This window comes from Miscanthus floridulus, chromosome 5 (genome assembly GCF_019320115.1).
Source record: "Miscanthus floridulus cultivar M001 chromosome 5, ASM1932011v1, whole genome shotgun sequence".
NCBI lineage: Eukaryota > Viridiplantae > Streptophyta > Magnoliopsida > Poales > Poaceae > Miscanthus > Miscanthus floridulus.
Window position 1 is genome coordinate 76,675,792 of NC_089584.1, and position 68,521 is coordinate 76,744,312.

General features: G+C 42.1%; 3 protein-coding genes, 1 long non-coding RNA gene and 1 pseudogene across 13 annotated transcripts; 2 read left to right on the forward strand and 3 right to left on the reverse strand.

Moving 5' to 3' along the window:
• Positions 1–1,120: 1,120 nt before the first annotated feature.
• On the reverse strand, positions 1,121–1,582 carry LOC136454126 (uncharacterized). Its single transcript, XR_010759120.1, has 3 exons — positions 1,495–1,582; positions 1,290–1,366; positions 1,121–1,177 (listed from the first exon to the last, which is right to left on the reverse strand). It is a non-coding gene; the product is annotated as an uncharacterized lncRNA (long non-coding RNA).
• Positions 1,583–9,503: 7,921 nt separating this feature from the next.
• Positions 9,504–11,518, reverse strand: LOC136452374 (ABC transporter G family member 37-like; annotated as a pseudogene).
• A 13,150-nt stretch (positions 11,519–24,668) lies between these two features.
• Positions 24,669–25,379, reverse strand: LOC136454790 (uncharacterized). Its single transcript, XM_066455074.1, has one exon. The coding sequence runs from the start codon at positions 25,245–25,247 to the stop codon at positions 24,669–24,671; it is 579 nt and encodes a 192-aa protein (XP_066311171.1). The 5' UTR covers positions 25,248–25,379.
• Positions 25,380–29,788: 4,409 nt separating this feature from the next.
• Positions 29,789–33,279, forward strand: LOC136452376 (V-type proton ATPase subunit c''2-like). Its single transcript, XM_066452991.1, has 4 exons — positions 29,789–30,034; positions 30,153–30,230; positions 32,594–32,764; positions 32,844–33,279. Exons 1-4 carry the CDS (start codon positions 29,922–29,924, stop codon positions 33,010–33,012), a joined length of 531 nt encoding a protein of 176 aa, XP_066309088.1. The 5' UTR covers positions 29,789–29,921; the 3' UTR covers positions 33,013–33,279.
• Positions 33,280–45,886: 12,607 nt separating this feature from the next.
• LOC136450093 (protein ANTI-SILENCING 1-like) lies at positions 45,887–58,889 on the forward strand. 10 transcript variants are annotated; one of them, XR_010758260.1, is made up of 12 exons: positions 45,887–46,077; positions 47,449–47,547; positions 49,576–49,949; positions 51,140–51,302; positions 51,395–51,879; positions 52,486–52,509; positions 52,664–52,756; positions 53,011–53,089; positions 54,308–54,392; positions 54,656–55,305; positions 57,823–57,881; positions 58,561–58,631. XR_010758260.1 is itself a non-coding variant. In XM_066450376.1 (11 exons), the coding sequence occupies exons 2-10, from the start codon at positions 49,590–49,592 to the stop codon at positions 57,840–57,842; spliced, it is 1,398 nt and encodes a 465-aa protein (XP_066306473.1). In that variant the 5' UTR covers positions 45,887–47,547; positions 49,576–49,589; the 3' UTR covers positions 57,843–57,881; positions 58,561–58,889. The 10 variants fall into 10 exon arrangements, 4 of the variants coding, with proteins under 4 accessions (XP_066306473.1, XP_066306472.1, XP_066306471.1 ...); XR_010758259.1 differs by having other exon boundaries at positions 45,887–47,547; XR_010758262.1 differs by lacking the exon at positions 47,449–47,547.
• Positions 58,890–68,521: the final 9,632 nt, after the last annotated feature.

A 68,521-nucleotide genomic window follows, 5' to 3' on the forward strand; every position in this document is an offset into this window, starting at 1 on the left:
TGCAAACACCACCTCCTTTGTAGATGTGCCAACACCACCAAGTGTATCACCTTATGCACAAGTGTTAGCATATTTTCACAAACATTTTCAAGGGTGTTAGCACTCCACTAGATCCTAAATGCATATGCAATGAGTTAGAGCATCTAGTGGCACTTTTGATAACCGCATTCCGATACGAGTTTCACTCCTCTTAATAGTACGGCTATCTATCCTAAATGTGATCACACTCACTAAGTGTCTTGATCACTAAAACAAAATGGCTCCTACATTTTATACCTTTGCCTTGAGCCTTTTGTTTTTCTCTTTCTTCTTTTCCAAGTTTAAGCATTTGACCATCACCATGCCATCACCATTGTCATGATCTTCGCCATTGCTTCATCACTTGGAGTAGTGCTACCTATCTCATAATCATCTTGATAAACTAGGTTAGCACTTAGGGTTTCATCAATTAACCAAAACCAAACTAGAGCTTTCACCAACGTCGTGGCAGAGAACTCATGCACCTGGTAAATGAACCATAGACTAGAACCAAGAGACTTGTACACCGTGACCTCCTCAGAATATAAGGGTGTCACGACTCCTTGTAGAGGGGATGGGATCTCAACCACCAAAACCCATCTCAGCTAGAGAAGGCCGGTTTCTTACTCACTGAGGAAGAACTCTGACGAGAGCTAGGATAACACTGAGAGATCACCTACAAACTCTCTCGATCTCCACCATTGTAACACCTCGATTGGGTATTCCTAACACGAAGATCACTATACTACTGGACGTAAGGCTCCCGTACCAGGATAAATCGTTGTGTCCCTCCCGTGTTTTGAGTGTCCGAGCCATCGGAGACCCACACATTGACTTCTGATGAACAACCACGATGCTCACCGTAGTTACGAACCAGCAACACCAATGTTGTTGACCTAATATGGTTATGAAAGACAGTTTTACCGGTTGTAACACGCTTCCGTTGTCCACCAGATATGCCCCTGAGGCATCTCATCCCGTACCATTGTGTCTGCGCATATCTCTAGTCCAAATATCTGCAGGAAGTGAAGTGTACATTGTTAAGGACATAGATGACTAAATCATCCGAAATTGCTCATATTTGAGGCTAAAAGTTGCAATGTACCTTCAGAATATAGTCAGTGACCACATTGGCATCTTGCCCACCCATTACACACGCCTAATTAAATTGAACATGAAAGCTATAGTCAGTTTTGATTATGGTTGGCAAAGTATTCATGGAAACAATCTATGATAAAATCTACTAGATATATTTAGTCAGGAACGCATGCCTTCATGAATGCATCAATATCAGCATCAGGCTTGATATTGGCCGCCTTCTCTCGCCTTGACAGCTCAGTCAGCATATCTAATAACATAGAGGAAAGAAGCAAGACCCGATAATCATATCAATGAATAGTGTAAATCCTACATGGGGTAGGCAAGCAGAACAAATGCATATGCATGTATCGCGTGACTAATTGCTCGCAACTGTACCAAGACGGGAGCCGACACCCTGGCAGGTGGCAGCGTGCAGAGAATGCAAGCGTCTCCCTCACAGTCATCTCTCCTATGTGGAGGTCATGCTGGCTTATGTACGCGACTGGCTTATGTACGCGACTGGCCTCTGGAATAAACTGTCATCTCGTGACCATTGTAGGTCACTTTGCCTGAAAACTGCACGGTGTTTCGCTATAACATTAGGCACTGGACATTTATTAGATAGAGTAGTTCGTACAATGCATGCAGCAGTTGCCTATGAAAGATGCCCTGTTTCTTGAATGCCCAGTTTTGTGCAGAAGTTCACAACAAACTAAAATAGATGTCACAAAACGCAATGAACGAGATAATGCAGACTGGTTTTTGCGAGGTGTAATTTTTTTTAAAGAATTTACAAGGTGCGATTATTGCAAACAAGTATAAGGATATATTTTGTACTGCCTTGAGGTCTTTGTCAAGCCTTCCAGCCAAGGCGGGCAACAAAGTGATCTTGCCTGATCCAGGCGGGCCTAACAGAAGTGTCATCCTGCGTATATAAACGTAAAGAACGTAAGGTTGACTGGTGGAAGAAGCCAAGAAATGGAATCCTTGTAGTCCCAGACTATTAGTAACTCTCTCTCTAGGCTTTTTATGCGCATATATTCATCTCAATTCACAGGTGTTGAAATAGATTGGGGTGGAATTGAACTAAATTATATTCCATTCCACTACAACACGTGTGGATTGAAGTGGATACACATACATCTCAACAAGGCCTACATGCGAATGTATTCGTCTCAATCCACATGTGTTGAAGTGGAATTGAGTGAAATTAAACTAAATTACATTCCATTTCATTCCAACATATATGGATGATGTGGATACACATGCACCTAAACAAGCCTTAGGAAGATTACTAATCGAGTCACCAACACAAGCCAAACCAACAGGAATATATAACTCATATAAAAATTACTCTAGTTGTAAAAAAAAAAACAACTCATCGACTCTGTAGATGAAAAATAGTTTGACTCTCTTGAGGACAAAAAAAAAACAATAAAAGAGCGATTGTTTTACTCAACCACCTGCGAGGCTGATGATTCCGCTGAGGTCGTGGAGGATGGGTAGTACATGCATTATAAGTCAGAATAGTATTTTCTCTCAACCTGTTCGCTTAGTCGTAACGATCATGGATTATAAGTCAGAATAATATTTTCTATTGCACCAGACTAGCCAGCGGTAATATATAATCTACTATGGTTTGAGCCGAAACGAAGAGGCTGATCATCCGCTTCCTACTGGGCAGTATGTGCAGCGCGTTCGCCGCTTCGGTGTGGAGGCCGTTGCTGCCGACGCGCACCTCAGCCTCCGCCTCAAGGTTCTGGAACCCCACCTCGATCGTGGGCATGTCGATCCCGACCCTGCAGCAATCAAACAGCGCGCGCGCGGAAATCGTCAAACACCCTCGCGGCGATAGGAATTCGAGTGCAACCGCGCGCATCTCGTCGCGGAGCGGCGAGTAGGTACCTGTCGACGCGGTCCTTGAGCTTGAGCAGGAAAACCGCTCGTTGTCCTCGTCGCGGCGACGCAGACGAGGCGCTCCACAGCGCCCGCCTCTCGCGCGGGCCGAGGCTGAGCACGTCGACGTCCACGAGCCCCTTCCCGCCAGCCGCCTCGGCGCCATCGGCCCCAGTCGAGCGGGACGATTGGCGCGGCGGACGCGGTCGTAGGTGGGCAGCTTCTCCAGCGTGGCCCAGTGGAGCGCCTCCTCCCATGGAGCTTGAGAATCGTCGTCACCACACGCCGCCACATGGAGCCGCTATCCCCTAGTCGCATACTCGCCCCTTCTGAATGTCCCCGCCGCGTCCACGCTATCCCTCCTCCATTCCCCTGCTGCTGCCGCCGCCTCCTGCTCCCCTACCAATCCGCACCCCGCACCACACGCCGAGCTGCCACCGGGTTACCAATGAGATTTCGGTGTGTTTTTTTTTGGGTGCGTGCGTGCGCTGCTCAGCTACGGTGGGAGAGCGCTCCAGGAAGTCAGGTGGGTGTGGGTTAAATATCAGGTGCAAACCAATCAACCTGTATAAACTTAGAAACTACTAATCAGGATTACTAGATACTGATCCAATGGATAAGGTGAGGGACTTAAGCGCAAAAAAAAAGTCGGCGGGTAGGGGGCTAACCGTAAAAAATCTCATCTCACACATCCATCATTGGATCATATCTAGTGGTTCTGATGGGTAGTTTTCAAGTTTGCACAGGTTATTGGTTTGCACCTGATACGTTGCCGTGACGCGTTGGGACGAGACGGGACAGTGAAATTTTTGTATTTTATTCCTTTTTTTAAAAACATATTATAATCTATATCTATATTCTATATCTATATCTAATAATAAAGAGACTAAATTTTAGTTTATTTTTTTCGTCCATCCATTTTTTTTCATCCACCTCCTCCTAATTAACTAACTCTATGTTGTGTATAGCCCTCCTAATTTATATGATATGTTCGAGATAGCTACGAATCTAAATCCAAATAGAACTCTGCGATAACCAATAAGCTGAATAGGAATCATAATCTCTATCTAATATCTATATCTATCTATACCTAATATTAACGCTCCGATCCTTACACCTGAATAGGAATCCTAATTCAAATAAATCTATGTTCTACATATATCTATCCCTAATAATAAGAGACAAAATTACTGCCACTATTTTTTCTGCCTACGTGTTTGTGCAGTTCACGTTTTACCTTGGTTTGCGTCTGTGTTTTGGTTTCCATCCTGGTCTTGCCCTGGCACAGGAGGCGGGCGAGCAAGGCGATGGTCCTAGACCTAGGACCGGGCCTCTCTCCGCAAAATTTCTGCCTATTTCCTCACCGCCGATCAGGCTGCCGCTGGCAGGTTCGGCTGGAATATTGGGCGCCTCTGTTTGGTGGTTTTGGGGAAAGGATGAGAAAAAGAATAGAAAATAAGGAAGGGTTCCAGGTAGATAAGTGCAGAAAGAAAGAAAAGGTGGGATGGTCTAAACTGAATTTGAGAAACTCAAGGATTCTATATGTAAAAATGTAGCCCACACGTCGGGCCTTTTGCTGTTGGGCTGGGAATCGGGTGTGTTGCATGTCGATGTCCGGAAAACACCCTTAATTGACATATATTTCTTTTCCTAATAATTACATATCGTCTTTAGTTCATGGTTTCTCAAAATTCAAATTCACATAGTTCAATGACAAGAAGCTCGAGACCGTAAAAGAATATTTTTAGCTGCAATAATTTAAATGACATCGTGACTATAAGAACTTTGCTTGAGACGTCCAAACTAAAATGTCTTCAAGTAAGCTGTGTCACAGTCCTTTTTGTAATTCTTGCATAGCATGACGATAAGATTCATGTTCCAAGAATCTTTCTCAAATATTAACTTTGTGACATACTTACTTTTTGCAATATATTAGAGTTGAGTCACATATTTAAGAAAAATTATGATCCCACTGCTTAGTTAATAGATTAATAGGTTATAAGTTTGCTATATCTTTTTCTAGAACACACACGTGTATTTTTTTTCTATCACTAGGTAAATGTGTGCGTTGCAACGGAAACACAATATACATAGTAACATATTTATGAGTGCGTGATATACTATTACCTAAATAGATACTGCAATAGTAGTGAAAAATAATGTGCATGTAACTACTACTATTGTTTAGAAGATCTTTCTTATTATACTCACTCTGCTGCAAATGAAATCACAACTTTTAGAATTATTAATTAAAAAAATATTTTAGTTTTGACCATATATTTCTAGAAAAGAGTATAACTATTATTACACCAAATTAACATTATTGTGAACACGTAGTTGCGTGGGAGAGAAACACGTACTCTGGATTTGAGCTGTAGTAATCAACGTGGGAAGGTGAGGTACGGAGAAAGGTGAGATGATCATTGAGTTGAATCAAATCTATTGGCCATAGAGATATTATTGTTTTTTTTTCTCTCGTTGCAACACACGGACATCTTTACTAGTATCTGTTATAATCTATCTTTCCTTTCTGCCGTGTTTTGTTTTTTTTTTCCGTTTCCGGTTTACACACAGCCCAAAAACTCCTATCGCGTCCTGCATCATCAAATTCCCGTTGGTTCTTTTCTACCGTGTTCTTTTTTTAATTCTGTTTTCACACGGCCTAAAAACTCATGTGCGTCCTGTATCCTCAGATTCGTAGCCAAGGAAAAACATTCCTCATATCTGACTAGAAGTCGTGACCGAATAAGGAGAGGAGAAGAGTCCGATCCCGAAGAATGAGTTTCTTCTTCATCTGTTTTTATTTATTTTCAAGCCATTCTCTTATCTATTGTTCTTTTTTTCTGTTGTTACGGTTTTGTCTCTTTTTTTATTTTTTTATGGTTTCGTCTCTTTTTGTTTCGTTCTTTTCTCTCTTCTCTCCCGTAAGTTGAGGAGGAAATTAAATTCTAATGTAAAATAGAGGAAATTAAATTTCATAACTTTAGTTTTCACTAACTAGAAGAATACCCCACGCATTGCTGTAGGACTTTGAAATAAAATATTTGTAGAATATTAAATTAAATTATAGGAGAATGTGGTAGGAAAACAAATAGTACAATGTGAATATCTTGTATGTTGATAGACTAAAAATAGTAATTGCATTCAGTGGAAAATGATGTAGGCAGTTATTAAGGGGGATGATGTGGCACCTGTGGAGTATGCCATATGGTGTCCTGTATGTGGAGATTGAAAGATATTGAGATTTGATTTATAAGAGATATAGATAAATTTCACCGCCAAACTACTGTTGTGTTAGTTTCATGCAAGTTATCCTCTTTAATTGTTATAGTAGGTGCTCAACCTACCTGCAATATAATAACAAAAAATCGAATCGTTACCATTTTTTTCAAAAGTTAAGCAATAAATCAATATTTTTTTGCCTCTATCTATCTCCACCAAAAAATTGCATTGTGGAGTCTTATACAAGACTAGGTAGCGTGTGGCCCTGCGTTGCTACGGGACAGCTAAACTTTTGTCCTAAAAATAACGTATCGCACGATAAGATAACAATACTGTGAAATAAATACCGACGTTAAAGTGACATTTAATCCAAAAACAAAGTTCGTGAAATAAACATAGTCACGGAGAGCACGGCTCGCAGGCTCACAAGCCTAATGTATAGACATTTCCGTGATGCGGCTAAAATAATGTTTGTATCAGCAGAAAGAAATCTCCGATATCCTTTTCTTTCGTGCGCCAATAAATTCACGAATAAGCTCGCGCGGTATCTCTGTACCATCCTGTACACAGGTTTGAGTATATGTGTAAATAGTGGACATGCATGTGCGTCACGCATGTGTCTATATTTTTCTAAAAAAGAGAGGAAAATAACAAAAAATCTTCAATTCCAACTTACATCAAGTTTACTTTAATCTTGGGGAGTTTGTAGAAACTGAAATTTGCTCTCTTTTTTTACTGTAATATATATAGTTATAGTTACAACTTACAATGAGTTTGCTTTGATGTTTGTGATTTGTAGAAATTGAAATTTCCTCTTTTTATTTTACTATAATAATACATCTTACGTGGAGATACTTGAATCCTCCCTATAATTACAGTATTTGATGTTGGTTGGAGATTGTGGAAATATAAAAGGCAATTTTTATGGAAAACGTCTCTCCAAATAATAATTTAGATAGTAAATTTAGAAAGACTCTTGGAGATGCTCTAATAACACTAAAAAATGTAGAATCTAGGTCCCAAGGATTCAGTAATCTAATAGTAAAATAGGAATCACTTTTTAGATATTGGTTTTAATTCAGGGCACTCAAACAGGTCCTAATCTATTTACGGGCTTTCTCCTTTTCTACGGCAAAATAAGTAGGGGCCAAAAAATTGCGCGTGGGAGCGTTGCTGGGGCGGCATTCTTCGTAGGTGAAGGACACGGCGCCGAATCCTCACAGGCGATGGGCGGGCCGCCGGTCCTCTGCGGAAGCGAACGGCCTCCAGGAGGATACCAGCGCTCAACGATCAGTGCGCTTAGATCACATGGAGTGGAGGAAAAAAGCAGATGCTCGAGCTCGACAGGACAGGCAAGGAGGAACCCGCTCTTCTGGCATTCAGGTGACAGACAACTCGGGCCTCTCCTCTCCTCCGTCAGCGTCGACCGCCAGTGCTCTGCTCAATGCCATCTTGGCTTTTTTTTGTTTTGAAAAAGGCCATCTTGGACTTTGGTGGAAGCACAAAAACGAGGTGTCTCTTCGTTGCAAGCTACCCGCGTCGAACGGTTGCTGCAAATGCAGTTGCACTACACGAGCATGCATCAACAGGCTGCAGAGCTCGCCGTACTGTAAAACTCCATAGAGGCATGAGGTACCAATCGGACATTCTCAAGACATCTACAATTTCAGTGGCAGGCGTTTGATCCCCACATTGCCAAAGGCCGATCGTTACTTGGCTTCTTGGCAAGCATCCTTGCTGAACACCATGGGCAGGGTGGTGTTGGTAAACTCGGTTTTGGACAGCCAGCTCAACTACTTGATGTGTACTCTTCCTCTTCCGCCAGGAGTTGTCAAGCAGGTAGACAAACGGAGAAGAAAATTTATGTGGTCCGGCTCTCAGAATGCATCAGCCTCCAGATGCTTGGTGGCATGGCAACAAGTCTGCACAACCACAGACCTCGGAGGATTAGGAACTAAAGATCTGGCAACGAAAAATATTTGCCTACTTCTCAAACTCATTCATCGCCTGCATTCAGCTGAAGCTTCTGCTTGGGCCAAGTGGGTCAAACAATGGGCTTCTCTTTCCTCTATGTCAAACAACGCTGCTACCTCTTTATCAGGCGATCACATCGGTCGCCATTGACAGCGGTGACAGCACATCGTTTTGGTTTGATGTGTGGCATGGAAATGAAGCTTTAGCCGACCATTACCCCATTCTTTTCAGGCACTGCAGAAATCGTGAGGCTACCGTCAAACAAGCAGTATCTTCCCTGCTCCAGAATGCTTTTGTCAACCGCCTTTAGAAGCCACCAATCTTGTCAATGGGGACGACGAGCGCTTGTCTCCTTTCTGCCTAGGAAATGGAAAGTTCGACACTGCTGGAATATATAAACTTCTAAAATCACGGACAGGTGATCGGGACCCAAGCTCGAATTTCATCTGGAAGAGTGCTGCGCCGCCGAAGGCAAAATTCTCTCTGGCTGTTGGTGCATGGTCGAATTCAGTGCCGGGCCAATCTTCTCCTCAGCACATTGTTGACTCAGCAACCTGTGAAATCTGTGAGGAAGCTGATGAATCCACAGAGCACGTTATCCAGGGGTGCCCTTTGCGGTCTCTTTTTGGGAAGCAATTGGGCATCCCGAAGGCCTATCAAGGAGCTCCATACAACAGAAAGACCTGATCATATCCCGCAAGAGCAATTTGGGATGTTTATTAATCTGTGTTGTTGGCAACTGTGGAAGCGGCGCAATGGTATAATCTTCCGACACGAAGCTTTAACCAAACGACAAGTACTGCTGGCTTGCAACTTGCAAGCAGAAGCAGAAGTTTGGAGATTCAGACTGCCGCCAGGCAAACGTCAGCTAAGATCAGTGGTGCCATATTTTTGATTCGGCAATGTGAGCCTTGCGCAAAAATTCAAAATTCCCTCCTTCAATGACGATCAATCTGTGATCGTCTCATCATTGTAACCTGTACTGGGTTGAGCCTGTTTGATTCGCCAGAAAACAGTATACGGTTTACATTCTCTGAGAAGCGCTCTGCCTCTTGACAGGTATCAAGCTACAGCTGGTCAGGGCAGCAGGATGCTCAACTCTTTACAAGGCAAGGCTTTTGTTTGTTGCCTATACAACTTCTAGTGTCTCTATACGCTTGAAATACAAAATAAACTCTGTATGCCATTTACATGATATCTACATAGTCTAGTCGATGGGCAGTAGATGCTACGCTACACGCACAGCAGGCATGCTGTCCACCCACTGCCAATAAACAAATGCAAAAATTACTAATGGCGTGGGCCTCCTGTCCTCATCTCTTCTGGAAGTTGAACTTCATGATGGCAAAACTGAACAGGAACGCGAAGAACACGGTCAGCCCAACGTGCACCACTGCGACAAGCCACAGGAAGTCGTGATGGAAGCCAAAGTAATCCGCGATAAATTGCGCCACGGTCTGGCCTGTCACTGAGTCCTCGAGTGTATGCGTGATGTCGCCGAACTGGGAGGCAACCAATCTGTAGAGCGTCCATGCGACTGGGAAGACCCAGCTGTACCACCTCCACCAGACAGGTAGTTTCTGAAGGAAAAAATTGAGTGCATCATGAGTAAATAAGAAATCTGTGAAGTGTTGAGGTCTGAACGCAATAAGGAATGGAAAATGCAAAATGCAAAACCAAGAGGAGAGTTACTTACAGGTCGGGGGATTAGATATCCTGAGAAGAGGTTCCAGATGTTGTAGAATGCCGATGAGATGATGGCTGCTATGCTTTCGTTCGGAGTCAAGCCGACGGCCATCATCCCATAGAACGTGAAGTAAAGCAGTGTGAAGTACATGAAGAACAGGTTCCAGAGGAACTTGGCAACAGTCCACTCAAATCCAATCATTGAATAGACTAACACTCCATATAGAAAAGTCTGGACAAAAATATAAGGAAATTCAATCGCGACCTGCAAAAGAACAAAGCAAAATCGTTAGGTTCTTGGGCCAAAAGAATTCAGATTTCATCCTTCACATCCACAAGCTTGTAACTACAATGGTGAAGAGAGTAACACAAATTACCTGTCCAAATGCATAAGGGAAAGCTGAGTACATGCCCGCTGCTCGTTCTCGGTAGAAGACTGTTCGCTCCACCACCACCACTGGTTGAACAGAACCAGACTTCTGCACTCCAATGTATATATCTGCGGCGTACATGGATCCCATGGCATTTAACAGATCCTGTTGTTTTTTACTGCACCGGAGACACGAGTAAGGCGTTAGAAAATATACTTCACGGTGTAGCTATTATTGCCTTACAGATCTGCATACAGAATAAAAGTTAGATGATATACGTTTTTCGTCCAAGGTCCCAGAACATGGTTCCAAACATGAGCGCAATGACGATGGTGAACAGTAACCTCACTGCTGTGTAGGATGGGTTCCTCCAATATGACTTTTTCTGCTTCCAGAAGCAAGCTAGGCACTGAGTAAAGAACGATCTGGAGTACTGTGTAGGGAAATTGAGATCACTAGAGCCAGGAGGTGGTGTGCTCAGCTCCTCTATGAGTGCCTTGTTCCTTCTGAAATAATGAAAATGAAAATCAGTTAGATTAATCGTTCAAAGACACCTATCCTCGGCTTTGGTTCTGCACTGCATGCCAGGAGGCTTACTGGTATAATTCTGATTGCCTGTAGATTTCACAAAAATCAACCCCAAGGATCTCTTCCTGAGAACTAGAGGTCACTTCCAACATCCACGTGGCTGGGTTATATCCATCCTTTATCTTGCTAATACCTTCAATTCCCTGAGCAAATAATAGGATTTCTCATTTGGTTTAGCAGGCAATTGGGGTAAAAACATGCAGTGATAACCGTTCATTTACTTCTCTTCTCACCTCAAAGTACTCGATCAATTTTGATGAATTCTGGCCCACTGGACCAACATATATCTCTTCTCCACCTCTCTTCATTAAGAAAAGCTGTAATTCAGACATAAACAAACAGTCAATATATGATCTTGTCTAACAATATCACCCGCTCTTACACACACAAGAACAAGAAGAATCAGACACCTCATCAAACGCTTCAAATATGTCAATGCTTGGCTAGTGAATGGTGCAAACGACAGTCCTTCCAGTATTGACAGTGTTCCTTACAGTCCTCATCACAATTGCAGCTGCACGAGCATCAAGACCAGAGGTTGGCTCATCCATGAAAACGATCGAAGGGTTGGCAACAAGCTCCACAGCAATAGTTAGCCTCTTGCGTTGCTCAGTTGACAGGCCACTCACTCCAGGAAGCCCAACAAGTGCACCCCTCTGTGATGTGAGCTCTACAAGATCCATGACCTCCTCAATGAACATCTGTTATCATGAAGTTTAGCAGATAAGATCTACAATCATTTAAGGAGAGAAAATCAAAGATCTCATTATTTGCTTGTATTTGTTACTAACCTTTCTTGTTTCTAAGTTGACATCTGAAGGAAGGCGTAGCCATGCAGAAAATAGGATGGACTCATACACTGTTACATATGGAGAATGAATATCATTTTGCTCACAGTATCCTGATATGCGTGCAAACGTCTCTTGCTTTTTGTGAACTTGCTCAATCCAATCTTGAGATGCTCTTTCTCCAACTTGAGCTTCTTGTTCTCTTCCTTGAGAGCATCATTATTTTTCTCTTCCTTGAGCTTCTTATTCTCTTCTTTGAGCTTCTCATTCTCAAGAGTCAAATCACTATCATGATCAAGAGTTTCTAGCACAATAGTGTTGTGGCTTTTTATCTCTTCAAGATCTTTCTTGAGCTTTTCATTGTTATTCTTGAGCTTGACAAACTCATCATAATCATCGGCCTCAAACACTTGCTTGCTCTTGCTACTAGAACTTTGCTCAATGCTCTCAATGATCAAATCATCATATGATGTAGCTATATCAATCTTAACAACATTGTTAGTAGCATCATGTGGCTCATTAGATAGAAATTCTTGAGCAATGACAAGATTATTATGATTAATCTGAAGAGTAGTATATTCTTCATTTAGCTTGTTGTGGCTAGTGATGAGCTCATTGTGTATTTTCTCAAGTTTATCATGTTTATCTTTAAGCTCTTTCTTAGAAGAGTTGAGCTCCTTGAGTTTGGATGATATAGCATCATTTGCTTCTCTAAGCTCAACACTAGCATTTTCGGCTACATCACATTTAGCTAAAAGAGAATCATTCTTAGCTTCTAGCTTGTCATTCTTAGCTCTAGTCTTTCTAATGATTTTAGTATATTTGTTTAGCAATTTGACAAGTTCATCATATGAAGGTGATTCAAATTCATCATCATCGCTATCACTGTCACAATCATCATTGTTAGCATGATCATCACTACTACTCATCATCATTTGATACCTTTCGTTCACCCTTGACCATAAGGCATAGGTGTGTAGAGGATGATAGCGGTGGTATTGGTGAAGATGATGAGGAGTCAATCACAATGGCGGCCACCTTCTCATTATCACTATCATCATCGGATGAGCAACTTGATGAATCAATGTCCGTGAGCCAATCACCGACGATATATGCCTTTCCACTTTTCTTCTTCTTGTGAAAGTTTTTCTTCTTGCCATCTCTCTTCTTGTATGGCTTGTTTTTCTTCTTCTCATCTTCTTCTTCATTGCTTGAGTCATCTTTCTTGCCCTTGTACTTGTCTTTCTTGGGATTTGTGCATTGATGTGCTAGATGACCAAGTTCTCCACAATTGTAACAATCCATCTCTAAGATTGGCTTCCTTCTAGAGCTTGTGAAAAACTTCTTCTTGCCATCGAACTTGATGCCACTCTTGTTGAGCTTCTTTAGCATCTTGACGATTCTTTTCACCATAAGAGCAAGGCTTGCATCATCAACTTCATCATCACTTGAGCTCTCATACTTAAGTCTTCCTTTGCCCTTCTCTTGGCTAGCCTTGAATGTCAAGTCTTTGTCTTTCTTCTTGTTAGAGGATGAGCCATCTTAAGGTGTGATGTGCATGTACATCTCATGAGTATTGATCTTTCCTAATATTTATGTCGGTGTAGTGGTGGAAAGATTACCTTGATGAAGCACGGTCACAATATTCCCATATTTATTAATGGGGAGGACACTCAAGATCTTTCTTACAACATCGGATGGTTACATTTGAGTGAGTCCAAGCCCATTAACTTCCTCTACAAGAACATTCAAGCGTGAGTATATTTCATTAGCACATTCTTTAGGAAGCATCTCAAAAGAGTTAAGCTTTTTCATGACAAGATGATAGTGTTCCTCATGCTCACTTTTTGTTCCCTCATAGAGCACACAAACGTCCGACCATAGTGCATGGGCGTGTTTATGGTTCCTCACCCGGTTGAACACATCTTTGCAAAGGCCACTAAAGATGGTGTTTCGAGCCTTTGCATTCCATTTTTCGTAATTCACCTCATCGCCTTGTAGGTGTGTAGCATCCCGAGGTTTTAGGAAGCCTTGTGAGGCGGCTCTAAGTATTCCAATATCTAGAGCTTCTAAATACGCCTCCATGCGGATTTTCCAATATGAAAAATCATCCCCCTCAAAGATAGGAGGAGGACCATCCCCATGAGACATCTTTCTCTAAACGGTTAAGTCTCAAAACATGAGCACGAGGCTCCGATACCAATTGAAAGGATCAAGATGCCCAAGAAGGAGGATGAATTGGGCTAATTCTAATTTTCTTTACAATAATTAAGTCCTACGGTCAGCCCAATTAACCCCTTGTGCCTAGAAAGTGTTTCTATTGGTTCTATCACATAAAAGTTTAGCAACCTATGTTCCAATCCTACTCTAGCATGGCAATTCTATGAATGTAAATGACAAGAATTGAATTGCTCAATATAAATGCTCAAAGTAAAGAGAGAAGGAGGAACACGACGATGTTTTGCCAAGGTATTGGAGAGTCGCCACTCCTCACTAGTCCTCATTGGAGAACCTGCGCAAGGGTGTAGCTCCCTCTTGATCCGCGCAAGGATCAAGTGCTCTCTACGGGTTAATTCTTTGACACTCCGTCGCGGTGAATCACCTACAACCGCTCACAACTTGAGTTGGGTCATCCACAAGCTCTGTCGGATGATCACCAAGCTCCTAATCACCACCAAGCCATCTAGGTGATGGCGATCACCAAGAGTAACAAGCATGAACTCTCACTTGACCACGACAAGCCTAATGAGAAGGGTGGATGCACACTTTGCTACTCTTGCTTTCACTAATGAGGGCTCTCTTTGGGATTCTCAAATCTCAATCACCTCACTAGGACCTTGCTCTTCTTGGCACTCTCAAAGGTGTTTCTCAGTTGTTGGAATGAGCAAAAGTACCCCTCACATGAATGGAGGAAGTATTTATAACCTTGGTTGAAAAACGAACCATTATGTGCCTCTGCGGGGTGACCGATGCTCCGGTCAGTTCTCCCTGAACTCCAGTGATTAAGTTATGACCGGACGCTGGACAGCGTCCAGTCAATACTGATCGGACACGTTCGGTCACGATTTTTCCTCTCTAGAACCTTACTGGAGTCGATCGGACATTGGGACTCAGCGTCCGGTCACTTCACCTCTCAGCGTCCGGTCGCACTAGATGATTTCACCTTGATCAAATGAACTGACTGGACTCTGCGCCAGCGTCCAGTCACACCGAAACCAGTGTCCGGTTAGTATTTGACCCTCCATTTACTTCCAACTCTCGATCATATGTGAATGAAGTTTGCTCCAATGGATATAAGGGCTTTTTAGAAGCTACCTAGTGCTAGATTTAGCAAGTGTGTACCACACCTAACCCACTAGACTCACCTAGGTCAAGCTACTCATCCATACCCTATTAATAGTACGGCCAAAGAAAAAACAAAGTCCTAAACTACTCTAAGTGCCTCTTCAACTTCAATGGACACTTAGAACTAGTCCATCCTTAACCTTGTCGTCCATCCTTTGAAAACCGAAACAATTTCCATCGTAGGGGCACGACTACCATGATAGCCCAATCGATCTCCATTACCATGACCTAACTGAATTGCCTCTGCAAAACACATGTTAGTCATAGTAATCACGTATTGTCATTAATCATCGAAACCCAACTAGAGGCCTAGATGCTTTTAATTTATCTTAAACTAACTCGAGATAAACAACACTATATGCTACTATTCATATGAGTCACAGTTTTCACACCTAGCCCCCCGAAAAAGCTTTTATTTACACTGCCACTCTCCTCTCACCTCCTCCAGAGCAGAGTACGCGGTGGGGGGGAACCGTCGCCAGCGGGTCTCCGGCCAGGGCGGCCACGGCGGTGACACAGGCGATGCACGGAGCACGGCCGCGCTTGCCCACGCTAGTGGGGGCCAAAACACGGCCTGGGGTGGCACATGGAGGCGGAGCCCCACGGCGGGCATCAGCAGCAGGGGCAGCCCGACATGGATGATGGTGGGGGCGGCGGTTGTCACTGACGGCGGTGGGGAGGTGGCATCATGGCTAGCCCGCTGCCAGGTGCACCCTCCAGCACCTGCGCCACCACTGCGGCAAGGTGCAGGCGGGGCGCAATGGCCGGTGAGGGCCAATCAGAGAGACGCGCGAGGTCCACGCGGAACTCACAGCGCGGCGCGTGGCCAGGGTCTCCGCGACGGGTAGAGTGCAGCCGCTCCCCACGCATGCGTCCACAGAGGTGACGGCGATGGTGCCGCGAAGAAGAGATGGACGGTGGCAGCGGGCCGCCCACAACAGGCACTGCGGGGCAACGCGGGGGTCGGGCGCGGTTGCTGGCGATGGAGCAAATCCGCAGCACCAGCAGACAGGAATCGACCGGCCTGACTAGAACGTGGCGCTGCGACGGCGACGCCCAGCAACGGCAGCCGGCCAGGGTTTGCCCTGGGCATTGTCCATGCTGCGACCAGGCACCTCAGGACACGCTACGACTGGCTCGTCACAGTTGGGTGGCCATGGCGCAGTCCTACCCCCCAAACCCACCCCCCTAAAATAGAACCGAGCGGTCGCTCGCGGAGCAATAGAGATAGCATGAGAGAGTGAGGCAAGACAGTAGCGGCTCGCCATCTACTTCATAATCACAGTGTGGGGCAGGGCGGCCTGACATAGCGTGGCCGGCAGGGGCAACGCGGCGTGTGCAGCCACGTCGGGAAGGTCACAAGGACATAGCAGACCGTGGTAGGTGAAATGAACGGTTGTGAATGATGTTGAACGCTGGTTCGTTAACGAATACCAGATTGAATTCACAGCGCGTTCCAATTAGAAATAACACTCCTTGGCACTTTTGGTTGGATTTTTTAATTGGTCAAAAATTTACTAAATTTCACCAACCACCATTTCACGACATAGCACACACTTTATACCAAACAATAAAACCTCAACATCAGGGCATTATTTAACTATTTTGCGTTTTATAAATCGTCAAAAAGTGTATTTTCAACACAACTTCAGATTTTTGCCGATTCACGAAAAGGGCTAATTAACAACCTTTGCTTCCCAAACGTTAATGTTGCATTTCCATCTACAAAACTTACGCTCCAAATTTTATTTAAGTACTAAATACAAGTTATATTTTATTTGTTTATAAAAAAATTCTTCTCGCTCCAAACAATTAAAACTATTTTTCCTATTTTCTTGTTAAGATTTCATTAGCATATTTAAGTAGCTAACTCACTATATTTATAGATCTATTTTTCGACCATAATCTCAATGCTAAGCAAGCTCGTAACACCAGAGGCGTTACACTCCCTCTCTTGTTGTTTTCGCTGTTGACAAACGCAGGCCCACACACAGCAAGAGCTTGAGGCGTGGACGCATGATAGATTGTATCTTCCTCCAACACGGCGTTAGTTAAGCTTTTGGAGATGCAAAACTATGACAACACTACACGAACTAGTACAGAGGAGGATATATAGCATCAAAAGTTCTACGTCCACTTGCAATGCACATCATATTTTCTACTTGCAATGCACATCATATTTTCTAGTATGCTTTGACTTTTTTGGTACATATATTTTGCTATGTATTTAGACATACGTTATATCTAGATACATAATAAAATGGATGTAAAAAAGTCAAAGTGACTTATAATTTGGAATTATGGAGTACTAGGTATTGTGTCGCTTTCGTTTTTAGGGGGAAAATGCCTAACGTGACCTCGACTGTTTTTCACAGTATATCTCAGCGAAGGTTGCGGTCCAATTCGAGTATTAGATTAGAAGTTACATACGTTCTCTTGCTCAATTTCTCGCTCTCCGTTGCTTTGTTTAAAACCCCTGGACGGCTGGACGATCGATCAAGCACCCCCTGTTTGCACCAAGCCTAGTCCCGCGCGCGCCACTTTCCTCCAGATATATAACACGCGGTCTGGCTCTAGTCTCTTGTATATCTTCGCAATCACCCGTTGACATTTTAGGGACGACGTAGTAGTATAGCACATACTTGCACTTAATTACCATGTGTCCATGTCCCCTTTTAAAGATATCTTTTGTTTGGCAATGAACAACGCAGCCTGTTTATCAAGTCTACACTGTTATTGCCTGCTGGCTTTTCGGTTCCACTACAGGTCCTTTTAACGTCCTTTCATACATATCGGTCATTTATTCTTTCTCAATCAACTCATGGTGTTTAATTATATTCGGACTATTGTGTTTTCAGCAAATTAAAGAAAACCAGGTTTCGGATTGTTAAGGAGTAGGTGTTGACAGCTTCAGGGCCTCGATCTGATCTTTGAGTCTACTTCTCTATAGCTAGCTAAAAGGAATTAACAATATATATTAATCGAGTCAAATGTTTGATTTTCTTGGCTAATGACCGGGAAAGTGCTTACTCCTTATATTACCTTCGATCGAGCTTCTTCTTTTTCTCATTCAGCTTGTTTGATTGATTCAATTCGGTTATGTTTAGTTTTTCTCGAATACGCAAAAAGATTTGTGCATCATCGGATGTGCTCGCCGCATATTTTTGTAGCTGCAGCTGTGGCCACAAACATCAAATAGATTTCTACTGTAGCAAACAACTGCAGGCCACAGCCTAAAAATCACGGCAGATGAGGTTGAATAATAATAGTTCAACATATGTGAAGCTAAGTTACTTCGATGTTCCTGTCTTTGATAGTTACAGGCTAAAAGTTCCATAATATCTTTTTTAGAAATCATTTCACTGACGCTCTACTGCTAAAAGTGAGTTTTACAAGAGATCGAGATCCAGAAAACAAAGAAGATTACCACTGGGCTTGTTGTAGGCTTGCAGCCATCGTTCAATTAAATGGAAGTATCTCCAATGACACGATCCTTAAAGAAAACAAAGAAAATTCATAGAGAAATTTAACTCCAGTTATCCCTGTCACGCAGAACAAACAATTCCGACGAAACCCTTCGCAGCCAACATGTGAGTGTAACTTGCTCGTTTTCAAAGCTCGCCACGAGGCTTTGATCATTCAGAAGAATGGGTGTGCAACTTGAAGTGTGTCGTTTCCGACAAAGATGACAGCGTGGATAATTTAACATCGTCCAGTGGCCGCAGCTAGCCTGTACGAAATTTATACTGAAATGAGATCACCGATCTGGACAGGCGCTTAAAGAAGAAGAACTGAAGAGTGGACTGAAGGGAAGAGCGTACGACAACATACATGCATGCACTACGATGCCGTTCCGTTTCTGTCTTGGAACTGAAGGCCAGCCGCCCCTACCATATCGTCTCTACAAATCATGTATTTGTAGGAACGGTTCCTAGACCGTCCTTACAAATCGATTTTGTAGAGGCGGAGCAGCCTCTACAAAATTGATTTGTAGGGGCGGCTGTAGTACCAACCGCCCCTATAATACCTGTTTGTAGGGGCGGTTCAGTCTAGAACCGTCCCTACAGTATATTTTTCCCGCAAAAAAAAATTCGACCCAAACATATATATATCTGACCAAAACATATATATAATTCAAATCTGACCACAAGCACAAGAGCACAAGATGTTGGTAGTGAGGATTTCTACCTAAGTGAACGTAACATATATAATCAAGATCCTCTTTTTTTCTTTGAAGCTCATAAGCTTCAAGCGAAGTGACGCTAACCTGCAATTATGCCATCTTAGCAGAAAATAAAGCCCCTAATCTTATTTAGAGCTATACCATTACTTCATCTCCTAAATTTTTCGGTATCCTAAAATTTACTGAAAGTATGGTTTACATGCTTCAAATTTAGGAGGACAAAACACATCAAAGTTTAAGGCTCAATCTTACCGTTCTAGTTGTGGAGACTGCATCATCTGCAAACCTATCAACCAAGGCCTTAGCAACTGCTCTTCGATACTGCTCACATGATGTAAAACAAAGAATCAACAAAAAAGAGTATTGGACTTAATAATAAGCAGACATGAAGTCACAGGAAAAAGAAAAGGATAACATTCTGGTCATATAATATTTGACTATTTGTTTTCTTTTGCCAAACCAGGTTCATCAGCAGTTCAAGTAAACTATTATTTCAAGAACAGCCATATAATGTGATGCTTGAAATCGTGGTAGAAACAGATAAGAAGTTTTATTCAAATTTCAAATTTTGCATTCATGTTATTCAAAATAAATATGAACAAGATAGTAGCTACTTCACAAGCTATAATATATAAAACAAAGGGCATATTCACATCATATAGCAGGAACCTGAGTATACTTCACAACGACCTTCTCAAATGTCTCATAAGTCTGAGCTTCCAAATTATCCATTAGAGGCTGCACCGAAAGAAAAGTCATGTCCCATAAGTATACAAAGAGTAATGGAGGGCAAAGTATTTCTGTACTGGTTTCATAGGGAGAGAAAAAAACTCGGGGATGTCAGGTTGTCAGCAGAATAAGTGAGGAACTGAGGATAAGATTAGGACAACAACACCAGTCCAGTCAGGATTAAAGCATGAAACAACACTGATTAAGTGCCTACAGAAGGTCATATAGAAGCTAGTATGAACTGCATGGATCATGAGACCTTAGATGGATGGGCCAGGAGTTTAAAAACTTGTAGAAGCTCATATAGGAACAACTGACACAGCTGAATGACTACTCCATAATGATTGAAATGTTTTATCGTACCTTACATTCGCAAAATCTCCCTTGCATTCGAAGCACTGAAGAGAAAGCCTTTTGTGCCTTACTCCAGAAAGAGAACGAACAGGAAATCTGGAAAAAAAAAAGATAGTAACTTATGGAGCAAAAGTTTTGATCCTGAATTCACCATAGGGCATTTTTAATGAGTTCCAGGTAGTTTCAAGCAGCGGTTCAGAAGAAACACAAGTTAGTAAATTATGGGTATATAACTAAAAGAGCCTAAACAAAATCTTAAAAAAATAAATAAGATAGTAACCTATGGAGCTAAAGTGTTGTTCCCAAATTCACAAAAACTTGGGCACTGTTAATGAGTTCCAAGTTATTTGAAGCCGCAATTGAGAAGAAACAGAAGTAAATAAAATATAGGTATACAACTAAAGCCCTCAGTGTGTGCGCCTAGCTGCATCTAAAAAAATGTGGGACTAAGCGCTAATTGAGAGAACAAATAGCCTAGTTATGGAACTGTAAAATTCAGCTCTGGATCATGTACCCCTAAATTCCTTGATCTACATCATTTTTGGATAGGAAGCAAAAATAGTGATCAGAATTATGAGGTATGCAAGCAAATAAAAGACCTCCAATTTTACAACCAAAGACACATATACTGAAGTAAATAAAAAACAGTAAAGAAAATTAACCTTTGGACAGCCAGTTACTAGGCGACATCTGCTGTCAGCTGAAGAAAGCCTCAAGCCGTGTGCAACCTCCAATTTAGCAACCTTCATACATAAGACACATGCACGAGAGAAGGTAGTTGCCAAAAAAAGAGCTCTTCCATAACTTTACAAAAATCTACCTGCACAAGCCTGGAGCAGTAGAGAAGAATGACAGATAAACTATTACACCTGTAAGTGACGTGAAAATCAACAAACTCATTTGTAACATAAGCAAGAATAAAACTGAGAAATGAAACTAAAGCATGTAATTGTTAATACAGGAAGTACAATCTTCAGTGTAGTCCTAAGAGAAGGCAAGACCATAAACAATTTATTTTAGCTCTGAAAGTTGATGGAAAGGGAATTATTTGCTTGAAGGGGCTTTCCAAAAAGCTGACTATAACGACAATAGCTGAGAACCCACCTTTGAGACAATGGATTCCATTATCCGCCTGAACTTGTCGAAACTTGGGGGTGTTGACAAATGCACAAACAAGAAGGGTGTAGGTCCGATGTCCAATCGGCTCGATACTCAGCACCCATGTTCAATGCTTGTCAATAAACGTGCTCCTCTCGGGGTTCACGAACCCTGACAGCACAAACACCACCCCGTCGTACACAGATGTATGAAATCACCAATACAGAACATTATGCATGCATATATCTGATTGCAGCTGTGGCGAATAGATAGGTACCAAAAGTTTTGAGAAATCAGGCCCTTTCTGAGCCTCCTGGGAGGTGCCTGCATGTTTCTTCTTGGTTGAATCGTCCTCTCCGTCTTTAGAAGAACCCATCCAAGACGGGAGGCTTCTCTGGGAACCGGACTTTTTTTTTTGAGCAACCGAACTACACCACTCTGCAGATTGGACGATATTATTGTGCGCGCTGAACAACACCCATGTACACCCGATAATTTTTGCAAGAAATAAAAAAATCAAAGTTGGTAAGCATAATACATTTATACACTTAAAACTTGCAATTAGATCAGATGCAATTACAGATAGCCAAATAGCTTAGGCAGGGCTTAGGTGCTCGGTTTCGCGCAGCAGGAAGGGAAATAAAGCAGATAGCCAACTTAGTCATGGTTTGGGTGCTCGGTTTCGCGCAGCAGGAAGGGAAACGAAGGGGCCAGCATACCTGGGTGCTTGTTGCTGGTGAAGGGCACGACGAAGAAACTAGGCACCACGGCGGCGGCGTGGCGTACGCGCCGATGGGCGGAACAAACCCTAGGACAGTGTGGCCGCGTCGGGGGCCATCCGCCCAGGTCGACGTGCCAGCTCAGGGGTTGGAGAGAAGGCCTGGCATTCGGAGGAGGCGACCTCACCGGGGGGCAACGACGGTGGTCGACGCTCCCGAGCGCAGCGGCGCGGGGGCGCCGTCCGCGCCACTAGCGCCTTGAACGGGGAGCCAGCGGTGGGGGCTGGTCGGGACGACGCAAGGGGGGGGGAGGAAGAGGAGGAGGGGGCGGCCGCAGCTGCCGCGCCGCATGCGCCAACAGCCATCGCAGCCATCGCCCTGTCGGCGGCGGGAGAGCGAGGGAGGGAGAAAGCGAGAAGAGAATGGAGGGTGAGAAGAAGCCTCTAGAACGACAAGCTGAAGCCGAGTATTTATTTGTTGGGTTATTTGATTGTAGCCTATTGTACGTGTAGCATTTATAGGGACGACTGGTGATTGAGCCGCCCCTATAAATTGCAATACCGGGCGTGGCTGATGAGTGAGCCGTCCCTACAAATCGATTCATTTGTAGGGTCGGCTAGTATCACCAGCCGCCTCTACTGTGCTATTTGTAGGGGCGACTGGTCTCGTGAGTCCCGAGCACGCCCACTTGAGGGGCGGGTAAAAAAAATATCCCGTTGCTACAAACATTTTTTTTTTTATTAGTGGTCGTTTCTACTGCTACTGCTACTTTCTATTGCAGTGACGATTCAAAGTTGGACAGTTGTACTGTCTATCTGTATGATATGGGTAGAGGTAAACATCGCCTCTGCGTTGTAGTTTCTGTACTGGACTTGGATATACTCCCAAGAAATTGACGTGTGAAAATTGAAAACATGCCTAGGCAAATGTAAACTGCATTCCCAAAAGAACCACCATCAAGTGTTACAACACCACCTTTCCGTGAAAACCTGCATGGTGTTTTGGAAGCTTCAGCTTGGGAGGTGTTTTGTGATGGAGCGATGGTAAATAATGTCCCCCTTCTCACGAGTCAAGAGTAGAGTTCCACAATAATCAAGTGCTTCTACCCCGAGCCGCGCCGGCAGAATCAAAGCCCATTTCTTCCCCCAAATCCACAGAGTCACCAAATGTTTGAGCAGAGCATCGCATGACTGCAATTCCTTGCTCACGCATCCCCAAAGCCGTCAACACCCCAGAATCGATCGAGATGCCAGTCCCCGCCTTCTCACTCAACTCACCTAACTCGAAAGTTTCCCCAAAGGTCGATCGGGAAGATGGAAGCGAGGAAGAAACACACGAAGCGGAAAGGCGGAGGTTCCGATCCGCTGCATGACGCCGGCGGCAGGCTGCAGCTGCAGGTCGCACAGCTTCTTCTGCCACGTGTGCAGCATGTGGAAATTACTACCGTGTGTGATGTGATTTTAGGCCAATGGTGAATAATCGTACGTATCATCCACCGCAAGAGAGCTGCGAGTCATCGGAGCTGCTGCCCCCTCACAATTTGGAATTGGGAGTCCCGCGGACTGGGAGAAGAGAGACCATGCAGCAGGAGCAGGACTGACCGCAGTCGAGTGGCCGTGCCAGGGTTAGTACAGTGTAGGTGGTCAAACTTTCTTGTGAACACATGAGGGGCGAACAGATCAACCCTGAACACTGCATTGCATGCAGTTTTCTTGACCAATCATCCATCGGTCTGACGGCAGAGTAGAAGGTAGGTGCAACAACTGAAATGAACTCCGGAACATTGGCAATGCGCGCGGTCCGGTCAGCAAAGTAACCTTCATCTAAAGAAACGAAACAATAAGCCTTGGAATTGGGAGACAAAAACAAGTAAAAAAATAGAAAGAAAGGAACAAAAAAACAAAGTTTCCATCTTCAGCTCGGAACCGCCGTCACCTCCATGGCTCCTACTCGCTCTTTGCTAGCAGCATATGTAGCATGTGATGATCCAAGGAGGTCGCACGCCTGGTATCGTCAAGAACCTACTGCGCCGTATCAGAGCACAGACCGGTATCAACCGTACATACCTGATTCCGAAGCATGTCAAAGCCCCGGGGGTTTTCTCTCCCTAGAGTTTTCTCCCTATCTATCGAACGTTTGGACACATGTATGAGTATTAAATATAGATTAAAAATAACTAATTGCATAATTTACGACTAATTTACGAGACGAATCTTTTAAGTCTAATTAGTCTATGATTTGATAAGATGGTGCTACATTAACACAGGTGCTAATGACGAATTAATTAAGTTTTATAAATTCATCTCGTAGATTACTGATGAATTCTATAATTTATTTTTTATTAATATTTGAATAAGCACTGCAACAGCTTATGTAACACTCGTTGTGACACCAACTTTAAATACTTTCTGGGACGTGAGAGGCCGGTGTCAACGACACCATGTACAGAACCAGCCGTACATGTTACATGCATGTCTTGTCATGAATCCCATCCCCATATGACTTGAGTTTTTTTTTTTTTTTGAGTAATATATGACTTGAGTTTGTAGATGCCTTGAAAAAAAAATAAGAAAGTCATGCTCTTGGTTTGTTTCCCCCCTTTTCTGTTGGATCAGATTCAGAAGACCTCCGGGTGGAACCGCCCGGTGATGGAGCCCCCTTGCGGTTGCGGCTGCGCGTTCCTGAGGTGCATGGACAGCGCGTAGTTATCAGTCTCCAGGCTCCTGACGCGCTCCTGGCACCCGGCGAGCTGCCGCTGGAGCTCGCGGTTCGCCGCCTCCTTCTCCTTGTACAGCCGGTGCTGCACCCGGACCGCCTTCTTCAGGAGGCCGTTCTGCCACAGGGCCACGTCTCGCTCCGCGCGGCAGGTGGTGGCCACGGAGGCGTCGAAGTCCTTCAGGAGCCCGGCGGCGCGGGCCCTGGCGTCGCCCCAGTTCTCGGCGCTCGCCATCGCTTCCATGAATCTCTCGATCCACTGATCCGTGCGGTCGTCGCTGCCGTCTGACGGAACATGAACATCGACGGTGCGCTGCTCCTCTTCTTCTTCTTCGGCGGCGGCAGCGGTGGCGGGGTGGACGTCATCATGATGAGCACCAGCGGCATCTAACCGCAAGTTGACCAGGCGCTCGATCGCCACGTCCAGATCTCTCTCGCACTGCTCCAGGGCCCGCGCCTTCTCTGCGGAGTTGGCCGCCATAGCAGCAACCGCCGATTTGGTGGTCGGCTGCGGGCCGACGGAAGCGACCAGTTCGTGGAGACGGCGAACCTATGCTGCTATGCAGCAATGCAACAGCTCGTGACACATGGACAGGCAGAGAGCTGTAGCAATGGCGAGATGCAAAATAAATAAGGAAAGGACCAGAGGGCTCCTAGCTTTTATTGCCTGGGTGGAGCTCCTCCGTTTGTATCTCTCCCGTGTTGTTGGAGTCGAACTCGAATCCAACCCACGCGTCTTGATTTTTTGAAGTTTCGGTGGTCTCTACTACGAATCGACAAAGCCCCTGTAGCTGACTGCTGGCCCAGCGACACATGCACAGGATCTGAATTCTGAACCCGCCGTAGCTCAGCTGCTTATTCATGGTTTTATGTAAAGTGAGCTGTTATCATAACGTTTATAGGTACTCTCTCTTTCAAATTATGATACAGTTTGACTTTTCTAGATATAAGTGTATAGCAAAAAATATGCATCTAAAAAAATCAAAACACCTTATAATTTAAAATAGAGACAGTGGTTATCATAATGAATCTAATAATCTTGATATATATAATATTTATATGATTACTAGGTGAGTGCTCGTGCGTTGCGACGGGAGCAATAACAAATTGTAAAAGATGTAGCCAAATCAAATAAGCATAGTTAGTCCAATTATCTATGACTATTAGGACCTATAATGTTCCAAACTTCTCCAGCTATGCCCTGCAATTAAAAGACAATATGCATAAGATCATAAATCAGTACATCTCAAGGGGACACACTGGCTAAAGGATGCAGCATTACCATGAGCAAAGTAGCCATGTACTCAATGTTGGCGAGAATTTATAAAAGAGGACGAGAAAGAAAGATTGCCATTAGGCCAACTACTTTTGATTCTTTTCAAACACTTATCTGAAAATTACCACGCTGGTGTCAAATCAAAACAACAAATAAACATGGATTCAACCATAAGTAGCTTTTCTCGTCCTTTTTATGAAAAAAATGAAAGGTACGACAGAGTTACAAGATTGCTAATCATATCAGCGCTATCAATTTTTGGCAATTATAGAACTCAACCAAGACACCCATTGAAGTGCTACATCCCTAGCTCGCCAACCCAGTTCACATGAACCATTGATTATTCAAGCATTTTTTAAAAAATGCACTGACACGAATATACGCATGCATCAGATAGTGGTCCACTTCGAAATTTAAAACAATTTATGCAGTCCCGTAAATATGTACTCAACCTGAAAACTGCCAACTTTGCGACTGAAATCGAAATTTTATACAAAAATGAAATGGGAATCATCGGTCCACTCTGGCTATATTTAAATGAACTTACCAACTTTGATGTGCAACATTGAGGTGCACTATGAGATTCTGCTATGAGAACAGTTTTTTAATTGTAATAAAAAACATACACTACAGCGTGTGATTCAAAATCTAAGAATTGTGTTAGAAACATTTTTATAGCAACTGTAAGCAGAAATTGCATTTTGTCAATTCTACTGAAGGTTCTAGAAAAGGGGTTGAACTTGTCAGCTGTTCTCTTTGCACTGACCATTTCTTTCTAAAAAACAAGTTGGTTTTAGCCAGCCCAAATCAGTCAGCCAACAGTGTTTTTCTCTCACAATAAACCAGCACCAGCTAGCCCAAACCAGCCCACAAACCAACCAGCGAACACGTGGTCGAGCTATATGATTTGTCACCTGACGGCAATGGTGGCCGCAGTAGTCTTGCCAGAGCCGTCCTTGCCGAGGAAGGTCACCAGCTCGGTAGTAGACCAGCGCCACCAGAACTGGCGATGACCACATGCTGCCTGCGACGTGCAACCCATCCGGTGGGCCACAGAGTGGGCATGCCTCGCCGAGGACGATCCAGGTCGGCGCCATCCGCCGCCGACGCGGCTTGCCTCACTATTTGTCAGGATTTCAGAGGTTCTTGGTTAGACAGTCAGGCTCGATCCCTTCCGCTGCAGCTGTCAGGCCGCCGAGCACATTCTCAAGCGCCTGCGTGCGGCGAATGAACTGCGCGTCGTCGCGGACCAGTCGTGGCTGCGCTGAGACTGACCCGTGCCGAGCTGCCGCCCGGGTCCTGCCGGCCCATGACCTCGCGCGGTCCCTCTGCGCCGTGCGTGCTCTGGCCCGTGCATTCGCCCGCCGGCGAGGTGAAAGCCAAGTCGCCGGTATGGTTGGGTGGAGCAGCGCCCCGCCCCGTCACCCGTCCGCCCGTCCCACGTATCTACGGGCAGACTCCGCGAGGTGAAAGCCAAGCCGCCGACGCTTGATCCACTCCACCGAGGCGCAGGAGCGGAAAGCGATTTGGGGAGGCGTTCTCTTGTGCGGGGCGGGAGGGAAGGAGGGTGATAGAAGGCCGCGGGCGAGCTGGGCATCGTGCGCGGGGGGCGGCGGTTCCGCGGACGCACGATACAGGCGCGCGAGGGCGGGGTGATTAGCGGCGTTTAGCGTGGGGCAAGGGTGATTAGCGGGGCAAAAACGATGACATCCGCATCTTTTTAGTTGTAGAGATAAACTCATTAAATCTGTCGAGGTGTGTCACATCGGCCCTCGTACTCTCAAATTATATCGTTTTAGATCTTAATCTTTTTCACTCTAGCGGCCATAGCGGAGGAACTTTAGCTTAGGATGGACGTTGAGCTTGTCCATGAGAGGTTTGTCATGCTAGTGAGAGAGCAATGCGAAAGTGAAAGGTAGAGGCCTAGAGGACGAGCCAAGAGGGTCATTTCGTTTCACTTAGCCATTAATGGACGTTCGCTTGCCAATGTACCAAAGAGCACACAAATGTAAGAATTATTCTCTCTCATATATATAGCAAATTTGTAGGGTCAATTTTAAATTTCACATTTGAAGAGTGACTACTCATAAAGATGATAAAAAATAAATATTGTAAAGAAGGGTTGTTCTAGAGTTGACATTTCATGTCACAACTAGTTAGCTTGTTAGAGCATCAGAAATGGTCTTTTTTTGAACTCACTAAATCTATGTCTTTTTCACCTTCTAACAACTTCAGTATATCTTATTCGGCATTCTAGAGCGCCAACTATATTCTCTATCTTTAGCGAGCGAGAAACCATAAATACATGATAGAAATATTTGGAGATCTGTTGGAAGGTATTTTTCACTGAAATATCTATTTCTATCAACATGCAAGGATCTGAAGAGTTTTGGCCAATGTAGTTTTTTTTTGCATCTAGACTAGACTAGATTGTTGGTATCAAATTCTTGATTAAAATACCAGCGGTTCCTAAACTATTGTGCTATTCTCATCTAGGTCCCCAACCTATAAATTGTATATCTAAGTACCTAAACTATTTAAGTACCCCAATCCAAGTATAAAGCAGTCACACCACGCTCTATTAGCGGACATGGCACTTCAGCATAGAATTGATATGTGGGTCACGGCTCATAGTTACATGGGCGGCCTCGAAACTATCACGCGATTCTCATCTAGATCCCAAAGCTACAAGATTACACATCTAGGTCAGTATAATCTACTAAATAAAGTACTCTAAGGGTGTGTTTGGTTGAGTTGTGGCTGTGGAAAAAAGCTGTTGTGGACTGTGAACTGTGGGAAAGCTGCTGTGGGCTGTGAGCTGTAGAAAAGCTAAAAGCTGTTGGTTAAACAAGTATAAAATATACCTTCTATCTTTATCTCTCTTGAAACAACTATGGAAGAGCTTTTTATTCTACCAATTTCGAAAAGCAGAAAGCCAAAAGCCAAAAGCAGGGTCAAACTAGCTTTCAAAAATGTACTACGGAAAAGCAGCTGCTTCTGAAAAGGCAGCCTCCAAAAACAGCCCCTTTGGTTGGGCTTTTGGCTTTTGGAGCCAAAAGCCAAAGCCAAAAGCCCAACCAAACGGACCCTAACTCTGGTCCAAAACACTCGTCTTTCTCCTCTATCGATGAATGATTGCGCTCACCATGCTCTGCTAGTGTGACCGCCATGTTGTAGCTAAGAGGATCTTAGCATCATGACTAGGTGCATAATGCTATAATACAAAGCCTATGTGGGGATATTAACCAATTGCTCATTGCCATCATGGTCGAGGCGCTCACCCAACAACAATGCCCAGTTCTGTATGTTCTTGCCGAGACAGGATGAAAAACAGACGCAAAGGAATAAGCAAAGGCTCGTAAGCCTGGCTCACAAGTCGAACTATGATGAATGGAGTGTGTATTGGCTATTTTGGACTGAGATTTAGGTAGTTAAATAGATTAGGGACCCATAATTTAATTTCATAGCTTAAGGACTTACTTGGTAGATAAGAATCACATAATTATTTAAGGACCGCTTATATAATTTTGAGCTATGCACCCTCATGTCTAAAGTTCACAGTGTCACGTCAGCCAATGAAACTACTCCATCTCCTGACTCGCACGTGACCCCCGATCGCCCCATCGGCCCCGTTTACCCCAGCCGTCCATTCAATATCGGACGGACCAGGCGGCGGCCACGTCCATCTGCTGCCCCGCCCCACCACGTCTGGCGCCGTGCAAACCACGCACGCACGCGCTTGTCGACGGGCTCGCATCGCATCGCACCCTCTCGTCCTCTCTGCGCCGACCCGGCTCTTCTTCCCAATCCTCCTTCCCCGATCCAGTCCAGCAGCGACGAGGCAGAGCGAGAAGAGGCAGACACAGATCGCGCGCGGAGATGTCGTCGGACTCCTCGTCGTGGGCGCGCGCCCTGGTGCACATCTCGCCCTACACCTTCTCCGCCATCGGCATCGGCGTCTCCATCGGCGTCTCCGTCCTCGGCGCGGCATGGTGAGTCAGCGCGCTCCTCCACACCCTGCCTCGCTAGATCTGCCGCTTCGCCAGGTCTTGCGTGCGCCTGCCTGCCTCTCACTGTACTTGCTATTTGCTTTCTGCTCTGTATCTCCAGGGGTATCTTCATTACGGGGAGCAGCCTCATCGGGGCCGCCATCAAGGCGCCCAGGATCACATCTAAGAACCTCATCAGGTACGAAATCTGGAGCCTTCGGTTCTTATTACATGATGCGCAAGTTGCTGTTGGTAGAATTGGCTAGGCTAGGGTAACGTGCTGTAGTTCCGCCTGATTTAATTCACAATCTAGATGAGATGTCCTCCCTATTGATAGCTAAAATTCCCGTCCATTGATTGAATTCACCGTCTAGCGGATTTGTCTAGTGATATTGTGGTATATTGACTTATATATAGCTTTCGTATTAGGAAGTTTGAATGTCATCTCGATGTAAGGTGCGCTGATATATGTAGAATCTAGAAGCTGATAGACGGCAACAACCTGCAAACAACTGCCTAGAAAAAATTCATGCTCTCATTGCAACTGTTTAGCCCTATGCCTTTCCATAGCTTTTGGTTGTTACAAACCGTTTGGCCTCCCCTGACCTCTTGGGACTGCACCTATATTTCAGTTTACCTTGGATTAGCTGCAAGCACTACCTTGTTACTGCTTAAAGAATCTCTTTGTTCTTTTTTGTGTGCCTACGAGCCTATCATTACAATCTGGCCTTGTTCCTAACTTTTTTTAACTTTTGATCCCCTCAGCTCTCATATTCCACACTTGGTTAGGGCTTTTCTTTCAGAGAACTAAATCTTGTACTCCCTTCAATAATGTTTTCAAATCATCTAATTGACCTTAGTCGCCATTGGAGCCGATCATCTGGACTAATCATGGCTAATTGTTGTGCATAACTGATCACTATGCACTGATAACCCTGGCTAATCATGATTAGTTGGACAACTTGATAACCTTGATTCCGATTGCAAATATATGCCATTTTAGTATTCTACTCGGTCGATCTTTTTACTTGATTGATCCTCAATAAATTAAAACCTATATAGATTAACAAGACATGGTTGATGTTACTAGATTCATCACGGAAAATGCTTTCATAATATATACAACTTTCACTATTTAAAATAGTATTTTTAATAAAAAATGCAAATCAGCTTCACATTGGAGACAATGTCACTCTTTTCAATGACCTACATTTGGAATCAGAGGGAGGAGGTCTGGTGTATGGTAGGAAACAGTTTTATTTAGTTTGTTTCGAGGGGAAAAAATGTACGAGTACTGCCATGTTTTTTTTTTCTCTGGTAACGGTGGAAACCTGGATATTTCTTGATCCATGATGCCCCTGTTAGTGTTGGTGGTTCAACACTTCGATTCGATAGGTACTGTTGTTTGACAAGTACTCCACATATAAACATTCCAAGCCACACACTACCATACATAAGTTCAGCTGGGGCAATTTTTAGTTTTGTTTTTCTTCTGTTTCTGTGGTTAATGCAGTAAAGTTCTTCTGTTGATCTTGTTGGTTCCAATCATGGTCCTTTGTCTATCTCAGCATCTGTTGGTTACCTTTCGCTCTTATCCTTTTGTTGTTGTTGTGTTGGTGGATATGATCAATAGAGCTCTAGCTGTGCAACTAGATTGTAATCTATTCTTATTGCACTGATGATGATGAGGTGCTAGGACAGATAGATAATTGAAAACGTTTGATCACACTTTCTTGTGAATTGTGATCATCATATGTAAAGTGTAATATTTCATTAGAAATTCATAAGAATACGTAGAACAACTACTGCTAGAAGAGGAAGCATATCCATTCATTTGGTGTTTAGGAACACAATTGAGTTTTGATTGCCTTATTTTTAGCTATACTGGAAGAGCATTGCAGTATTCCTCTTGTAATTTTGGATCTTCACTGCTCCAGTTTTAAAGTGTGCCATGTTTCCTGTATTATTATCCAATAGCAATGGTAGAAGTAGAACCTTAGTTTAGGGACTTTGGAACTGCAGTGTTGTTTACATCTGTCTTTTTTAAAATTGTTCTGAGACTTAGAGAAATGCTTTTGTTTTTACCTTAGAATCATTCATTCAGGCATCTGGTCATTTCAATTCCCCCAAATGCCCCTGAACGGCTTAACCAAATAAGCTGACTTGTGTCGTGCTTATGAATATACTCTATAAACAGTGTAGAACAATAGAAAATGGAATCATGGATTAATGGGATTGAGAGTTGTTTGCCTGAAGCAGTTCATCTTGCATTTGATTGAACGGATACATGCTAAAGTTATATCAGACTGCCAGATTCACATCTACATATTTGTATACCCACAGTTTACCTCACTTAAACAAACACCATATGATGTTCTCATCCTTGCATCTGCCTTGTTTTGGTGTCTTTCTAGGTGAGCAACGAACATGACATTAGACATAAGGAATGCAACAAGCTCTAACTTCATGTTAGAAATTTATATTTCCATCGAGTCATAAACTATTGTTCTTTACAGTTTCTTCATATGTAATCATAATCTCAATGTACTCTTGCTTTTTCAGTGTCATCTTCTGTGAGGCTGTTGCAATTTATGGTGTAATTGTGGCAATCATCCTCCAGACAAAGCTTGAAAGTGTGCCAACATCTCAAATGTATGCTCCGGAGTCTCTTCGAGCTGGCTATGCAATCTTTGCATCTGGCCTTATCGTTGGCTTTGCTAATCTTGCTTGCGGGTAGGCACCAGGCTCTCCATCTTGTCTCCTCTGGTGAATTTATTCTGCAGTTCCAGATGATTAAATTTCCTATTTATAGGGTATGCGTGGGGATAATTGGAAGCAGCTGCGCACTGTCTGATGCTCAGAACTCGTCACTCTTTGTAAAGATCTTGGTGATTGAGATCTTTGGCAGCGCTCTGGGACTGTTTGGAGTCATTGTGGGCATCATTATGTCATCTCAAGCGACATGGCCAGCGAAAGCTTGATTTTTAACCATTAGTAGCTCCGTAAATTACTCGGATGGAATGTATCGGAATGTACATGTGGTCCAACTGTATTTTCCAGTTCTTTTTTCTTTTGCATTTTTTGGGAGAACATGAAATCTGGCGCCTGTAGCGCTACCGATTGTAGAGTTGCTATTCCTACTGCCGGAGTACTCCATGCGTGTTGGATATCTTGTAGGTGCTATTGCCGTTGCAAGACACTTGCAATTGGCATATTGAATAAATGCTTTGGACTGAATAAGACGAAAATTATTATTTTTTGTCACCCTTCGATTAGTGCTAAAAGTGTCGGTCCAACATTTTTTTTATTAGAATGACATAAATGGTTTTGTGGTAATGGCCCGAAAGCAGCAGGGGTGAACGATTTGAATTTTGATAAGGATTAAGGAGTCAAATGATTCAAAGTTTTTGGTTAAAGTTATATATATATATATATATATATATATATATATATATATATATATATATATATATATATATATATATATATATATATAGTAGCTAGCTACAAAATAAGTTATTTTGTAGTCATGTTAATACGTATTTACGATAGTTAGGTTCTTATAACACATGAGGATATTTACCATAACGTTATAGTAAACAACTTAGTAAGGCGTTACTATAATCTCATAAATTAACGTACGATAGTTGGGTTCCTATAACACATGAGGATATTTACTATAACATTATAGTAAACCACTTAGTAAGGCGTTACTATAATCTCGTAAATTAAGCTACGATAATTACTATGTTAATTTACGAGATTATAGTAACGCCTTACTAAGTGGTTTACTATAACGTTATGGTATGTATTAACATTATCGTAAATTAGTGTATAAAATTATCGTAAATGAAGGTGGCTACAGAATAATTTATTTTGTAGTTGGCTACTGAATATACTCTCCATATATATATACACTCTCTCCAATACAAATTATAAGCTATTTTTGTTTTCTTAGATATATTGTTTTTATTACGTATCTAGATGGCGAAATAACCATTTTCGTCCCTAAACTATTGCTCGAGGCTCACTTTGGTCCCTGAACTTTCAAAACGTCCTCCTTAAACAATGCATTTGTAGGTCGATCTCGTCTATCCCCGTTAATTAATCACCACGTGTCTAAGAGTAGATGCAAAATGTCATTGCTGCCACTTGCTCCATCCTTTAGCAGTCGGCCATCTCACGGCCTCTCTTCCCTGTTTCCACTCTCTCTGTCTTGTTCCTCATGGCAGCTGCATAGCTAGGTTAGGGTTTCTTGGGGAGGAGAGCAGTGTGGGACGGCGCAGCGCTGGAAGGGGTGAGGCGCGCCCCTTCTGCTGGTGGAGGCGGACACCTGCTCATACGCGACCACGACGCGGGAAGAGGAGTGGACGTGCTCCACAGTAAGATGAAAGTGGCACCTAGCTGGTTTTGCGATTTGATTTGTTTTCCTGGTAGAATGTTTGAATTTGACCATATAGTGGATCTGTAGGGCTGTAAAACAATGTCTGAATTTGACGTACTGGAAGTTCGATTTCATTTTAATGGGGAATTTGTTCTTGATGTGTCCAAGATGTTGTATTGCAATGGGGATTCTAGGGTGTCCCACGTAGAGAAGGACAAGATATCTATCCCTGAACATGAAGGCCACCTATTGGATCACATAATTTTTCCTAGATCTGTTAGGATGTACTGGTTGCCATATGGTGCAGATTTAAATAGTGGAATGAAGTTACTTGTAGATGACAAGTCATGTTTGGACATGATTAATGAGCTGGGAACTCATAGGGTTGTGGATATATACACCGAACCAATTAGTGTGGGCATTGGTGGGAATGAAGAAGAAGGGCTGGCCTAGTGCGGTGGTGAGAGCTATCTCACTGAGTCACCAGGTCACGGGTTCGAAGCGGCCTCTCCGCAGATTTTGCGGGAGGAGGCTTGCCTCGGTTTTTCCCTTCCCCAAACCCCACTCATGTGGAAGCCTCCGGCACTGGGTCTGCCCCTAATTAGTGGGAATGAAGACATTGAAACATAGTATGCAGATGAGGATGTATTTGCCCTATTTTGAGATGACAATATCATGGATTTGGATCATGCAGAACCTGTTGTCAAGGAACAAACTGTTCAGGATGCTAACATGCTATGTCTGGAAGGTCCAACCCTTTGTCAGGATGGTCTGAATGAAGAATAAAGAATCAGAATCAGAGAGTGGATGTGATGCAACAGGTTTCACAGCTGATTTAGATGATGAAGTTAGGGAGATAAGAACTAAATACAATGACTTTATTTCGGAAGTAAAGAAGAGAGGAAATATTCCATTGGACAACCCAATTGAGGTGGATGTCATACTCTGCGCGCTGATCCTGACAGTAGTGATCAGGCCTTAGAAGGTGGAGATGGTGTTCCATACTTTGATTCAGATGGAGATGCATCATCTGGTGAGGATAGTGATGGTGTAGTTACAAGAAGGAAGTGCAGGTTCCAATATTTGATAGTTTCAATTTACAAATTTCTTGTTTTGCTCTCTGTCGATCAGCATACATATCATCCCATTGTTCAGCTGATTGTTTGGTACAGCTCTGACATGCTTTGCCTCATGGAAACTAAGTGTTGAATCACCTTTTTTGCTTTACCTTCAAATTCTTCATCTATCCAATACTGGAGATCACAGGGCTCCTCAACTTTGGAGCATGACAGGAACCTTCTTCATGTGTTTGGACCAGACCAACAACAACACAAAATTGGAGAGAATCCATGCCTGCATGTTAGCCCTGTCTTGACCAGCATCCCCTCTGAAGTGCAAAAAATCGACAACTCTTGATTACAAATCAAATCAATCCCTAATGCAATCAATTTCAGCATATTCCACTGATTAACCCTGGCCTCAACTACATTGTACTCACCTCCGCCGCGCGCGTAGCTTCATGAGCGCTAGAACTACCGGCCCAAGGATCCGGCAATGCTCCTCTTCTTGGCGTTGACCTTCTCCCTCTTCTTGGTGTTGACCTTCTCCCTCTCCCTCTCCCCCTCCCCTCATTAGATCCACGCGCCATGTGCAAACAAGAACGACGACGGCGGTAGCTTCCGCAAATGATGACTGGACCAGAGATGGGGGGATGGGGTAGAGCAAACAGGGGAGAGGAACCTGAGGCCCGACGACGCTACTCCTCTCGCGGCTCTTCCTCCCCAGCACGGATGGACAAGATCCCGCCATGGACAGAGTGGAAACACGGGGAAGAGAGGGAGGAAACGGGACTGGGAGACGCCGTGTGAGATGGCCGGCTACTAAAGGATGGAGCGAGGGGCAGCAATGACATTTTGCATCTACTCTGGACACGTGGTGATTAATTAATGGGGATGGACGAGATCGACCTGCAAATGAATTGTTTAAGGAATAAACCGGACGTTTTGAAAGTTCAGATCTAAAGTGAGCCTCCGACAATAGTTTAGGAAAAAAATTGCTATTTCGCCTATCTAGATATAGTGTATATTTAGGTGCATAAAAATGTATCTGTAAAGACAATGTCTTATAATTATTTTGTCTTATAGTTTGAAATGGAGGAAGTACTAACATTTATGATACAACATAATTATCATTAATAATTATGATAGAATATAAATACGATTAAATTAACAATGACATATATTTTATAGTAAACTTAGTTAGATACGTAAATATTAATATTATTCACTATAAAATTAGTCAAAGTTAATGTACCCCCTCCATCTAAAAAATAGAGTCGCTATGGGAATCGTGCTGGTCAAACTTTTTCAACTTTGACTAGGTTTGTAAAAAATACGTGCAACATTTATATCTCCAATAAGTTTATTATAAAAGTATATTCAAATATCTACCTAATGATACTAATTATGTACCATAAATATTAATATTTTGTTAAATATATTTGGTCAAAGTTAAAAGTCGCTGACTTTTTGAAAGCGAGAATGACTCTTTTTTTGGGGAAAGAGGGAGTAGTTTGATTTGCAAAATTTTTTGTTGCATTTTTTAGTACTCATGTTCTAAAATTCTTAAATTTTGTTCTTAGTTAATACTTTTTAAACTTTGACCATATCAACATCACATGTAACATCAAGTTAGTTTTATTAGACTCTGTTTAAATATTTGTTCTTATTCAATACTTTTTAAATTTTGATCGTACTTATTAAAAATTTAGCAATATCAGATTTTTCTAAAAACACTTTAGTTTCAGATTCTCTATGAAACATTTCTCATTTGAATCAGAATCATTTTGTGAAAATGTTTGGCTAGCTCACTAGATTCTTAAAATTAGAACTAGAGAAATCAGATATTGGGTGTTTCTTGACTAGCAAAAAATAACGAGAATACAAAGCAAGTTGGATTCCGGATAAGAAACCATGGTGGCCAAATAGACCACTGACGAGGGCCGTACCTATGATTTGGAGGACCCTGAACAAAACGTGTGATGTGGCCCTAAAGTTCAAGAAGTAAATTGAGATTCTGTCACAACGTATAAGAGTGCCCCTTTGAGTTTGAGCCACAACTTTCAATCTTTGCTTCTTCTTACGCTTTTCATGGCCAGAATCATACCTCCTATTTCTAGAAGACATGATGAAGATCAATGAAATAAACAAATCTCCTCTACAATCCCTTGATTATAATGTGAATTTTTAGATTATCTAATCGGTTAATCTGCTATCCAAGATACAACAATAGGCAATGGGTACCATGGTAGGCGGATGGCCATATAGGACTTACTTTGGACCAATACTCCAATTTATTTATAAACTAGATAAGTGACCGTGCATTGCAATGGGTGCAACATAAATTGAACGAGATGTTTGATAGCCAAGTCAAAATCAAGAATATATCAATTCAATTTTGCACGTGTGTTATACCATGATAATGTCTAGAAACACATTCATTATCGTAATGAATCTGAAATAAAAGCTAGGCTTAGAGGTTGTTGTCTAAAAGTTACGACAAGCATCAGTTGCCTGAAAGGCTGAAAATTTGTTGCTAGACATCGAATTGAATTTAACCATGCTCTGCATTGCCCAAAACATGTATGCTCGGAATTACGATTCCGTAGCCTAGATGCATGAGGCATGGTAACAATTCATTTTTGGAAAAAATAATGTATTCATTTCCCTTCCCATAATTCTCATTGTGTGGCAACAATTCTCGTCCGTCCTTGTAATTCCGAGCATGGAAACACATTTTTTCAAAAAGATGCATGCGGCATGACAATAATTCGCATTGTGTGGCAACAATTCCCATAATTCTCACCACACAATGAACGCGAAGGATCACGATCATGATCATTGTGTGGTGATATACCGATACATTTCTTTCCCTTCCCATATGTAAGGAAAATGGACCCTAGGCCCATTTACTTTGAATTTTGGTGTTCGATGACCAACACAACCAAATTGGACTAATGAATTTGCAAGTGTTTGTTTTGTAGTCCAACAGGGTGCAAGACGTGACTTGAACGAAGGCGACGTGATGATCCGATGATCAACACCTTAAGCAAGACCTTAGGAGCACAAGAAAAGACCTAAGATATCAAGCAAAGTCCAAGCATAAAGATAGGAACCAAGCCATACGCAAGATCGCGAAAAAAACGAGCTCGTAGAGGCGACCGGACGCTGGAAGCGCGACCGGACACTGGACCGGTGGCTCGGCAAACAGGCGACCGGACGCAAGGACCGGACGCTGGTGGCAACCGACCGGACGCAGGAACGCAGCGTCCGATCGAGTACAGAAAGGTTCTAGAGCGGCATATCTGTGACCGGACGCGTCCGGTGGCAGGCGACCAGACGCTAGCCAACGTCCGATCAGCACATTGCTGGCTCAACGGTCAGGACGACCGGACGCGTCCGGTCAGGATGATTCAACGTCCGGTCAGTAGCAGTTTCACGGGAATTCGACCCCAACGGCTACTTTCTCAAGGGGGATTATAAATACAACCCCCAACCGGCCATTTGAGGTGTGTGGAACTGAGAAAACATACCAAGGGTGTTGATACACCATTTAGTGATCTCCACATGCATAGTGCTTAGTGTTTTTATTAGGTGGTTAGCATAAGTGCTTTACGAAGTGCTTAGGTTGATTAGACCACCGCTTATGCGCTTGCTCTAGGTGTTTGCCTAGTGTTTAGTAAGGTTTACATACCTCTTGTCACCCCGTGCTTGCGAGCACAAGTGTTGTACATCGGAGGGGCTTAAAGTCTTACGAGATCACACCAACCGCGTTTGTGGTGTGGACGTCACCGTGTACCGGAGGGAACAAGGCCCGTGGCGTTTCGGCCGGAAGCTTGATAGTGAAGACGGCGGGGAGCATCCAGGAGAGGCTTGCCAAGAGGCACATCGGAGACCCACTTGCGCGTGGGGAAGGCCCGAGGCTATCCACGGAGTTACCCGACCGGGAGCTTGGCCCTTGCGAGGGATTCCTTGCGAGGGGCTCCAACGAGGACTAGGGGAAGCTTGCGCGCTTCTCGATACCTCGGTAAAAATACCGGAGTCGTCGACGAGAGTTTGCATATCTCTACCTTGCCCTTTAGCTTCCGCATTTACATTGATTACTTTACTATGTTTGCGGTAGAGATAGCAACACACTAGCAAAATCATAGTTGCACATCTAGATAGTTTATCTATTGTATAGGTTTTGCTAGGGTTAGCAAAAGAGGCCATAGTTTAGAGTTAGAATTTTAAGTTGCCTAATTCACCCCCCTCTTAGGCGTCACGGTCCCTACAATTGGTATCAGAGCCAGTTGGCTCATATTTGGACCTTTGGCTTAATCGCCGTTGAGTCAACACTATTGTAGAGTGGTCGGGATGGATACCGCTAGGCCTCCACAATTTAATGGCACCAACTTCCTCTACTATAAGGCTAGAATGGCTTGCCACCTTGAGGCGATTGATTTAGGTGTATGGAGAGTCACTCGTGATGGGATGAAACCCATTAAGAATCCCGAAAAGCCCACAAAGAGTGACAAAAAGAAATGCATTTTAATGCTAGAGCTAAGAATTGCTTGTTTGAATCATTTAGCATGGATGTATTTAACCAAGTGTTCACCTTAAATACGGCACATGAAATTTGGTTAAAACTCCAAGAGCTCCATGACGGCACAAGTAATGTCCGTGAGCAAAAACATTGTCTAGCTGAGCAAAATTATGATTCCTTTGCTATGAATGATGATGAGCTTGTTCGTGATATGTATTCTCGATTGAATCTAATTATCAATGAGCTTCATTCAATAGGATTATTAAAGCTAGATGATGCGGACATCATGAGGAAGATCATCTCTGTTCTACCACAAAAGAAATATGCAAGCATCATCACCATCCTTCACAACATAGAAAACTTGAGCACCATGACCCCTGGCATTATCATTGGCAAGCTAGTAGCATTTGAAATGTCACGTAAGATGGGTCAAGGAGAAGCATCTTCATTAAGCAAAGGCAAAGCTCTCGCTTATAGCGAGAAGAAAAAGATGAAGGGCAAGAAAGTTGAGTCAAACTCAAGCTCAAGCTCCTCAAGTGAAGAAGAAGAAGATGAGGATGATGATGATGATGAACAAGAATCAAGTGATGATGATCAATCTTCCTCCTCCACCTCCGACCTTGATGAAGAATCAATCAAACTTATCAAAAAGGTGGAGAAGATGATCGTAAGGCTCAATGTCAAGGGTGTGTCCATCCAAATTCAAGACCTCGTTTTCACTAATCAAAGAAACAAGCAAAGAAAGAGAGGATGCTATGGATGCGGCGAGTTGGGGCACTTTGTGGAAGTTTGTCCAAACAAGCCCACACCCAAGGCAAAGAAAAAGACGTGCAAGAACAAAGCCCTCACATCAATAAGGTCATGTGATGATTCCTCAAGTGAAGAAGATCCTCACAAGAGGCAAGGGCGCAAGCACTCATCATCTAGCTCTTCTCGTGCGTGCCTTATGGCACGAGGTAATGAAAGCTCATCCTCTAGTGAGAGTGATAGTGATGATGATTTGCCTTCTTATAATACAATTGTGCAACAAAATCTTAAATATGCTAAAGTTTGCACTAGTCAACAAAAGAAGCTCAAAAATTTAAAAAAAGAGCTAGGTAGTTCACAAGAAGTATACAAAAATTTACTTGAACAATATAAAAACTTTACAAATCTCAATGTTGAACTATCCATTAAAATTGAGCAACTTAAGGCTAGTGCAACAACAAATGCATGCATAATCAATGATGAGTAACTTTTAAAGAAAAATGAAAAATTAAAAGAAAAGTTAGCTAGCTCACAAGAAGCTTATAATAGTTTGCTTGCTAAAATGAAAACCATGTGCAAATATTGTGATGAGCTAACTAATAAAGTTACTAATCTTGAAGCCGTTAGCATAAACCCCACTAAGACATCTAAAAAGAAAAGTTCTATCTTTAACATATCAAAAAGGGATGCCTCTATTTCTTGTAATGATTTATGTTTAGACTCACCTTTGTGCAACTAAGCTTGTGTTGAGAAAGTTATTGTAGATACATGCACACAAGAGGTTGCAAAGGAGAATGAGCAACTCAAGCAAGAAGTAGATCGCCTCACCAAGGACTTGACTCAAGTGAAAGACAAGATGAAGCAAACCCAACTTCATCAAGATAACACCGTCAAAGGAGTGAAGAAGCTTGATGAAGGATAAACCGTGGTTTGCTACGTGTGCCATAAGGAAGGCCACAAGTCCTATGAGTGCAAGGTGGAGAATGGGGGAGGAGCAAGGAAGAAGAAGAAAAAGCAAACAAGCAAGCTCTCCAACACCTACACCAACAAGGTAGACAAGAAGACCTCCACACCTTATCTCTTGAAGAAGAAGAAAAATGACAAGGTGGTGGCCATTAAGGTGAACAAGCAAGCCAACAATGGGGTCAAACGCTTTTGGGTGCCAAAGGAAATCATTTCAAACATGAAGAGCACCAAAAAGGTTTGGATCCTGAAAGGGAAGTGAGAAGTCCATCGGACATCGGGGAATTTGGAGACTTGGCAAAGTTTGGGTGCATTTCATGGGGTACATCATGATGGACAAAGTCATTGCCAAGTAGGTTAGTGAATACTATGGACCCAAATTTTCCTTCTCATGTTAGGTAACTAGATGTCATTACTTTTAAATAGTATTCATTTCAATTGGTTTTGTTTTTCAATTGATATACTCTTAAAAGCATCTAGTTATCTTTCATGTCTATGTTTGCATTTACATGCTTAAATCTTTTGTCATGTATTCAATAGGTATATCATATGGTAGGTTTGCTCGGTTTCATTATTAACCCTTGGAGCAAACCTACATGGTTTTAAATTGTTTAGGAGCACGACACATAGCTTGTTTTACAATTATTTATCTAATATGTGCCAAAATCTAAATTGTAGATAATCTCTCCAAAAATGTGCACAAATTTTATAAGTATTCAATACTTGTGTGCACAAATTTAGGGAGAGCTTAATCTACAAGTTGGATGCTTTGAGACTAACACCTTTTTAAGCTTATCTTATGTGTAGTGGTCTTATTGCAAGAAAAATAAAGTCTCCGGAGGAAAGCATTATACTTCAATTGGTAGAAATCAAATTGATTTTCACATGTGGTATTTCTAAACTGATATCACCATGTTGATCTCTCTTTGATATTTATTTGCTTTCTCCATGTATTATATAGATTAATCTCTCTTGTGCAATAAATTGCTAATTATGCATATGCTTTGCTTTCTACCATATGTATGCATATATTTAGGGGAGCTTATTCTATATAATGTGAGAGTCAAATTTTGTGATCTATTTCACTCTCTACACAAAGGATCACGAAATTTGACCCTTCCTTGTGCTACTAATGTCTTTCTTTTCGGTGTTTGATGCCAAAGGGGGAGAATTTGAAGGACCAAAGACAAGCATCAAGTTGATGTCTACAAGTGGTCATAGTCTGAAAAAGGGTGGAAAGTGAATTATGGGTTAGTTTAAGTAATGGGAGAATTTTTTTAGAAAGCTAGGCTTTAATCCATAATATCATATGGGGACATTTGCAAGGGCAAGACAAGCTTTTAAGTAAAGTTTTAATTGGTATCTGTCAATTAGTATCATATAACCTTGCCCTTTGCATTGCATCCTAGCAAGTAGGTAGTTTTTAATTTCCAAATTCTTATTATTTGCTTGCTTTGGTCGTGTTGTCATCGATCACCAAAAATGGGGAGATTGTAAGGAAAATGGATCCTAGGCCCATTTACTTTGGATTTTGGTATTTGATGACCAACACAACTAAATTGAACTAATGAATTTGCAAGTGTTTGTTTTGTAGTCCAACAGGGTGCAAGATGTGACTTGGACGAAGGCGACGTGATGATCCGATGATCAACACCTTAAGCAAGACCTTAGGAGCACAAGAAAAGACCCAAGATATCAAGCAAAGTCCAAGCATGAAGATAGAAACCAAGCCGTACGTAAGATCGCGAAAAAACGAGCTCGCAGAGGTGACCGAACGTTGGACCGGACACTGGAAGTGTGACCGGACGCTGGACCAGTGGCTCGGCAGACAGGCGACCGGACGCTGGCGGCAACCGACCGGACGCAGGAACGCAACGTCCGATCGAGTACAGAAAGGCTCCAGAGCGGCATATCTGTGACCGGACGCGTCTGGTGGCAGACGACCAGACGCTGGCCAGCGTCCGATCAGCACATTGCCGGCTCAACGGTCGGGACGACCGGACGTGTCCGGTCAGTAGCAATTTCGCGAGAATTCGACCCCAACGGCTACTTTCTCAGGGGGGCTTATAAATACAACCCCAACCGGCCATTTGAGGTGTGTGGAACTGAGGAAACATACCAAGGGTGTTGATACACCATTTAGTGATCTCCACATGCATAGTGCTTAGTGTTTTTATTAGGTGATTAGCATAAGTGTTTTGTGAAGTGCTTAGATTGATTAGACCACCGTTTATGCGCTTGCTCTAGGTATTTGCCTAGTGTTTAGTGAGGTTTACATACCTCTTGCCACCCCGTGCTTGCGAACACAAGTGTTGTACATCGGAGGGGCTTGAAGTCTTGCGAGATCACATCAACCGCGTTTGTGGTGTGGCCGCCACCGTGTACCGGAGGGAACAAGACCCGCGGCGTTTCGGCCGGAAGCTTGATAGTGAAGACGACGGGGAGCATCTGGAAGAGGCTTGCCGAGAGGCACATCGGAGACCCACTTGCGCGTGGGGAAGGCCCAAAGCTATCCACGGAGTTACCCGACCGGGAGCTTGGCCCTTGCGAGGGATTCCTTGCGAGGGGCTCCAACGAGGACTAGGGGGAAGCTTGCGCGCTTCTCGATACCTCGGTAAAAATACCGGAGTCGTCGACGGGAGTTTGCATATCTCTACCTTGCCCTTTAGCTTCCGCATTTACATTGATTACTTTACTACGTTTGCGGTAGAGATAGCAACACACTAGCAAAATCATAGTTGCACATCTAGATAGTTTATCTATTGCATAGGTTTTGCTAAGGTTAGCAAAAGAGACCATAGTTTAGAGTTAGAATTTTAAGTTGCCTAATTTACCCCCTCTTAGGCGTCACGGTCCCTACACCATAATTCTCTTTCCGTTTTATTCTATTTTATTACTTGCCTTCTGGCGTTTCTATGCGGTGATTATTTGTTTGTCGGTAATTCTATAAGGGTGATTACATTCCTTCCGTGTTTCCATTAAGTTCCATGCGGTGTTTGTGGAGATTTTTTTTGCCACATGCGTGTGATTGACTTCCATGTGTGGGGGTGATTGACATTGATTTTTTTTCCATGTCCGTGATTGACGGGTATTTTTTTCTACCGGGTAGTCATGGATCGCATGCTTGTTTTAGTGCTGCCGGATAGACGTTGACAATACGTATGTTTTAGTTGTAGAGAAGAGACTAGTGATTGCAGGCCTAGTCGCATCTTTTTTTCTATTAAAGGATTAATTATTGCAAATTACTACTTAGTGTAAATTTGGAGGCCCTCCAATTTTAGAGGCCCTGAACAGTTGCCCCACTTGTTCATGTTAATGTACGGGCCTGTGACGACGCAGACAAGTACTCCTATATACGAGAAAACACGTGTAGTGATCGAAGTGATAAAAAAAGAAATAGGAAGAAAAGATTTCTTATTTTAATATTTTATATATAGATAGATTATAATATATTTTTCTATATACTTTGGCGCTGTAGATTTACTATGAATGTCTTGACAATATATTTTTTTATATTAGAAAAGTTTGCTTTAGAACAAAATCAAAACAATCTATATTTTGAAACCGATGGAGTAGCCTCTAGTTTAAGCAACCTGTGACGTTGGGTCGGTGTAACATTTTATTTTATAGAGAAAATCTGATAATGAAAGGTTTATGTTGGAAAATAAAGACCGCCGGCAAAACTACATTTTTGCATCTGTTATGTTATATGTAAAAAAAGTATTCTCTCCGTCCAAAAAAGAATGCAACTACGGGTTCCATGCCGATAAAAGTAATTCACGTTTGACTAAATTTCTAGCGAATACTAGTAATATTTAATGCTCCAAGATAATTTATTATGAAAATACATTTTGTAATTAATCTAATGATATTTATTTGATATTATAAATATTAATATTTTTTATCTATAATTGATTGAACTTAAAATACTAAATCATGACACTGTGCTAGAATTGTATTCTTTCCTGAACGGATGGAGTAGGTTTATAATTATGGCTGTACACTTTATTTTTTTTGTAAATTTTGGAATAATCTACTTTTTAAATGGTTGATTGTAGGTGTATCTCTTGATAAATTCAGCAGACACGTCTTCCATATTTTCAGCGCTTTCAGTATACGGTCGGGCAAGTGGAAGTGGGCAGCTGCCCTCGCCGCATGGCATGATGGCAATCCGCCAATCCCTCGTCTGTTCGGCTCCAACTCCGGAAAAAAGGAGGGAAACACAAGAGACGCCTCCGCCTCGCCTCAAACCCAGCCCCTCATCTTCGGGGGCCCCGCCACTCCGGACTCCGCCTCACCACCCCGTCGTCACGTCCTCCCTCCATCTGCCCGGAGCGCAGCCAGCCCATCCCCTCCGGCGAATCTATCTGTGAGTTCCCATGTCTCCCATTCCCTCCCCATTGGGTTCCTACTTCCGCCCGCGCCGACACCTGTTCATGGAAAAGGAGGCAAGAAACCCCCACGGCCCAACCGACGCTTACTTCGAATTCTCTCAGTTTTTATTCTTCTTTCTTTAAAGCAATGCAAAGCCTTCAAATTAGCAAGCTAAATTTGAACCAAATGATTATTTGTTGATTTTGCCCAGAGTATAGGATTAGGGTTTCAAAAGGGTTTTCTACGGCATTGAAATGATCAAGTGAAATTAGGGTTTTAAAAAAGCGATCTCTACGGCATTGAAATGATAAAATGGAGTTGTAAATCAGATGGAAATTTAAGCTTGGGATGAATTATGTTATTTCTTATTCTGATAATACGTGACTGTAATTTGAATCACCTACAATCAGCAAATAAGTGATGAATGGTTTTAAAAGAGGACATTACCAGGGCCAATAATGAATTAAAAAAATGTCCTACTATATTGTTTAGGCCGTCAAGGGCTAATGTTGGATGCTTTGTTTCTCCTATACCAACCATCTTGTATGGATGATTTTGGCAAGCAACATTATTAGTGGGTTCTTTATTGCTAAACAATATTACTAGTGGTTTCCTTCATTTTGGTAAAGACTGTATCACTACTTCATTCATTCTCGCTGCAAATCTTTGTTTCTCTTTGTCGAACTATTAATGTTAAAAAATCGTCAGGTGGCATTACTATTTAGACAATATCACTTAAAAAATATCCTTATGCTTATGATATAATTTCTGCCCATTTTGCTATTGCTACACCCCTAATTTTGTAATGTTTGCTGACCTTTCGTTGGAGTGGAGGTTACCCCCTTCTCTTGCTTCATGTGAGTTGCATATCTTTTTCTTTGGGGCACAATTTCTCCTATCTGGTGGGTGTCTAGTTTTTTTTGGTTTCCCTTAGTAGTCGTTGTGGTCATCTTCAGTCAACCATTTCATATTATGGTCAGCAGCTATAGCCCCCCACACCCCACCCAAAAGGTTCCCCCGTGTCTGAAACCCTACCCTAGCTCCCTAGAATCCACCGCCTTGCCGATTTTGCTTTGTTGGTTTTGTTTTGCCATGCATGACGATCCTTGTGTAATGCTGGTTCTGCCTTTCTCTTGTTGAGAATTTGGTACTGTGGTCCACACTAGTGTTAAGTTAGTGTTCATTTTGTGCTTAATAATGATTCTATGGGCATGGGAGCTGTTTCTATTTGCCAATTATCTATTCACAAGCAGTGATGGAAGTACTCAGATGTTGCATGTATAAGGGACATGTCTGCCTCTTGGCATATCTTTCATTTGATCTGTAAATTTATTTCTTGAATGTGCAATTGATTCATGAAATTCAGAGAGTTGGGATTACTTGTGCGGATGGATCCTCATTCTAAGGAATTTTACAAAATAACCTTGAGTGCAAATGCCATGGATGATGAAAGCAAATGACTACGGTAAAGCTTTATGCATTTCGTTTTTTAAGTACTTCTGGTGTATGAGGTTCTACATGAAAAGCGCTACTAGCATGAATCTCTTATTTCTACAGACACTTATATTATATTCCCTTGCTGTATTGTGGTCAAAGGCATATACTATTGAGTTGTGAGTTTTGTGTTATTGCTCCTTCTCTAGTACTCCATCCATTCCAATTTATAAGACATTTTGACATTTCTAGATACATTACTTTTATTATGTATCTAGACATAGTGTATATCTAAGTGCATAGCAAAAGTTATGTATCTAGATAGACTAGAAAAGCCAAAACATCTTATAATTTGGAATGGAGGGAGTACTATTCTTTTATGGCAATGAGCATTCAGCATTCATGGAACCTTTAAAGTTTCTTTAATACTAGTAGTGCTTATGTAATTCATGTCAGAGAATGTATCATAGTGATTTTTCATTTGTCCAAAAGTAAATAAAACACGGATCAGGACTTCAGGAGTTCTCTTTCAGCATGACTGGAATGATAAATGATCCTTCCAAGCTACTTTTTATATTTCAATTCTGTAGTGATTTAATTATCAAGGACAGGGGTACCTTCACTTGCGCTATATGTTCATGAAGTAATCAACATTGGCTTGTACTGATCTGTTGCTAGATGAAGATGCATATTTAGGAACTTAGTTGAGCATGGAAATGAGGTAGGTTCAAGTGCAACATGTTGCAAAAACCGACTTATTGCTTGAGGGGTTCTCTCTACATTAGCTTTTGCAACCCTTCATGCAAGTGAAATACACAAGCTTCTAAATTGTGGATGTTAGTTAATAGCAGATCAGCATATTGGATATTGGGAGGTATGATCCCATCTTGGCAACTGATATATTGGAGCATAATGGTTGTGTGAGACTGATATATTGGTGAAGTTTTCTGCCATATTTTGCAATATACTGGGCCATTTACTGCTGTTCCAAGCTGATTTATTCGATATGCCATATTGGCATCTTCTAGTGACTGATATTGACATGTCCTACATGCTGGCCAATACAACTGATATTTACTACTCCCTCCGTTCCAACTTATAAGATGTTTTGGCTTTTCTAGATACATTGTTTTTACTATGTATCTAGACATAATGTATATCTAAGTACATAGCAAAATCTATGTATCTAGAAAAGCCAAAACATCTTATAATTTGGAATGGAGGGAGTAGCTTGGTGCCACCAACTATTGGTGGAAACATGGAGCATTCTATTTTCATGGTGCCTGCTTCTCTTAAAGATCTATGGAAAAAGGGACCACTTGCAATGAAGAGCTTACGTTTTCCCTCTTTGTATCGTGGACATAGATAGTACTCCCTCCATTTCAGAAAGGTTGCAGTTCTAGTTTTGTCCAAAGTCAAGTCTTTCTATCTTTGATCATCAATTTCTAGAAATTTGTATGATTTAATATCATAAAATCATTTATTTAGATTTACCATGAGAAATAATATATAATTTGCATGTTAAACTATATGAATTTGCAAGAGTTGATGGTCAAGGACATAATTGTTTGACTCAAGACAAAACTAGAACTACAACCTTTCTTTTTGAAAGAGGGATTATATCTTGCCACTAGGACTAGTAAGACAACTGTTAAAACTTCCTAGGTCAACTATGAAAGGGAAACAATCAAATTAAAATATTGTAAAAATTGAGAACATGTTTTTTTTTTTCTTGAAGTTCCACATTAATATTTTTCCCGAGTAGTTTAGGAATTTGGTTTGCTAAAGTTTTTATGTAGTTAGATGACAGAATCGTCGGCGAAAAGACTAGATTGATCTTGTTTTCTCCAGTTTGGTCTGGTGGTGTTTTTTTTTTTGTTTTTTCGGGGACTTTGTCTCTTTTGTGTATTCTCTTATCTCTTAATGAAGTGATACTCTGATCTCTTGCATGTCCGAGAAAAATAATCATCGGCTCCACAAACTAGTTTAATGCTTTGCTTAAGGTGTTGGTTTTGCTTTATCTATCTTGTAGTTTAATGTCCTGGGTTTCTAATTGTAGGCTTATGATAAGCTATGAGTGTGCCACCACCTACCAGTGCCAGAATGGATGGGAATAGTGAGAAAATCCAATTCTCATGGGGGAAGTGTATAGCAAAAGGTGTTAAAACAGGTTCACGATACTATGAGTCCTTCACATTTGACAATGTGAAGTATTCGTTGTATGACTGTGTCTATCTGTTTAAGCATGGTGATCCTGAACCATACATTGGGAAAATTGTTAAGACTTGGGAGCAAAATCAGTCTAAGAAAGTAAAAATTCTTTGGTTTTTCCTCCCTGAGGAGATTCAGAAATATTTAAGAGGCCCTGTGATGGAAAAGGAGATTTTTCTTGCTTCTGGTGATGGTAGTGGGCTTGCGGATATCAATCCGCTGGTATGTCTCATAACGTCATTCCTATGTTCTGCCTTGTTTTTTTTTTGTCGTCATCGTTGACTTCTTATTCTGACATCATGCCCATAGGCTTGCATTTTGAGTCCATAAATATTTTATCAATATTAATCAGAGGTGCTTGCTTATTGTTGGTTTTGAGTTAATAGATCAAAATGCTTGCTTCTAGTTGGTTTGGAGTTGATGGATCAGAATTATCTGTTTCTTTTTAAGTTTCTCTCACTTATTGTAGGGGTGAGAGCTATAATTCCAACAAGTGCACGATCTTGATCTGCTTTAGTGCTATGGTGGTATTGCTGTTAATTCTCTGCTTCATTATCACTAATAATTGCTTGCATTCTTTCTTCCTCTTTTAGTTGCACTGAATATTCTTCGAGTTACTTGGAATTCTGAAATGTCTTTGACGATGTGTAACATACCAAATCTGTCTCGATTAGTACTCCCTCCGTCCTGAAATATAGCGTATTTCATACAGGAAAAGTCAAAACTTTACAGACTTTGACCAACAATTAGTCAAATTCTATACAAGTTTAGGGCATAAAACTTGTGTCAATAGATTTATATCCAAGGAGCTTCTGAGATGATATTGATTCTTTAGCAAATAAAATATACTGCAAGAGAAATTAAAGGTCAAATTCTGTTTTGTTTGACTTTTCTCTGATCAAATACATCGGGACGGAGGGAGAGGGAGTAAATTTTGGTCTACTTGCCAGCTAACTGTCAAAACTAAATATGAATTATTCTGTGTCTTTTAATTGGTTATTCATTCAAATTTACATAGTACATATAGAAAGAATGGTGTGAATAGGAAATGTTCTTTTTTTTGACAGATTCACAAATTAGAAATGTAATTCAGTGGTAAAAAGATAGATTCACAAATTAGAAATGTAATTCAGTGGTAAAAAAGTTTGAATCTCAGCATGCAAGAAATCTGCCAACAATTTGAATCGTTTCTAGTCGGAGATCAACAGTTAACTTTCGTTGAGCCAGTTGAGCATGCTAATTAAGTAGCATATGTCGTTGAGTCTTGAGTGTCAATTATCAACTACAGATGTGCATGGTTGAACACTTCCTGCTCTCATGTATCAGAGTCGTAAATGTTAAATCTGTCATTTTTCCAATTTTGAATTTATCTACTACTAAAAGATTTCAATGGTCATGTGTTTCTTAATTAGGAAGCTATTGCTGGAAAATGCACTGTTATATCAAAAGACGAGAGGAATCGCCAACCTTCCCCTCGGGAACAAACAATGGCTGATTATATCTTCTATAGGTGCTTTGATGTTAAAAATTGCACACTTTCTGATGAGCTGCCTGATAAAATCACAGGGCTGGAAGGTCAGCAGAGGATCTAGACTTGATTTATGCCCTACAAATTTGTCTGGTAATGTTTTCAATTGAAGTGTCTAATTATTGTCCTTGTGGTGCAGTTAATGTTCTGCTGAATCCAAAAGATGAGCAAGTGTCCAGTGCTAGTGCAGCAAATGTTCTGCTGAATTCAAATGTGGATGAGGTTTTGGCTGCCACATTCACCGCTCCCTGTTCAGCCGCTAAAGAGGATGATGAAAGTCCGGCTACTGCAGTTCCCCTTTCTCAGGCATCAGTTAAGGAGGTGGATGAAAATCCACCTGCTGCTATTCCCCTTTCACAGTCTATGGTCAAGAAAGAGGATAAGAAATCAATAGCTGCCATTCCCCTTTCTCATTCAGCAGTCAAGGATGAAAAACCAGTTGTTTCGGCTCCCCGTCCACAGTTATCAGTTAAGGTCAACATTCCGAAACATGAAGAGTCACAGAAAGCTCATGCTGGGGAGAGGCCACCAAAAAAGTTGAAATTATCCCAAGAAGCTACAGTGCAGGACATGGTCCCATCTATGACTGACGAAAGACCTTTGGCTCTACCATCAAGTCAAGCTGTAAATTCTTTGAACCGACTATTCCTTTATACAGCATGTTACTCCTGCTATTGTTTTCTTAGATGTTTCTGGAGTACAAACATGCTCCCTTTTTATTTAACGTTACAATCTTACAAGAATGTGAAGAGACATTACTGCATCTTTCTAAATTGCTCCATACCAAGTTTTGTACATACGTACATTTTTCCAGACCCATGTTCTGAAGTTAATGAGAGGTGGAATGAGGAGAAAAATGTAATGCAATTGTGAGCACCAGTTTGGTAGGGTATATGGTCATATATGAGAGGTGGATTGAGGAGACCAATGTCCACAATTGTGATCACAAGTTTAGTAGGACATATGGTCATATTGTGCTCCTTCCATTGGTCTGTTATTTGCCAACGGTCATAATCTTTATGAACTTTTAACTGTCAAATCAATTAGAGTTTTGTCCCATGTCTACTGCACACAAGCAATATTCCTCCTGTCTACGGATCATTTGTCTGATTTTTTTTTCTGCTTTTGCTATACTTTCATTTTTTGCCAATTACTATTGTTTATTGTTTCTTACTGATTTTCATCATATTTCCTTTTATAATGCTAATACATTTTTCTGTTATTTAACAGGACAGAAGCAAATGGTTTAACCTTGTGAGTGACCTTTCTGCGCTACATATGCTATGATTGTACCGAAGAATGCCATATCTATGCTTGATTATCCATTATTAATCAGAATTACCATAAACTGATTACTATGTCTTGGACCTTGAATTTTATGTGATGATCTTTTTAACAAATATTTCAGCCATGGGATGACAGACTACAGAGGGCGGATAAGCGTGGGACACTTGTATATATTCAAAATCTTGATATTCAGTTTGGAGGTGCTGACTTAGAGGTAGCATCCTGTCTATTTGGTTGTCATAAGCCCAAGCTTCTTCTCTATTATATTCCTGGCCTAGTATTTTTCAATTATGTGAATATCTTCTGCTGTCTGTTTGGTTGCAATTCTATTTCTTCCCACTCGTCTCCTACAGGTTTTCTTTCCAATAGTACATTCATTCTTTTCAATCTCAGTATTGGAGTATTTGTTTTATTTTATTTACTCTTACATCCCCTTCAACATTTTTTTCATTACAATAATGTTTGCAGGAGCTGGTTCGTGAAGCACTACAGCTAAGTTGCATTGCCAAGCCCATTAACCACCCCACCTGTGATGATCCAAACAATGGTGAGTTGTTCACTAGTTCAAGGGAAACACTGGGCGGTGGTGGCAGGCGTGTGTGTGGTGGGTGGGTGGGGGCGGGGATCTCGAGGCTGGGGTGGCAGAGGGCTTTAAATGATCTAGTCTGGTGTTGACATAGAAAAGGGTAAAGTGTGATGGACCGGTGGATCTGCATCAAGGTTATTAAATCGGCTAGTCGTCGCTAGTCACCCTGGTACCGACCAGGATGACTAGTCGACCTGGTCGGTCTAGTCATCTATATAGTCGTCTTGTATATATCAGGACATATATGTAGGGTATACATACCATATACTATATACTTATATAGTAGAAATCGAGCATCAATATTTCTGGTTAGTTGGAGTGTCCAGAACTCCATATTCTTGTGCTGCTATAGCCTTTTCTATAAGGAATGCAACATCTGGAGAAGCTGAGGATGCTGAACCAGAAGCAGCTGATGCAACTGATGAGCTCATCTTCGTGCTCCCTTGGACCTCCAGATAGGGAAGAGAATTGGCGAACTTCTTTGTGTCCATCGCACCGAACTTCTTTGTGTCCATCGCACCGAACTTCTTTGTGTCCATCACACCTGCAACCATCCCTTGACCCCTGCTGCCCTACAGCAGGAGGGAGGAGGAAGCAGCAGGGAAGATGCACGGATGGGCAGCTGGGAACTGGAAGGGAGGGAGGAGGGGAAGAGGTGCAGCTGTTGCACGCGCGCAGCAACTTTTTTGCAGCTGACAGCTGAAGGTTTCACAGGGTGAGGAGGTGAGGGAAAGAGGGGAGAGATATAGGAGAGAAACCCTAATGGGCTTGGCCCAAACAGAGTTAGCCCGTAAGTTGAAGGAGCCCATCTGCCTATTTGATGTTTAGTTGGTTAGGGTACCTAGTCGGACGATTAATCGTGACTAGTTGACAATTAATCGGACGACCAGGTTTCTGATCGCTCTGATCGAGTTGGAGTGCCTAATCAAGTGCTCGGTGCTGATCAGGGCGATGAATCACGATTAATCGTGATTAATCGGACGACCTGATAACACTGATCTGCATCCTACCACCCAAAGTTGGACTGATATTTGGCCTGATAACCTGTCGATAGATGTATATACTTTTCCTTAATTAAATATATGTTCCATAAACGGTCAGCTTTGTCCATTTAGTGGTGGACTGGTATTTTTCTTCTTGGTTCTTGCAATTTAACTACAAGTGGTTTCTTATCTGTAGGAAAAGCATATGCTATATTCAGAACTAAAAATGATGCTGATGTGGCTATTTCAAAAATCAATTCAGGCTTGGTTGTTGGTGGAAGGTATGTGTTTATACTTGGATGTAATTTACTCTCTGTGTTCAGTGCCAATGTGTCTTATTCTTTTGAATTTTGCTTGAAGTGGGGTTCTATATGCTTTGTGTCAACTGTTGAAATCTCGTGGCAGATCAGCTGCCAAAAATTATGAATTAGATCAAAGAGTCTTCTGAGGGGATGCTCTGACTCACTGGCTAGTTAATAAAGTTTGTCTACCATGATTTTCTTGGTTACCTACTGTTAATTCTTGCCTATTTTATAACTTGCAGACCTCTCTACTGCAGCAAAGGTTTACTCAAGGTTCCAAAATCTTCAGGAACTCTTGTTGGGCACTTGACCTTACGCAATATTAAAATTGGTAAAAGACTGTTTCTCGGTCTCCCTTTCCTCTCTCCCTCCTTATCGCCGCCGCCGGCGCCTCCATGCCCTCTCCTCGGCGTGCTGCCTCCATGCCTCTCCCCACCTCGCCCTCTCCTCCTCGCATCGCCTCCATGTTGGCACGAGCAGAATGTCGCTTTATCAAGACGAGGTGAGCTCCTCCGCCTTTGGATCTGGTGTAGTGGCCTCGATTTACGCCCCGATCTGTGAAGGGAGGAGTGTGGTGCAGTGGAACCCGAGCCCTCTACGGCTCCATCTCGCCCCATGGTCTAGGACAATCCAAGCACATGAAGACCAACAAGCTTCGTCGCTCCCACCGGATCTGCTAGCTCCCCGGCCATCATGTTGGAGCGTTCCTGCTTCCACCGGATCTTCGAGTTCCTCATCATGTGGGAGCAGAGATCGGAGAGGAGGTGGCATCTAGCTAGGGTGGCTCGCGGATCTCAGCCATCTAGTAGCTGCCTTGAGCACTCTGACACACGCTGGAGTGGTGGACTCTGTAGGCAACAATGAGCTGCAGTGGGTTCATCCCACTCATCAGGTACTGTGAATTGGTTTGGTTTGGGGATTCGTCAATTCACAAACTCCCTGATTTCTTATACGTTTCTTAGTTGATTCAGGTAGCAGTGGGAGCAAGTGAATGTAGTTTTTTAGTTGATTTAGGTAGTAGTGGGAGCAAGTGAATGTCGTCGGGAGAGGGGGTTTAGAGAAGTGGGAAGATTTCATGATAATTCCTAAATTAAAATTAAAATTAGCAGATGTGAAATGTTACTCGTTGAGAGTGGAATCCACAATAATGCCATATAGTCATTGCTCTCTTATTTGTCGTATTAACAACTTTGCCCATGTTAGTTATGACAGTAATTCAGCTATGCAATTCTACAATCACTTATCATGTATCTTATACCTGTTGCTTTGTTGTGCTCTGTCTGACACTGATCATACGCTTGGTCCTGGAGGATTTGTATTTAGATCTGATTTACTTGCAAACAAGTGTATGCGACCAACTTGGATTTTTGTTTAAAAAATTATCAAGTCCTTTGCTGGTTCCGCCCATGTCATGTTGAAAGGTCCTAATGGCTAGAGGGGGTGAATAGCCTATTAAAAATTCTACAACAACACTTAACAAATCGATTAGACAATTATGAGGCGAAACAAGTGTTGCGCTACCCTACTAAAAATGCAAGCCACCTACCACAATTCTAGTTTTCATAGTCTCTATCCACACATGGGCTATGTCACTACACTAAGTTAGTGTGCTCTCAAAGACTAACTAAAGAGCCACACTAACCAAACTAACAAGCTCTCACAACTAGCTACACTAAAGAGCTTGATAACTAGTTTGCAGTAATATAAAGGGAGTGAGTAAGATGGTTATACCGCCGTGTCGAGGAAGGAGCCAATCAATCATAAGAATGAATACCAATGAAGACTAATCACCTCGGAATCAAATGACGACACTATGATTTTTTTATCGAGATTCACTTGCTTGCTGGCAAGCCAGTCCTCGTTGTGGCGATTCACTCACTTGGAGGTTCACGCGCTAATTGGCATCACACGCCAAACCCTCAATAGGGTGTCGCACAACCAACACAAGATGAGGATCACACAAACCACAAGCAATTCATTAGAGTACTTTTTGGCTCTCCGCCGGGGAAAGGTCAAGAACCTCTCACAATCACCATGATCGGAGCCGGAGACAATCACCAACCTCCGCTCAACGATCCTCGCTGCTCCAAGCCGTCTAGGTGGCAGCAACCACCAAGAGTAACAAGCGAATCCCGCAGCGAAACACGAACACGAAGTGCCTCTAGATGCAAACACTCAAGTAATGCACTTGGATTCTCTTCTAATATCACAAAGATGATGAATCAATGGAGATGAGTGGGAGGGCTTTGGCTAAGCTCACAAGGTTGCTATATCAATGTAAATGGCCAAGAGAATGAGCTTGCGCCGGCCATGTGGCTTAAATAGAAGCCCCCACGAAATAGAGCCGTTGTACCCCTTCACTGGGCACAACATGGGGCGACCGGACGTGTCGCTCAGATTGATCGGACGCTGGACCCCAGCGTCCGGTCGTGGACCCCTCTCTTCAAATACTGAGCGCTCGATCCCAACGGTCAAGTGATGACCGGACGTGCTGTTGTGAAGTGACCGGACACTGGACCTCAGCGTCCGGTCATTTCCAGTAAGCATCCAGAAACGAGAAATCACGACCGGACGTGTCCGGTCATGCTCGACCGGACTCACCTAGCGTCCGGTCAGTCAGCGTCTTTTCTATGCGCACCACACTAGTGCGACCGGACGCACCCAGACAGCGTCCGGTCACTTTCAATGTCAGCGTCCGGTCGAAGACCGACGCCAGCGCGTTCTCTGCTGCCACTGACCGGACGCGCCGGTCCTACCGAGACCAGCGTCCAGTCACTGCGTGACCAGCGTGACTAACTCATTTTCAACTTTATCTTCTTCATCCTTGCTCAAATGTGCCAACCACCAAGTGTATCACCTTGTGCACATGTGTTAGCATTTTTTTCACAATCATTTTCAAGGGCGTTAGCACTCCACTAGATCCTAAATGCATATGCAATGAGTTAGAGTATCTAGTGGCACTTTGGATACTCGCATTTCGATACGAGTTTCACCCCTCTTAATAGTACGGCTATCGAACCTAAATATGATCCTACTCTCTAAGTGTCTTGATCACCAAAACAAAATAACTCCTACCATTTATACCTTTGCCTTGAGTCTTTTGTTTTTCTCTTTCTTCTTTTGAAGTCCAAGCGCTTGATCATCACAACGGCATCACCATCATCATGATCTTCACAATTTCTTCATCACTTGGAGTAGTGCCACCTATCTCATAATCACTTTGATAAACTAGGTTAGCACTTAGGGTTTCATCAATTCACCAAAACCAAACTAGAGCTTTCACATATAACTTGTGAAATGGTTGGTTTTGTATTGTTGTGCATTGTGCTTCTGTAGCACACCAGGAAGGGATGTTTCTTTCATGATATACTTCATTTCTTAAAGAAAGTAATTGTTCTGTATATTCCAGGAGTGCCGACAATAGTTTAAGTATGTATCACTTGATGTGTGAACTTCCATCAAATTCAGGTAAAACACTTCTGAGTTATGTGACCATATTTTTGTTCTTTGGCATATTTGCTTTCTAGCATTCACAGGTTTTATCTGCTCGCAATGCTGGTGCAAAAGTTGTCAAGATTTCATAACTACACAACTACTTCTCATATGCATATACTTCTCATAGGCATGTTTAGTTCAACAATAAGTTAAAATAACACGACAACAGATGTTCTTTTGTTCGGATTATGTTGAAAAAAGAACAATTTAATCTGTAGTTCTGATCCCCTAATAAGTAGTCAGATGTAGTTTGCGTTTCTATGGCATCTATAACACTATACCTGCAGATTGCAATATGACTATTTACCAGTGTGCTAATGCTAAGATATAATTCAAATCTACAAGACAAAGCTTAGTATATTAATCATTTTTTTATTTTATTTTTTTGTTTTTTAGTTGTGCTGTTCACTATCTACTTATTTTCATTTACCAAGACATGTAAGCAGATCATGTAGGTGCAGGATCATGAATATTTATTTACTTGGTAAGTAACGATTTTGAGAAAATACTTAATCACCAAAACTCCAAAAGAGGGGAGAGTAATCACATGACAGATTAATTGCTTAGAGTTATGATCCAGATGTTCCAATAGCACGTAACTTTATTACCCTGTCATAATCTATGCACTTATGCCATATTTTTCCATTTACAGACCTGTCCATGATACCTAATCACCTAAAGAGGAAGGCCACATCTCTTTTGCCTCTATTGGTTGCACCTAGCTTTTCTATGTGTATTTGCTCAACTGCTGATTGATGTCTAATGTTCAGCATCGAGGGAACTTGCCACTATGATGATCGACTCTGTCTTTTGCAAACCTCATGGCTGTGAACTGTGTAGCTTGCCGTTCCAAGCTACCAGCTTAAGTGTTCGATTGTTGTGAATTCTTGATCGTAAATTGTACCTAATAGTTGTGTAATGTATGGTTCAACAGCACCATTAATATAATGAAGGGTGTGAACAGAACCATGAGAGCTACAGTGGACATACAAACAATATAATTGCTTCATAATTTTTCATGTTTCAGTATGATATGATATATGCTTGATCTTAGGTACCGACACTATGGTGATGGTGGCAATTACTATATATTAATGTGTGTGACTGACATCTTAACTTTACCATATCGAATTATGAAGCCATGTCTATCGAAGGTAGACTTGCTTTTGTTCTTCAAATCATGGTAGGGCACCTGACATAGTGTTCTCTATCACGACTACGTGTGGGGTGAACCGAATCCATGTTGAATTGAAATTTTCAACCAAATTTTACCATACAAGGCCAAAAATACCCATGTGAATGCTTATCCATCATGAAAAGCTTTTAGGCCCTGTTTAGATCTTTGAAGTTAAAATTTATTCTAATAATCATAATTTAGGCACAAATTAATTGAGCTAATATGGTTATATGTGGAATATATTTATATACTACCGTTGGCCGTATAAGGGAGATACTTATGTGTTGCATTTCTGCATTAGGGGAGCCAGTCCAAGAGTATGCTATAAGTTGCACAGAGTAAAAATATAGCATGGTGATCTATAAAATCGGTTTTCATTTGGGCTTATATGTAAATTTTAAAAAGTTATGAAATATCAAATTTCAAACCAAATAGCCTAGTTCATTAAGGAATCTCAATTCCTTTAAAATAAAAGGATCCAAACGGACCCTTATTGTTAATTGAGTCCTTAGTTTTAATTAATTGACCACATCAATACTAGAGGTTACCGGATTACAGCTCTCTTTGGCATGGCTTATCCAAAACGGTTTTACTGGTGAAGCCAAAGCCGGTGAAGGCAGAAAAACTGGCTTTTTTCGGCTTCTAGTTCATTTTAACCCCGGCTTATAAAACGGCTTCACATTACAGTGCCTCGATTTGCGTAAAATAGATAAAGCCAAAGCTGACATAAACCGTGCCAAAGAGACCCTACGTATTAGAGCGTCCGCGACGGTGGGCGACGCCGCCGGCCCAGGTCCACGTGGAAGGCAGAGAGGAGGGAGGCAAGCAGCTAGCGACCAACAAATCGCTAGACGATTTCACGCGTCCGAAGTATTTGTGAGAGAACAGGTGGGGCCAGATATAAAAAAGAGGAATAAAATATTTTTCTTTGCTTTCTCTCTCATCCAGCTCACTGGCTATTTCGACCGCCTGACTGCGGATGGCCTTAGGGCATGTTTGGTTACTGTACTCCTTCCTAAAATTCTTATCCACATTGAATGTTGGACACATGCATAGAGTATTAAATATAGACTAATTACGAAATTAATTATACAACTTGCGACTAATTTGTGAGACGAATCTTTTAAGCCATGATTTGACAACGTGTTGCTACAGTAAATATGTGCTAATGACATATTAATTAGGCTTAAAAAATAATCTCGTAAATTAACCTCCATCTATGTAATTGGTTTTGTAATTAATCTATATTTAATGCTTCTTATTAGTATCTAAATATTTGATGTGATATGAATTTTAGAAGCGACTGAAGAACCAAACACCCCCTTAGCTTGCGAGGTTAGCATGGCGATAGAATATAGGGAGAATTATCGCACTGAAACAAATCAGTGTTTTGTATTTGGCACTCGAAAATTTGAACTTTCTTATTTGGCATCAAGTTAAAATTTCCTTTCTTAAATGGCACTGCCGTCCATCTAGGACAGTAACGGTGTCAAGTAACTGGCAAAATGACAAAAATACTCTTGTTTGCAGCAGAAACCCATGATGCCAAATAGGGAAAGAATAAATAAACATGTTGTCAAATAAGGAAATCATAAAAGGTTATTTGAATTGGTGACATTATAATTTTTATGAATTAGAAATAAACCATTATTATTTAGGCCAATATAATTCCATTGATGTTTGAAATCTGTCTTTTTAAACTCTTTATAGACGTTATATAGAGCCCATCAGCAGGTTACTGTATTCTTGTATTGCGTAAACTGCCCTTCTACTATTATCAGACACGTGGGCCCACATGACATCTTCCTTTCTTCCCCCACGGAGTCCCCACACGACGAGCGTGTGCGCCCAGCAGAGTGAGCACGCGCAGCGGCGGCGCCTTCGGCGAGCACGCGCGGCGGCAGGCGGGCTAGCGCACGCGGTGCGCGAGCAAGCTCACTGCAGCACGCGAGCGCGCGGCCAGCGGAGCAAGCAAGCGCAGTGGCGGCTGCCGGTGAGCGCACTGCAGCGCGCGAGAGGTCTTATGCACGGCGGCGCCAGCACGGAGGCGGGGCATGGCCTGCACATCCTACGACGGAGGCAAGGCCTACATGGCGGCACGGCCTGGCCAGCGCATCCTGCTCGACGGCGGAGCGTCACGGTCTGCACGGTAGCGCGGCACGGTCTGTGTGGTGGCGGCTCGAGGGCAGCGGCGCGGGCAAGCTCCCCCGACAGCGCGTGTCAGCGCAGAGGCGCGCGAGCAGACCTCTAGCGCAAGCGAGCTCCCACGGCGGCGCGTGCCAGCACACGAGCAGAGTTGTAGTGCGGCGGCACGCGAGGGTGGCGGTGTAAGGTCCTAATGGCTAGAGAGGGGTGAATAACCTAATAAAAATTTCTACAACAACACTTAACAAAATGGTTAGATAATTATGAGGCGAAACAAGTGTTGCGCTAGCCTACTCAAAATGCAAGCCACCTATCACAATTCTAGTTTAGATAGTCTCTTTTCACACAATTGCTATAACACTACTCTATGCTAGTGTGCTCTCAAAGGCTAACTAAAGAACCACACTAACCAAGCAAGCAAGCTCTCACAACTAACTACACTAAAGAGCTTGTCAACTAATTTGCGGTAAAGTAAAGAGAGTGATCAAGAAGGTTATACCGCCGTATAGATAAATGAACTAATCAATCATAAGGATGAATAATAATGAAGACCAATCACCTCAGAATCAATGATGAACACAATAATTTTTACCGAGGTTCACTTGCTTGCCGGCAAGCTAGTTCTCATTGTGGCGATTCACTCACTTGAAGGTTCATGCGCTAATTGGCTTCACACGTCAAACCCTCAATAGGGTGCCGCACAACCAACACAAGATGAGGATCACATAAGCCACGAGCAATCCACTAGAGTACCTTTTGGCGCTCCACCGAGGAAAGGTCAATAACCCCTCACAATCACCACGATCGGAGCCGGAGACAATCACCACCCTCCGCTCAACGATCCTCGCTGCTCCAAGCCATCTAGGTGGCAGCAACCACCAAGAGTAACAAGCGAAATCCGCAGCGAAACACGAACACCAAGTGCCTCTAGATGCAATCACTCAAGCAATGCACTTGGATTACTCCTAATCTCACTATGATGATAAATCAATGATGGAGATGGGTGGGAGGGCTTTGACTAAGCTCATAAGGTTGCTATGTCAATGAAAATGGCCAAAGATATGAGCCATAGTCGGCCATGGGGCTTAAATAGAAGCCCCCACGAAATAGAGCCGTTATACCCCTTCACTGGGCATAACACGGGCCGACTAGACGCTCCGGTCCAACTAACTGAACGCTACTCCTCAGCGTCCGGTCGCCCGATGGCGTCCAAGTGTCCCCTACGTTCAACAGTGAATGTTTGATCTCAACGGTCGAGAAGTTGACCGGACGCTCCGACAGAGCTGACCGGACGCTAGACCCTCAGCGTCCGGTCGTTTACAGTAAGGGTCCAAAACGAGTTTTTGCCAACCGAACGCGTCCGGTCATGCTTGACCGGACACAGCCCAGTGTCCGATGCTTAAACCTAATTGTTGTGCCGACCGACAACATGACCGGACGCAGCCCTTCAGCATCCGGTCGTAGAGCGACCCAGCGTCCGGTCAGTTGACCGACACCAGCGTCCTTGCGACCAACTCCATTTCACTTCTAACTTCTCCACCCTTGCTCAAAAGTGCCAACCATCAAATGTATCACCTTGTGCACATATGTTAGCATATTTTCACAAATATTTTCAAGGGTGTTAGCATTTCACTAGATCCTAAATGCATATGCAATGAGTTAGAGCATCTAGTGGCACTTTGATAACCGCATTCCGATACGAGTTTCACCCCTCTTAATAGTACGGCTATCAAACCTAAATGTGATCATACTCTCTAAGTGTCTTTATCACCAAAACAAAATAGCTCCTACAAATTATACCTTTGCCTTGAGCTTTTTGTTTTTCTCTTTCTTCTTTTCAAGTTTAAGCCCTTGATCATTGCCATGCCATCACCATTATCATGTTATGATCTTTATTAGCTTCTCCACTTGAAGTGTGCTACCTATCTCATGATCATTTGATAAACTAGGTTAGCACTTAGGGTTTCATCAATTCACCAAAACCAAACAAGCGCTTTCAATCTCCCCCTTTTTGGTAATTGATAACAACCTTTATACAAAGATATGAATTGAAATTCAATTGAATGCATGTTACTTGCCCAAGCATATTTACCATGTGTAAAAGGATATGGACAAGTTTCATGAACCCCAAATGGTAGCAATTGCTCCCCCCTACATATATGCTAAGAGTTTGGATTGAAGCTTGCACATATGCTTAGATAGGAAATATAGGAGTCAATGTCTACCATATGATGCTAAGGTATAAAAGATGGATATTTGAAGCATGATACCAATTGGAGTGCACCAATATACCATCCTTAGCACCATGGTTAGCTCAATATCACTTGAAAACATACTTTGGAAAGATACCACTTGTAAAGACTTACTTGGAATTGAAAGTTATCTAGTGATTTCATTTCATCATTCAATCTTTCAACTAACATTCATCACACAAGCATGGATGTTTAAATTTAATACATATGCCATGCAAGCAAACATATGAAATGCACATTCAAATGCACCATACAAGTTCATGAGCTTGCTCCCCCTACTTGTGTGCTCAAAATTTTAGTTGATCCTTTTTCTTTGTCATATCTCTCCCCCTATGTCATATATCAAGATATCTTTATGTTTCTTTCCCTTTTTCACTATCTTTGTTTCTCTCCCCCTTTGTCATCAATGACCACAAAGGTTCTAAAAATAGATAGTATTACTTATAGGGTTGAGATTATCAATGTTAATCAATAGGGTGAGGATTATTTTCCCAAATTTGGTCTAGTCTAGATCATTTACCAAAGATATTTAACTCGGTTTGATCCAAGGACAAGCTTCTTCACACCTCCAAATAAGGGTTATCTTGTACCATGTTGAGTTAAACACTTATAGCTCATTTTCTAGATCAAACACTAGGTTTACAAGCCCATAAACATGTCATATGCTATCACTAGATCAAATCAAGCATAGAAGCAATAGTGATACCATATAAACATTAAATTCATTTGATTTTCATGAATGAGCCTAATAAAATAAAACCACTTGAAAGGTCCTAATTAGATTGAAAATATGACTAGATGCACTAAACATGTCCTTAGCAAGTATGTATGTCATGCCAATCAACTTTTACCTTTGATTGCTCGAAGGAGAGGCATGTCATATTAGTGGGGGTGCATCAACACATATTTAAGAAATCCAATATGTTCAACTCATTCCTTAGCTTGCAAAATCTTTTCTCATCCAATGGCTTGGTGAATGTGTCGGCAAGTTGATCTTCGGTGCCTACACTCTCAATACAAATGTCCCCTTTTTGTTGGTGATCTCTTATGAAATGGTGGTGGACATTAATGTGCTTTGTTCTTGTATGTTGAACCGGATTGTTGGTTAGCTTGATTGCACTCTCATTGTCACATAGCAATGGCACTTTCTTGAACTTGATTCCAAAGTCACTCAAAGTGGCCTTCATCCAAAGTATTTGTGCACAACAACTACCGATGGACATATATTCGGCTTCGGCGGTTGATAATGCAACACTATTTTGCTTATTTGATGACTATGAAACAAGTGATCTTCCCAACAATTGACATGTGCCCGAGGTGCTCTTTCTTTTAACCTTGCATCCCGCATAATTTGAGTCGGAGTAACCAACTAGCTTAAACTTTACTTCTTTGGGATACCACAAACCAACATTTGGTGTATGCTTCAAGTACCTCAATATCCTCTTTGTAGCCTTCAAATGACTTTCTCTTGGTGAGGCTTGAAATCTTGCACACATGCATACACTAAGCATGACATCCGGCCTTGATGTGGTCACATAGAGTAGGCTTCCAATCATAGACCGATACAACTTTTAATCTACCATATTGCCACTGCATCACTATCTAAGTTGCTATTGGTTCCCATTGGTGTGCTAATGACTTTGCTATCAATCATGCCAAACTTCTTGATCATGTCCTTGATGTACTTGCCTTGACTCACAAATGTACTATTCTTTAATTGCTTCATTTGAAGACCAAGGAAGTAGCTTAACTCTCCAATCATGAACATTTCAAACTCATTAGCCATCATCTTTCCAAACTCATCACAAAATTCTTGATTTGTTGATCCAAATATGATGTCATCAACATAGATTTACAATACAAATAGATCTTTTCTAATCTTCTCGATGAAAAGAGTGGTGTCAACCTTGCCCATGGTGAACCCTTTAGAGAGTAGGAAATCCCTCAATTTCTCATACCATGCTCTAAGTGCTTGCTTCAAGCCATACAATGCTTTCTTCAACTTGTATACATGGTTGGGTTTCTTGTCATCTTTAAAACCAGGAGGTTGCTCAACATATACTTCTTCATTGATGTAGCCATTGAGAAATGCACTCTTAACATCCATTTGATAGAGCTTGATGTTGTGAGCACAAGCATAGGCTAGCAAGATTCTAATTGCTTCCAATCTAGCAATCGGGGCATATGTTTCTCCAAAGTCAAGACCTTCAACTTGTGTATAACCTTATGCTACCAATCTTGCTTTGTTTCTTACTACTATCCCATTTTGATCTTGCTTGTTTCTAAAGACTCATTTGGTTCCAATCACATTGTGTCCCTTTGGTTTCTCTATTAATTCCCATACTTGATTTCTTGTGAAGTTATTCAATTCTTCATGCATATCATTCATCCAATCAACATCCTTCAATGCTTCATCTATTTTCTTTGGTTCAGTGGATGACATAAATGAGAAGTGTTCATAAAATGATGCCAATCTTGATATTGTTTGTACACCTCTTGAAATATCACCAATTATAGTGTCCAAAGGATGATCTCTTGCAATATTTGTTGGTTGGAGGATTAGAACTTGATTGCTTGTACTTGCTTGATTATTGGGTTGGGATGATGTACTAGCCACTTGATCTTGTTCATTGTCATGAGAGTCACTTGCACTAACTTGATTTATATCATCTTGCACATTTGAGTTAGAGAGCATTTGTACTTGATCATCTTCATCATCATTCACTTGCCTAGGCTTTAATTCACCAATATCCATGTTCTTCATGGCATTTGAAAGTTGAATGCCTCTAACATCTTCCAAGTTCTCATTCTCTACTTGTGAACCCTTGGTTTCATCAAATTCAACATCATGAACTTCCTCAAGAGTACCACTATCCAAATTCTAAACTCTATATGCTTTGCTTATAGTAGAGTAACCAAGTAGAAATCCTTCATCACATTTCTTATCAAACTTGTCCAATCTTGTGCCTTTCTTTAAGATATAGCATTTGCAACTAAAGACCCAAAAATATGCAATGTTGGGCTTTCTACTATTCAAGAGCTCATATGGTGTCTTCTCTTTCAATCGGTGACAATAGAGGCGGTTGCTACAATAGCAAGCCGTGTTGATAGCTTCGGCCCAAAAAGATTGACTCACATTATACTCACTAAGCATAGACCTTGCCATATCAATGAGTGTTCTATTCTTCCTCTCAACAAGGCTATTTGATTGAGAAGTGTACTTGGCCGAGAATTGATGTCTAATTCCACATTCATCACACAGCTCATCAATTCTAGTGTTCTTGAACTCACTACCATTATCACTTCTAACTCTCTTGATGGTTGTTTCAAACTCATTGTGAATGCCCTTGACAAATGATTTGAATGTTGCAAACACATCACTTTTGTCCACTAGAAGGAATACCCATGTGTATCTAGTGTAGTCATCCACTATCACAAAGCCATATTTGTTTCCATCGATACTAGTGTATTGTGTTGGCCCAAACAAATCCATGTGCAATAACTCAAATGCTTTGCTAGTGCTCATCATGCTTTTCTTAGGGTGGGTGTTTCCAACTTGTTTGTCAGCTTGACAAGAGCTACAAAGCTTATCCTTTTCAAATACAACATCTTTCAAGTCTTTAACTAAGTCATGCTTAACCAATCTATTCAATTGTTTTATTCCAACATGACCAAGTCTTCTATGCCATAACCAACCCATGCTAGACTTAGTGAACAAGCATGTAGATAATCTAGCTTCACTAGCATTTAAATCAAACAAGTATAGATTCTTATATCTAAAGCCTTTGAAGATCAAATTAGAGCCATCTACACTTATGATCTCTACATCATCTACCCCAAATATGCATTTGAATCTAAGATCACATAATTGAGCCATTGATAGCAAATTGAAATTCAAGCTCTCTACTAACAACATATTGGATATGCTCATGTCATTGGATATTACAATCTTACCAAGCCCTTTGACCTTGCCTTTGCCATTGTCACCAAATGTGATACTATCATAACCATCATTACCATTGGTGTTGATTGAGTTGAACATTCTTGCATCACCGGTCATGTGTTGAGTGCACCCACAATCAAGAACCCAATACCTTCCTCTAGCTTTGTAGTTGACCTACAAAAGAAGATCAATTCTTTTTAGGTACCCAAATTTGCTTGGGTCCTTGAAGGTTAGTCACTAGGCTCTTTGGTACCCAAATGACTTTCTTCTTTGAGACCATCCATGGTTTACCAATGAACTTAGCCTTTACACCATTTGTTCCCTTAGTAAGCATATAGCATGAATCAAGCTTAATGGAGGATACATTAGCATTTTTGCTCTTGTTTTTGCATTTTTGCTCTTTGTGACCCACTTGCTTTCAACTAGTGCAAAACTGACCATTGTTCTTCACAAAACTAGTCTTGTGAGGAGCAAAGGCTGCCTTGCTTTTCTTGGGGGTATAGTCCAATCCCTCTTTGTAGAGAGAAGCTCTTTGGCTACCCAAGCACATAAGCAAGCGGTCCTCACCACCATAAGCCTTAGCTAAGGTGTGAGTGAGCTTAGTGACCTCCTTCTTGAGGTTCTTATTCTCAACCACTAGTGAGACATCACAAGTGAGACCGTCACTACTAGATGAGGTAGAAGTGGAAGTGCTACAAGAAGGATTAGTAGGAGCAATAATGATAGGCATAGATAGTGATTCATCAATTATATCACAAGTTAAACCTACATTGCAAGTTTCAATATACTTCTTTTTATTTTGCTCATTAAGCAAAGAGGAATGAGCCTTTTCAAGCTTTTTGTGAGCTTTGCCAAGCTTTTCATTGGTTTCCTCTAGCCTCTCATGAGATGCATTGAGCTCATCAAAGGCTTGCTTAAGGGCTTTTAGTTTCGTACGCAAGCTTTTGCATTCTCTTCTCTTGATATCAAAGTGTTCTCTAGCATCTTCTAGCATGTCAATTAATTCATCCTTAGTAGGTTCATCATCATCACTATCACTATCATTTTCATTTTCCTATTTATTATCATCAACATGTTCTTCATCACTTTCATCATC

What these genes read in the sequence shown, in the direction of transcription:
- LOC136454790 (XM_066455074.1), bottom strand. Translation starts at nt 25,247, where the DNA reads ATGGCGGCCAACTCCGCAGAGAAGGCGCGGGCCCTGGAGCAGTGCGAG.
- LOC136452376 (XM_066452991.1), top strand. Translation starts at nt 29,922, where the DNA reads ATGTCGTCGGACTCCTCGTCGTGGGCGCGCGCCCTGGTGCACATCTCG. An exon ending in TCCGTCCTCGGCGCGGCATG is followed by an intron (nt 30,035 to 30,152) that starts GTGAGTCAGCGC and finishes CTGTATCTCCAG; the next exon opens with GGGTATCTTCATTACGGGGA. An exon ending in ACATCTAAGAACCTCATCAG is followed by an intron (nt 30,231 to 32,593) that starts GTACGAAATCTG and finishes TTGCTTTTTCAG; the next exon opens with TGTCATCTTCTGTGAGGCTG.
- LOC136450093 (XM_066450374.1), top strand. Translation starts at nt 49,590, where the DNA reads ATGAGTGTGCCACCACCTACCAGTGCCAGAATGGATGGGAATAGTGAG. An exon ending in TTGCGGATATCAATCCGCTG is followed by an intron (nt 49,950 to 51,139) that starts GTATGTCTCATA and finishes TTTCTTAATTAG; the next exon opens with GAAGCTATTGCTGGAAAATG. An exon ending in TTGGAGGTGCTGACTTAGAG is followed by an intron (nt 52,757 to 53,010) that starts GTAGCATCCTGT and finishes TAATGTTTGCAG; the next exon opens with GAGCTGGTTCGTGAAGCACT.